This window comes from Camellia sinensis, chromosome 4, assembly GCF_055761805.1.
Source record: "Camellia sinensis isolate YWXY chromosome 4, ASM5576180v1, whole genome shotgun sequence".
NCBI classification, from domain to species: Eukaryota; Viridiplantae; Streptophyta; class Magnoliopsida; order Ericales; family Theaceae; genus Camellia; species Camellia sinensis.
In genome coordinates, this window is record NC_138964.1 from 20,425,180 (window position 1) to 20,497,268 (window position 72,089).

Genomic DNA, 72,089 nt, shown 5'->3' on the forward strand with positions numbered 1-72,089 from the left:
GTAAATCTCAGGATCGATTCCTGGCATGTCTTCGTGGGACCATGTGAAAACATCTTTGAAATCTTTTAATAAAGCAACTAAGCGCTCGTGTTCCTCTGAAGACAACGTGGACCCGATCTGGACCAGCCGCGGGTCCTCTTCAGTACCAACATTAACAGTAGTGATTTCATCAACTAAAGGTTTAACAAATCTTTCCTGCTCTTGATCAATTAAGCGTTGCAAAACTGGAGGAATTTCTTCCCCGTCGTTTTCATCAAAATTTTGAAAGTCCTGGTTAATACAATAAATCAAGGGCACAAAAAATTACTCGAAAACCACATCCATTCCATTCTCATTAAGCATTTCCAAATCGTACGATTCTTATGTTACAACAGACTCAAAAGAGAAAGAAAAAGACGACCTAGACAGGACTGTGGCATCCGGTTTATCACCCCCAGGAATACCGGACTCAGACTCAGACGGTTCCGACTCACAAGACTCGGTGGAATCAGATTCCGGCTCACTACCTAACCCGGTGCTGCTTGACAAAAATCCCTCATCGTACTGCCAGATGAGAGAGGGTGCGATGGATGCATCCAAAATGTTTGATGGTGGGCTCATAGCCGTTCCATTCACAATCATGGACACTGAGAAGTTATCCCCCAAGCACTTCTGTTCGATCAGAGGATTTGAAAGTAGACCAGCCAGCGCTACCCCATTTCAATTTCAACGCTCTCGGAATCTACATTTTTACACTGCTCAACCTCAGCTGATGGGTCTGTCTGCTCCTCGGCAACATCATCCCCAGATAACTGCAAGTCGAAGAAGATCTCAAAACATGGCACACGCTTCCTCTCCGCATTCATCCATGGCTCTTGGAAGCCACAAAATGGAAAATCCTCCCCCTCCTGGACGAAGCGTCCATTTAGGGTACCCTGGATGGGTCGGTGCATTAACTCATAAGACTTCCCTACCTGCTTTGCTCTGGCCCTCCCAGCCATCTCCTTGCCTTTCCTTACCCAGTCTTCCTTGGTGGGCAGATAACCCAAACCAAAGGTATGTGGGTTGTGCGACACTTCGGCCGATACTGCAATACCCTTCCAACCATTTCTTCCCAGTCCCATCCCAGGGATGTGCTGGAGTTTGTTCATGAGGTTCACTGATTGAACGCTGACATACACCCCCTCATCAACAGCCAAGATGTTTTGCACGACTCGAGCCTCAGCCAGAGTAAACCCCGATAAGAACACATCCTCCGTGCCGTGCTCGATTTCCAAGACTGGTGTAGACACCTCCGGCAGTGGATGGATTAATGAATTTCCAAAAACTATAGATACCCCCTTTCGGTGAGGGTATTTCAATATCTGGTGCAAGGTGGAAGAAACTGCCTTTACCTGGTGCAACCACAGTCGCCCCAAAAGTAGGTTAAAGGTTGCGGGAATGTCCAAGACATGGAAATCGATCTCGTGTTGTCTTGGACCAACCTGGGTCTGAATTTTGACAATCCCCATCACCTCCCTGCTTGTGTTATCATACGCCTGAATCACCTGGGCAGTTGGCACGAAGTCCGCGAGCTTCAACCCGATTGCATATGTCGTCCTTGGCGGGCACACATTAATGGCGGATCCCGTGTCGACAAGAACCACCGGTACCCACTTGCCTCTACATTCCACAGAGATGTAGAGAGGTTTGTTGTGATTTGCGCCCTCGGGCGGTAGTTCTTTGTCAGAAAAGGTCAACGTCGGGGAACCTCCTCCCGGAAAACCAATCCAATTAGCTGCTCCGGCGTGGTGTCTATCGAGAGTTTGGCCTTGTCCATGGCCGATAAGACAGCTTGTCTGTGAACACGTGAAGCCATAAGCAATCCCCAGATGGAGATGTCAGCTTGTATCTTTTTCAATTGTTTCAGCACGGCCTCATCTTTGAGTTGCTTCTCTTTCTGTTTCTCTGTCTCCCGGACGCTTCTGGCTGATCTAGGTGTGGGGGCTTGAAATACCGCCCACTCCTAGTCATATAGTCAACTTCACCAATGTACCAGGTATCATTCGGTTGATTACTTCCCCAGTCCTCATCCGTGTGGGCAAGACATAGATCATCATCCTCCCACCGCATTCCATCAGCAGCTGACAGACACCTCTCCGACTCTGTTACCACTGTCCTTGTACTCACGGTACCTTCTGTCCATGTGCTCACAGCACCCTCTGTTCTTGTGCACACAGCACTTTCAGTCCCCACAGGGGCCTTGGCTTTTCTGGCTCTCTCAGAGTCTTCAATTCCTTCCCGTTCTAGCTACGTCAATGCAGTCTATTGTTCAACATCTCTTGTATTCAAAATGCGCAGATCCTGAGCGAAATTCTTGGCACCGACGCTCCCTGGCGATGAATTCTAACTCCCGGCCCTTTCGGCCACAACTAATGTCCCTGTCCCTGACAGGCCCTTTTCCAGCTGAAATTCTTCAACAATATCTGGCTGGTCGTCAAGCCACCCTGTGACCTCTGCTGACTCCTCAAAATCGAACTAACTGACTGTTATGCCCCCTGAATCTTGTTCGTTGAAAATCTGAAGGTCAGCAATGTCCCCTTCCAGAACTGCTAAGTCATCTATCCTCTGATCAAGTCCATCCCCCCGTAGTACACAAATTTCTGCTCCCACCGGCAATTCCACATTTGGCCTAATTTGATCCGCTGACGCAATGTAGCCACTCGAATTGTACACCCCCTCAGCAAAGCTCACAACTTCCTCAGACTCTGACTCAACAATCCTATTCTCCTCCAAAGTCATCCCTGTTCTGTCTTCGACAGTCACCATTATTGGTTCAAGTTGGGTTCAGGAGATGTCCAACATGCACAAGTCAGTGCTGTCGAAAATGAACACCTCCGGCTTAGGTAAGTGAGAAGGAGTGATATAGATGCTAGGATTGTAAGACACGACCCCAGTCTGGATAAAGTTGATGCGTTTGGGAGGTGGAGCTTGGTTGTGAGGTGGGAGAGGGTTGATTGTGACATTGGGTTTCTCTGGAGGCACAATCACCCTATTGTCGACGAGATCCTGAATCTCGTGACGCAATCTAAAACAATGGTCGGTATCGTGACCATGTTGCTGGTGAAAGGCGCAATATTTGGCTGGGTTATGGGAGGGAGGTAATGGATCCGGTAATGGCCGCGGCTCCAGGGGCTTCAAGTGCCCTTTCCTGATTAGAACCCCCAGAGCTTTGGACAAGGGCATATATAACGGGGTGAAGGTTCTTTGGCCTCGAGGTTGGAACTTGGTTGTTTGTGAATTGCTTCCGGACGCATCGGAGAATGGTGTAGCTGCCAGGGTTCTTGGAGGGGTGGTGGTGACCATGCTTACTTCCGAAGCTCTAGTAGTTGCAGCACTGCTTGTGCTTGCATTGTTGTTTCGGTTGAAGGTTCTCCTGGGTTGCTCTTTGTCATTGTCAATCAAGCCCTGCTTCAAGGCATCCTCGATCTGTACTCCCATCTCATGCAGATCTGAAAAGGTAGGGAAGGGCAGCACGATCATTTTCTGCATTAGTTTGCGTTAGAGGTTGCGCAGAACTATCCGTATTTGATCCTTATCTGTCGGCCTTATGGTTATCATTGAGGCCTTGGCCCTCCAGCGGGTTACGAATTCAGAGAAACTCTCCTTAGGCTCCTGCCTTGTTGTCTCGAGATCACGGGTTATAATCTCGATTTGCGTGTTATAGGAGTACTGTGCAATGAAAGCCTCGGCCATCTCATCCCAGTTCCGCTTGGCATCGTCTTCCAATTTTGCATACCAGATGGCCGCCACACCCGACAGGGTCCGGCCAAACAATGAAAGCTTCTGTAGTCTGGTGAGGCCCATCGGCCTTAGTATGTCTGAAAACAAACGTAGATGCACCATGGGATCTCCAGACCCGTCAAAGCGGTCGATTTGTGGCATCTTGAACCGATCTTGCAGCGTCACAGCTGCATCAGTATGCCCGTCTTCAATGTCTGGGATGGACTTTACCCCTTGGGATTTCTTGAACAATTTTTCAAGCTTGCTCAACTTCAATGTTGTAGGGTCCACCTCGAACTCAAAGGGGGAGTTCGGTTGATTGATAGGCGTAGGTGCCTTGGATAGTTGAGGTAGAATCGGGGGCGGAGCCGACCCCGTTGGGATGTCTGTATCCTCCTGGACATTCTGGACATTTTCCGTCTCCCCGGGTATTGGAACTCTTGGTGGGGGAGGAGTTTGGTGTGAAGCTGATGCTCCGGCTTGCTGCTATAGCCGGGTAATTAGCTCTGCCTATTGGGCCATGACAACGACCTGCTGTTTGGCAAATTCTGCTTGTCGAACAGCGTCCTCCTGCATGCCTTTCATGCTCTCCTGGAGCTGACGCACCATTTCTTCCATTCCTGCCATATTCTGCTGTTCCAGCTGACTGACTGATATATCTATCTCTGTGGTAAAAGCTAAAGCCTCAGCCTGACTGTCCACCGATGAGGTAGACCATTGTTCTAGCAACCTCTGCTCGGATACACTGCGTTTTCTCGACCTCCGTCTAATAACTGGGGGTAAGAAATAAAACACTGGTTGTCTGTCGACCAGATCCGCAGATCGATTGAGTCGGCGATCTCTAATCCAGAGTGCTTGGGGAATATCTACTTGGTCTGAAGCAATTGTGCTAAACTACCTAGCAAAAAGATAAATAAAGCAGTAATAAGGAAATAAACAACCAGACAAACGGACAGCATAACAGCGAAAATAAACACACAACACGTAGTTGGGCACCACAACACACAGTTGATAAGCTGAATAGACTGTTCTCAAACACTGATCATTGTTCCCAAATCACTGCCCCCAAAATTGAATCTGATACCCGGAGATAACTGATTTCCAAAGTACTAAACTAGTGCCCGTAGGCCTGATATCCAAACTTGCAAACTGATACATGCATTCCTGTAGAGACACACTCTAAAAGCATATAGCAAACAAGTGAGAGCCCAAAACACCCCTATGTTGGGGTAAGATTTCCCTGTCCTATTTTGTTTGGAGCTAGGGTTTCACTACGCACGCAGCGGTTTCAAACAACCTATAATCGGGTAAGCAACCTGTCCTATCTTGGAATGGTCACTATGGATTCCGAACATGTACTAGGTCGAATGGTCAAAAAGGGTGCCCCGGTAAAAATCAGGGTTTGTGTTCCCATCGTGGCAGATCCCGTAACCGGTTAGCCTTATGGCACGCTTCTCAAAAAGAGCCTCCGGCAAACCGTTCAGGAATAGGAAATGGCAAACACTGTGTCCTAGGCGCACTAATGCACATGCAATGCAAAGAAACACATAAGTGCAAACAAAACAAGATATCATGAGTTCAAGTCAAGTTCTCTAATTCCCCAGCAGAGTCGCCAGAAACTGTAGACGTCCCCGAATGTCCTGGGAGGGAATCCCGTTTTGTTCATTGGGCTCACTACAGTTCAGGACTCAATGTCACGGTCCTGTATCTAATCTCGCGGAGTGCAATGCAAGACCGATGAATCATCAAAGAGTCCAAATCCGGCGAATCATTTTGAAAAATAGATTTTTAGAAAGAAGCGCCAAACATGGAATACTTTGCCAGATACATAGTTGCCACCTAAATATTTTATTTTGGGAGAATTTAGGAAACCATGACTCGTGCCTAAGGCCACGTGTCCATCATCACCAAAGTTGCCTCGGCTCGAGAACTTGGGTACGATTGGGGAAGGTCAGCTATGAGCACCCCCGCTCGCCCGATCAAAGATCGGCCACTACTAAGCATGATATTGAGTTTTGAAAACATATGTGCTCTTATTCCGGTTATTAGCCTAGAATTACTATGTGATGGACACAGCATACAAGTATAGACCAGATTGCCTAAGTTGGAACAAAGCGTCGCATATCCGTTTGTTATGAAAATGGATTGAAGTTTGCTACTCGCAAGTAGGCTAAAACACGGGTTTCGACGAATTATTCCAACTCAAACAACCCAACCTTCACCCACAGGCATTCAGGCAGTTATATCACATAAGCACATAGCCTCATGGTAAGCATGCTATCATGGCAATCACTCACGCACATGCAAGGATGCTAAAGCATAAACACTTACCGAGTACTCTGAGCCAAAGAAAGAAGCTAATTAGAAATCATGCATGAATCCTAACTATGCTAAGAATGCCTAATGTAACACATGCAGAAATGCAACTACAATAGGCTTGGCTAGTCTAAGATGGCATATGAAATGCAACAATTGATACATGTATTCAACTTAGAATTGAAATACAATGCAGTTAGCATGATGCACCGATCCCGGTGCATGCAATACATATGAATGAATGCAAACATGCTAACATATAGATGCTAATTGAAACATGCCCTAAAACTAACCATCATAAGCTGGCAAATAAAAGGGAGAAAGACGTGGGGCTGGAAGACATACATCACACACACGCACACTTATTACAACATTGCCCTTTCTCGGAGGGTCAGAATAAATAATACACAACCGAATGAATAACGAATTACAGCTAATTATTACACAACCCTAATTAATTAATAAATTAACTAAAATAAATAAGCTAGCATGCAAAACATATGAAATGGACTGCCTCAGCTCGGTCTTGAATGATAAGGAATGCATGCATGCCCGAGCCGCCTTGCCAGAAAATCCATCGCGATGCCCCGATTTGCCTCTGTTTGCAACTGGTCCAAGAACACTGTACAAAGCACCAGAAGGCTGCTGACCAGTTTTTGCTGCTGGTTTTCGGTTTGCTGCAATAGAGAGCAAGAAAAGGGCATGGCAAAGTATTTTCAACATATGTGTGCACGACCACTCTCCCCGTCATTGCATAAGCTCTAGGGAGTGTAGTCCTCGATCCTCGTGCCACCAATCACGCATCTCGATGCATGATGGCCGAGGGGTCGAATTGTACAACTCGATGTGAAATGAATGCAAACATAAGCAAGTAAAGCCAATAACTCAATCATGGACAGTCAAGAGTGTCGGCGACCAAGAATCGAGGCACGTTTTGTCACTTGGAATATGAAACGTCCCTCGTTTCCCGTGTTTGGACTAAACCCTACTCCAAACACAATGCAACACACATGGCATGCATGAATGCAACTCTAACATGCAACCTAAACATAATGCCAATAAATGATGCAAACATGAAAATGATGATATGCAAACATGCTACTAGAATACACATTGCTAAGAAATAATCAATGGCATACTCAATGCACATGAAAACTATATGGCATACGCAATGCACACATGGAGACTAATAATGAAATGATCAAGGCATACACAATGCAATGGTCAAGCATGCGACAACATGGACATGGCATACACAATGCAAGATGGACTTAAACTAAAATGAATGGGCCTCAGCCACACTCAAATCAGTGGCCAAACATGATGAAATTAGGCAACAAAACACATGCAAACATGCACAAATGCAAGGGACCAAACTTATGGCACCAAATGCAACTCTATCAAAGCATGGCAAGGGATGAATTATGGCATACAAACACACATTTTCCAGCTCTGAAATGACATGCAAGATGGTCCTGAATCATGCAAATACGTCACACTATGCATGCTAGATGGCCCGAATACCGAAACTAGTGAAGCGCATTACACTAGAGGTACATAAAGCAATGCACAAATGGCAAAACCAACCCCAAACAAACCCTAGGCAAGTCCAAGACAGTGGGAAAATGGTCTAAAATGATTGTTCAAAAGGCACGGAAATGAAGCTCAGAGGTATGATATGCCAAATATAGCCCAAGAATCTACTGAAACATGGTCTATGCATGCAAGAATAATAGGCTCCTTTGATAGGCTATAAAGAGGGTTGTTCTACACATGCAAGATGGACACCCAAAATGCCAAAATGCGCTCTGGAAAGAGCCTATGCAGGTCCTAAAACCCACCAAAAATGGCCTGAAACATGGCTTGGTAGCACGCAAATAAGGGCTCCTTTGTTAGGCCAAATATGCTAGGAAACAAAACAAGGGGAGAGAGGGTCACCCCTCTCTCAATTTGGCACTCAAAATAGCATGCTAGCCACTTAAAATCCCCTGGATTTCAGTGGCTAGAAGGCCAAACAAAGGTCAATGCAAAGGCCCTAACGTATGGCTCAAAATAAGGCAAAATGAAGCATGCAAGAGGGTAAATGATCCCGAACAGAAAAATGATCTAAACAAACATGTTAAGGACCTCAAAATAAGACTTTTTTTAGTTTATGACAAAGCCCAAATATGCTTGCAAATATAGCTAAGATATGAAGCAAAATAAAGCTAAAAGGGGGAAAAGGTGTGTTACCCTTGTAGCCAAGAACTCCAGCAGCTTCTGGACTAAAACAGCAAACCTTCAACCTCTGAAAATGGCCTCCAAGATGTTTAGAGTGATGGTGGAGGGGTTAGGCTAGGAGGTGGTATGCAATAGGCCAAGAACAAGGGACATTTTAACACAAAATAGGGAGATATACAGAGATAGATATATGTATGCCTTAACCAACTTTCTGAACCTTTGCTAATGAGGGAGAGAGTCCCTCTTATATCCAAAGGGGTTCAAAGTTTCTCCAAGAAGCTAAAAAACAAGTTTGAAGATCCTCCATACAAGTGTATGGAGGATCAATTATGTGCCTTCCAGCTGGCACAGCTGGCAACAACTCACAAAGACAAGACAGGGGGGTAGACCGACCAGTTCAGGTGGTCGGCCGACCAGTTCAAAAGGTTCAAGTGAGTGAATGGTGGTCGGCCATCTCCTAGGGTGGTCTCCTTACTCAATGCAAGCTAGTGTTCTGGTAGAAGACCAGCAATTGTGGCTCAAAAGTCAAGGAGACCAGCTACCTGACAAGAAAAATCGGCTGGCGGGGAAAAGTGGTCTCCAAGAAGAAAAGGTGGTCTCCCACCCTCTTACCACCTCCCAAACAATGAAAAAAAGGTCCATGCCAAAAATGAACCAAGACGGATGCAAAACGAGGGTTCGGGGGCCAAAACGCGCAGCCGGGTGCCTCGAAAACTTACTATTAAGCATCGAAAGTGGCGTACGACCATGAAGGTGGTCTCTTGGGCCACAGTGTCCCTCTAGAGAGAGGAAACAAGGTGTGTGCCAAAAACCGAAGCAAACAGAGAAAGTTAAGCGGTCCCGAACCGAGGCGCACGGCCGTTGGCTCTGAAAATCGAAAACTGGTCTCCAAATGGGAACAGTGGTCTACGACAATGAAAAGTAGCCTACGGCCACTGAGAGATGGTCTACGAGACCTCTCCCTCCCTTAGGGAAGAGAAAACAGAACCTGATTCGCAAACCGAGGCAGAGCACAAAAGAGTCTCGAAGTCCGAAGGCAAGGCTCTCAGCCGGGACTCCATAACCTTAGAACAAGCACAACATGTGCAATCACTGAGCGCTCACTCAATGACGTCTGAGTCTTAAGTTCGGTCAAAAATGGGGTGTCTACACAAGTAAACAAAATAAAGCTCTTGTTGCAATCTTCCCAAGCTACTACCTTGGCAGAGGCATCTCACCAACACCTGAAAATAGTTTTCCCATATAGGGTGAGCCAAAACCTAGTAGAAATAATCCAACACAATATATGAATCTTAACAAAGACATATGGGTGAAATGCATATGCAATACTCATGACAAAAACATCTCATTTCTCTTTCCAAAACCCTGTAATGTCTGATTTATATCGCAATTCAATAATCATCTTCTTAACATTAGAAAATAGGATAATGAATCATAATTCTAGGAATATCTCAGAAGTATAGCCATTTTACGGAGACTTCATCCACGAGATTCGGCACCCATGCAAACGTAGGCTCTATAAGCACTACAATTGTCATTTTATGGATATTTCGCCCCTGAGATTCGACACCCATGTATACACGCAGTTTTCAGGACTTTCACCTTGGACACATAGGCTAACTTAGTTCAATGGAATATATCATCTTTCTCAAAAATGAATACATCCCCTTTCTCAAAAACGTTATTCATCCCCTTTCTCAAAAACGTTATGCATGTACAATGTATTAAATATGTAATCATGCTCAATTCAAATGGATGAGAAATTGGTTTCAATTCACCTAATCCTCATGCAATTTTTACAACAATTATAGCTATCCTTCACCGATAGCCCAAAATTGATATTTCTAAACATATGTAAAATCTCCAATACAGATAATCTTTCCAAATTTTAAGATGGGAGTGATAATGCATATCTAACTCCACCAACCATATCAATATCCATCTAATTTTACATTTCCCATATCAATTCTATTTATTTATACAAAATAAACATTTGAGACATTTAGGGCAAAACCCCTTTTTCTTCAAAAATCCATTCCAAGAGTCAAAATCAATAGTTTTATCACAACTCAACCCCATCTCCACTCCCACAACCATTTTCAATACATCCATTCGAAAACCCCTCTTTTGATTCTAAACCAAAACTCTAGGTTTGTTCAAAATCCTCTAAAACCACAAGATTGTTTTATCAAAACAAATAACTAAGTTAAAAATCATAAAAGAGTGTAGAGGATCCCTACCTCAAACTTAGAAGAGAAAAAAGGAAGAAAAGCCCAAAAGTTGACGGTGACGAAACAATGATCTACTCTGACCAAAATGAAACCCTCGACAAGCTCTACACTTAATCTCAAAGGAGTAAGGTGAGGAGATGCTTCTAAGTGAGTAAATCTGAGAAGTAGGGCCAAGTGAAGAAAAGGGTAAGTGAGGGTCCTATTTATAGTGCTAGGTTAAAGTGAGTTTAGAGAGAGAGAAGAGGGACTCACGTTTTAGAGAGGGAAGAGATGAGATAAAGTGAAGAAAAGGGTAAGTGAGGGTCCTATTTATAATGCTAGGTTAAAGTAAAATAAAGTCCCAAAGTCAACCCAAAAGACCAAGTCAGAATCCCTAAGAAATAGGGCCAAAAACTGAACTAAAATCTAGATAAAAAACTTGCAATGGTTGACCCTTGTGTAGGTGGTGTCGATCCTTTAGGAAGAAATGACAATGCTGGCAGCAGACAAGGTGTTGACCCTTAGATCAAAGGTGTCGACACTAAATTTCAGCAACTAAACCTAGATTCTGGAGTAGACAAGGGTCGACCCTTCCCAGACTACTGTCGACCCTTGAGGCCAACAACAAAAGACAAGTGTCGACACCACCAAGGCTGGTGTTGATCCTAAATTTCAGTAGCTATTCCAAGAACATAGCAGCAAGATGGTGTCGACCCTTCCAAGACTAGTGTCGACTCTTGGAGCTTAACGAAACAAAGATAAAAAGGGCAGTGTTGACCCCAACAAGGGCGGTGTCGACCCCTGAAGCCAAAACCAAATATGAAGAGAAAAGAACGACTATCACAAATATGGTTTCCCGAAATCAAAAGTAATAAAAGGGTCTGGTCTAAATCAGTATCGTTATATAGTGACTCTCAAATTTGAATTTTAAAATAGATTAGTATACTTTACATTTTTTTTGGATTTGATATACTTTCCATTTGGAAGTCATAAATCAAGGGATATTATTTATTTATTTTTCTTGAAGAAGAGCTAGCCAATAGAAAAAAAAAATTAATTTTTAAAAATCAAAATATTATGGAATTTAGATTGGGAACTTGGAGCTCTTAGAGGCCTTATGGGTTAGAAACTCCCTCTTCCTTATATAATATATAGATGGCCATTTTATTCCGATCCACGGGGGCCTACCCATAGCCACCCAAATGAGATGGATTTTACCCGCCCCAACACTTATGTGGAATGGGGATGGATTATGTTTTGGTCACCCATAACAAGGGTGGAGCGAGGATGGGTATCGCCTCTCCCGATCCAAACCTTACCCGATATAATTAATAATATACATGTATATATATAAAATATAATTAGATATAAGAAAAGAATACTAAAAGTCTGTGGTTCTATTTAAATATAAATAAATAATAATCGTAAAAGTTTCACTGTTTATATATATATTGAAACAAGAAAAATTATTTACTGTGCTAAGAATTTAAATGGTTCTCAATTTTTTTGATTATTTGAAATGTGATCGGATATCCACGATGGCGGAGACGGGGAATGGCAAACCCGTTGTGGCCATCCTTAATTGTAACACATAATTCTGATACCTGTGAATATTGATATCATTCTAATTGTACTAACATAATTTAAAAAATACTGTAAATTTAAAATTTTATTTTTTAATTTAATAAACGATGCATAAATTAATGAATGAATATTGATCTTATTATGGTAACATAATTTAAGGAAGAATCTAAATTTAAAATTTTATTTTAAGAATATAAAATTAATTTATAGATCAATCATATTGTGATACATATTAACAAAAATTGAACAAAATAACATTTAAAAAAAAAAATTGCAACTTTTAAGTTTAATAATGTTTTGTAATTATAATAGTATATAGATTTTGTATAAGATTTTGAAACTCTCATAATATCTCTTATTATAAGCATTCTTTTGTAAAATATATAAATATATAAATAATCACTCTTATTGCCACCTAATACAAAAATTATGAGCTAATTATGATAATTTTAAATTTGTATTTAAAACTTATAAATCATGGGATAAAACATTATAATTTTAAATTTATATTATGCCAATTTTAAATTTAAATTAATAGATCACTTTCCATATTTAGTAACTCTCAAATTTGAATTTTAAAATGGATTAGTATACTTTACATTTTTTTAGATTTGATATTCTTTCATTTGGAAGTCATAAATCAAGGGATATTATTTATTTATTTATTTTGCATGAATAAGAGCTAGCTAATAGAAAAAAAAAATTTAAAAAATCAAAAAATTATGGAATTTAGATTGAGAACTTGGAGCTTTTAGAAGCCTTATGGGTTAGAAACTCTCTTTTCTGTATATAATATATAGATAATAATATACTCTTAGAATAATAGTTATCCAAACATAAACTTGTCAACAAGCAGGAAAAAAAATTAAAATTAAAATTAAAATTCAATAATATTTGAATTGATAATCTATAGGCCTCCAAATTTCCATTCCTATTTTTTATAAAAAATTTTTAAAAAATTACGTGGCACTTATTTGTAAGCCAAGTTTTGTTGGAATAATCTTCTATGTAAATAAAATAAATTGAAACTAAATCAAACAAAATAAAATAAATAACTTACAAAATTTATTTTGTTGAACCGAATGAAAAATAAAAGACCAAGTCGAGTGTGTGACACTCTATCCTTAAGACAGATTCGCCCCGCTATGGTGCTTACGGTTAAATGGCGTCTATCTCCCATGATACAATGATCTTCACAAATTTGTAGTAGTACTTCAAACAAATTTGTCCAGCGAACTAGAACCTTGTGTTCTAAACTCTCTGAATTTTTCCTAAAATAATATGAAGAATAATTGATGTAAGAGAGAAAAAAAAAAGGCAAAAGAAATGAAAATTTTCGGACCCCAAATGCTAGAATAGATCTAGAATTATATAGACCTGAACAGGTACAAAATTTGAAGTGAACAGATGCAATTTCAAATTGGATAGGTGCAACAGATAACTGCTAAGCAATTTCTATTTGTTGGTAACTGCTGGAAAGATTTAAATCTGTCTAGCTGGAACTAAATCTATTTGGGGTTCAAACAGTTTTGAACTGTTTAATTTTTTTGAATTTCGGACTGGAAATGGATAGAAAATAAATTCAAATTTGAATTTTATTTCATTAAAAATTCATATAAATTTTGTCCGAAAAATTAATATAAGAACTGACCCAACCCACACCCACGCCCGGCACGGCTCGGCTCAGCCGGCCGGTTGGACAAACAGACGACGGCGGCGCGCGCGCGCGCGTGTTGTGGTTTAGGTTAAGGTTCGCTTTGTCCATAACTCTTCCCTTCCACAAACTGCCCTTGGGGCCCAACCCAAGTGTTGTAGTCTAGAGCTTATATACGTACACAAGCTCTCGTAAAATTTCAATGCGAGACAACCTATTTCAAAGAAACCCACATTTACTTCTTCAACTATTCATTCCACGAACTCGAAAACGACGTTAAGTTCCCATTCACTCATAAATCGTTTTGACGAACCATCTTCACCATGTGACTTACCATATGGCAAGGAACACATCACCTCTTCGGACCCATCCCAAAAGACGTTTGGGGCCCACTAAATTTTTGGTTCGAAGATGGCCCAAAATAAGCATATATAAAACCAATTTTCTAACAATCCCCTACATGAATGGAATTTGACGGAGAGAAAATGCAACAACATGATTTAATTATAGAGAGTACAGAAATTGGAAATATTCTGCAAAGGATAGGTAGCTTTTGGCTTTGAACATTCCCTTATGAGACACTATCGGATTTACTAGCTAACCAGTGAACATGATGTCTTGAATTGTTCAGCTGTTTGTGTAAAACAAGACAATAGAACTCACACAGTATATCCCCAGACACAGTTTAGTTCTCACTATTGTGTTCATTTTGGCCCTGAACAACTTGGTCTTTCATAAGGGCTCTAGAGAATTGTAGCCCTTCACAAATCTCATAGAACCGGCCTAGTTCACACTCACAAAGGTGATTCTTATGAAGAGTATCCTGCCATACTCCACTAGGTTTACCTAGATATAAGAATCATTAAAAGTATTACTTAACCTAAAACGCTGTAGACATCACTATTTCATCCTAGAAATGGGTAGGAGTTGGGCTCCCCAGTGATCCTTCTGAGTCATTCACAACTCGGTTGTCCCTTTGAACCTAGATCTTGGGATCTACAGCCAACTAGGTTGGGTTACCATTGTGGTAACCCTTTTTTAATAGGCTTAAGTCCCATTTCCCTCGATGAATTCTCAACTAACTCTCTTGCTAACCCTTTGGTTAGTGGATCTGCTATGTTATCATTAGACTTCACATATTCAATGGAAATAATTCCATTAGAGAGTAGTTGTCTCACGGTGTTATGTCAACGACGAATATGTCGGGACTTACTGTTATACATACGACTCTGTGCTCTACCTATTGCTGATAGACTATCACGATATATGCATATAGTAGGCACAGATTTTGGCCATATTGGAATATCTTCAAGGAAGTGGAGAAGCCATTATGCTTCTTCCCCAGCTTTATCTAAAGCTATGAATTCTGATTCCACAGTAGACCTCGTTATGCAAGTCTGTTTAAAAGATTTCCAAGATACAGCCGCTCCACCAAGAGTAAAGACATACCCACTGGTGGACTTTGAGTCTCTTGTATCTGATATCCAATTTGCATCACAGTATCCTTCAAGTACTACTGAATATCTAATATAATTTAGCCCAATGTTATGAGTAAATCGGAGGTATCTAAGAACCTTTATAGTAGCTTTCCAGTGTTCTACTCCTGGATTACTCGTATATCTACTTAATTTACTTACTGCATAAGCTATACCCGGGTGAGTGCAGTTCATCAAGTACATTAAACTTCCAATAATTTGGGCATACTGTGGACACCCCATTTTTGACCGCCCTTAAGACTTGGGCGCTATTGATTGTTTACTTGGAGATTAAAGATATGCAGTGCAAATGTTCGGTTTCTTTGGCAAAGAGAGCGTCAAATCCAAACCTCACACTCCATTTTTGGACCAAAATGATTTTGACCAAAAAGATTTTAGACCTCAAAACTCTCTCTTTCAAAATGTTTTTGAAAGAAAGTTTCTACGATGTTCCGAGGCTCGTATTTTTTTAAATATTACGTTTTTCGGTAAACCGAGCAAGGACAAAGTGGAAATGAATGAAAGAGAGGTGAACTCTTTGAAAAATCTTCCAAAACACCTTATTTAGGGGTTTGGGGTTGAAGAAAATAAGAGAGGAGGGAAGAAAACTAGCTGGGGAGAAGCTCGGCATGAATCTGGTTGAGCCAAAAACTGAGTAGTTTTCACTAAAAGAGTCATAACTTTTTTCACAGTAGGAATTTTGATGTGAGGATTCCACCATTGGAAAGCTTACTTCTGGGGCTTCAATTTGGACACAAGAATGACCTGAAAAGGAGTCCAGATGAAGGAGATATGCCTATTTGAAGTTTGACCTGCAGAGTAGATTTTTGCTGCCGACCACTAGGGGTGGCCGGCCAGCCAGGAAAAGTGGCCTACCGGCCACTTGAAGTAGCCTACTGGCCACTTATGTCCAAAACTCAGTTATTTTGTAGATTTTTTCCCTCCAGCTATTCTACACAACCTTTAGTTGTCCCAATTCAAATATTTCGACCAAGGCTCTCATTTTTGCTATATATAGAGGCTATATCTCATATTTTGGAAGGTTAGCAAGTTTGGGAGTCTCTCTCTCTAAAATATCTCTCTCTCTACAAACTTTTGTAAGCAAAATCTCTGCCTCTCTCTCTAGAGCTTTCTCACTCTTGCCCTTTTGTGCATAGAAGTAGAGAAATACTTCTAGTTTGCCTAGGCATCCTTCATCAAAGTTGCATATCTTTGGGCTGAGGTCCCTTGGAACCTATTTTGAGGTCTAAAGCTTGGTTTTAGCTCAGAATTTGGACTGATTTGCTGCTGTGCTTCAAGGGTAAAGCCTTACCCTCTTTTAAGCATTGATTTAATCCATTACTTGGCCACCTTTGCATGCTGTTTTTGGCCTAGTTTCCAACTACAAAAGCCTCTCTTTTTAAGGTTCTAAAATGGTGGTTTGAGCCTTGCTTTCTTAAGGGGTGGTTTCCTCCCTTTGCCTTTTGGGTTGCAAAGCCTTTTGAGCCTTCTTTTTAAACCTTTTGAGTCCATCTTTTTTGGCCTTAAAACCACTGAATTCCAAAGGAATTATAGTGGTAGAAAGTTTGTTTTGAGGTCCAAAATGGGAGGGGGTGGCCTCCCCTCATTGTCTCTCTATACCATGCCTTGTTAGCACTACAAAGTAGCATCTTTTTATGGCTTATGTTAGCTTAGTTCAAGTATTTTTTTGGCCATATTTTAACATGTTATAACTCTGTTTTTGGCCGGTTGGAGCACTTGTTGTTTGCTTTTTACACTTGTAGTGTAATCTTGCTTACTAGCTTAACATGCTTAATGAATTGGCCTATCATTTTAGCTTGTGTTAGCTCCATCTCAGCATGTTTTTTATCATATTTTAACATGTTTTAACTCTGTTTCAGGTGGTCTTGGTCACACATGCTTTGCTTTGTATAGCTATTGTGTAAATGGCCTTAACTAGCTTTGAGTTTTAGGACCTCTAGCATGCTTTGCTTGTGATGTGTCCATGATATGGCATCATTTAGCATATGATTTCAGAGCATATATCTTTACCACACTCTTGCATGTGTCACTCCTTCATTGCTTCTATGAGTTAAGCTTTGTGCCTTGCTTGCAAGCCAACATGTGCGCATGATTTTCTTGCCTTTCGTACCTAAGTTTTAGCATGATTAGGCCACTGATTTGCCATGTTTTAGGTCTGTCCATAGCTGATTTGGTCATTTGAGTTTTGTATTGCATACGTCAGTGTTGTGTCCTTCACTAGTTTCAATGCTTTTGACTCTTAACATGTTGTGCATGGTTTGTTTGCATGATTTTAAGTCATTTAGCATGTCATTTCAGTGTTGAAATATATGCCATTGCACTCCATTGTTTCACTCTTTCATTCGCTTTGAAAGAGGTCTTTAACCCCCTGTTGGCTTGAGCATGGAATTGAGGCTCTCATGCCTAATGGTTTTATCCCTCTCTTGAGGGTTTCTACTAACCAAAAACATGAGGCTTGTTTCATGCTCAAGGTGCTTGTGGCTTAGGCCATCTCTCTCATTAGAGGACCTTCACATTGGACTTAACCGGTTAAATGATAAATTGGTAAGCTAAAATGTGTAAACAAAATTGAATCAAGTGAAACATGTGTAAGATAAGCATTTGTGTTGGATTGCATGTGTTTGTATCGGACGTTAATCCAAACACAAGAAATGTGAGACGTTTCATACTCAAAGTGTTGAAACGTGTTGTATTTCTTGGTCGCTAACACCCTTGATCATGCATGATAGGGTGGAGGCACTTTGAGTCTTATGTGTGCATTCACTAAGCTTGTACAAGCTTGGTTCTTGGGCCATCATGCATTAAAATGCTTGATTGGTGGCTTGAGAGCCAAGTACCACACTCCTCTGAGCTTGAGACATGATGAGAAGGGTAGTAGTACACACATTTCTTGCCAAATACATTGTCTTGGTTTTGTTGCTCTCTGTTGCAGTAAAGGCAGAATCTTGGAAAGAGAAGTGGCCGGCTGGCCACTTGCACTAGCCTACCGACCACTTACACTGGCTGACCGGCCGGCCAGTTGAGGTAGCCGGTCGGCCACCTGCAGGAGAAATTGTCCAAAGTGTTCCTATGTTCGGGAAAATGCAATCTGGAAGTTCATATGATGTTCTGAGATCACCGCGAGTGCAAACAGAGGCAACTCATGGCAAGGCAATGCATTTTCGGGAAAAGGAAATCGAGCATGCATGTCTCCCTCCCCCTCGAGGCCATTTTACTTCTTTACTTAGCTAGTTAATTTATTGGTTTTATAATTAATTAGTTAATGTGTTTAGCTAATTCAATTCATCTTTATAATATTTTAATTAGCCTAGAATAGTTAGTTAATTTAGTTTCAATTGTGTTGTAATAACTAATTAGCTATAGTTAGTTAATTAGTTGGTTTGTAATAGTTAACTTAGTTTAGCGTAGCTAGTTAGCTTAATTTATTAGGACCCTCCTTCGAGAGGACGCATTGTTGTAATAAGGGTGCGTGCGTGTGTGTGTGTATGTCTTCCAACCCCACTTATTTCTCCTTTTTACTTAACCGCTTTCGCTGATTAGTTTTAGGGCACGTTTTGATTAGCATACCTTATGCTTTGCATACGTGCATCATTCATTTGTCTTGCATGCACCGAGCTCGGCGCATCATACAAACTACATTTCATGTCAATACACTTCTTCGAATACGTGTTTATCACATGTTGTTCAAAATAAATCATGTGCCATCTTAGATAGCCGAGCTTATTTATTTGCATTTTGCATGTGTTGCATTAGGCATTTTAACATAGTTAGGATTATGCATGATTTCTAACTAGCTTTTGTTTTGGCTTTGAGTACACTGTAAGTGTTACGCTTTAGCATACTTGCATGAGTGTGAGTGTTGCCATGATAGCATGTTTGCCATGAGACTATTTGCTTATATGCTTAACTACTTGAATGCCTGTGGGTGAAGGCTTGATTTCCCGAATTGGGACAATTCATCAAATGCGAGTTTTAAGCCCACTTTGCGAAGTGGCAAATCATCATGTTTTAAGCTCACTTGAAGGTGGCAAATCCGTGCTTTAGCATACTTGCGAGTAGCACTTTCAAACCATTTTCGAAAAGAAACACGAGTTGTTTTGTTCCAATTCTCGCGGTTGAGTCTATACTTATATGTTGTGCGCATCACGTAGTAATATTAGCTAATAACCGAAATAAGACCACATGGTTTATAAAACAACATATCATGCTTAGTAGAGGCCGATCCTTTGATCGGGCGAGCAGGGGTGCTCATTTTAGGACCATCCCCGCTCGTACCCAACTTCTTGAGTTGAGGCAACTTTGGTGATGACGGACACGTGGCCTTTGGCACAAGTCAGGGTTTCCTAAATTTCCCAAAAATAAAATATTTATGTGGTGACTTTGTAATCTGGCAAAGCAGTCCATGTTTGGCATTTTTATTCAAAATCGATTTTCCAAAACGATTTGTCGAATTTTGACTCTTTGGTGTTTATCAGTCTCACATTGCACTTTGTGAGATTAGATTCAGAACCGTGATAGGAGTTCGAACTGTAGTAAGACCAAATTCGCGCCCTCTCCAAATGGGGGACGTGTGAAGAAAGTTGGGTCTACAATTTCTGGAGACTCTGTTGGGCATTTAGAGAACTTGACTCGAAATTCATGATATGTTGTTTTATCTACATTTATGTGTTTCTTTGCATTGCATTTGCATAGGTGCGCCTAAGTCACAGTGTTTGCCATCTGCTATTCCTGAACGATTTGCCGGAGGCTTGTTTGGAAAAACGTGCCATAAGGCTGACCGGTTGCGGGCTCTGCCATGATGGGAACACAAACCTCAGATCGGGGTCACTGCTGAGGCACCATTTTTGACCATTTGACCTAGTTGCATATCGAAAGCCTTAGAGACTGTTCCAAACTAAGACAGGTTGCTCACCCGAATGTAGGATTGTTTGAAACCACATGCGTGCGTGGTGAAACCCTAGTTCTTGACGAAATTAGGATAGGGAAACCCTACCCCATCATAGGGGTGTTTTGGCTCTCAATTAACTGGTATGTTCTTGACAGTGAAACTGTACAGGAATGTGCATATCAGTTGCAAGTTGGTATCTGTTTTGGGGTAGAATTCAATAGAAAGCACAGTCATTCAGCTATGCTCATATCTGTTCTAGTGAAATCAAGCTGAGGTGCTGTCTGTTTTCTCTTTTGCTAGGTAGTCCTGGAACTATAGCTTTAGAAGGATCCAATATCTCCCGGGAACGTTAGACTCGTGTTGATAGACTATATCAGGATAGAGATTCCATTCAAAGGCAATCAGTGTTTCCTTCGCCAGTGGTAAGGCAAAGAACGGCCAGTTAGGGCTCATCGGTTCAACTGATCTGACAATCACCAGTCACATTACCTTTGTTCAAACTCAGCAGACCGTGATAGCACAGAGTCCGGAATAAGTTGTGGCCATGATAGTGGCATTAAATCAGGGAGCTGCCATGTAGAATGAGACCAATACTGAAAGGCAACGCCCATCTGGGGCATCTGCCACACATCCGGCCTCGGGACCCCAGCCGAACTTTGACCCACTTCTGCTAGCAGAAGATTTGCATGGTCTGGATCCCCGAGAAGGGCTGGCTCAAGCTCGAGTTTTCAAATCCCTGGTGCAACCTAATGAGAGGCTTTATCCCTTTGATGTTAATGATCTCGATCCGATCTCGGTGAAAATTGCTAACCTTGAAAAGCAATTCAAAAAGGTACAGGGCCTTAACTCCATTCCTGACATTGAGGATGGGTACACCGAGGCTGCCGTAAGGCTCCCAAATAGATTCAAAATGACATATATTAACCGTTTCGACGGGTCTGGAGATCCTATGATACATATCCAACTTTTCTTGGATGTCCTGAAACCGATGGGTCTTACTAAGCCACAGAAACTCTCTCTGTATGGAAGAACCCTGTCGAGCATAGCAGCCACTTGGTACGCTAAGTTGAAGGATGCAATGAACCAGAACTAAGAAGAGTTGGCTGAGGCCTTTGTCAATCAATACTCTTACAATACCCAACTTGAAATAACTACCCAAGACCTTAAAGCAACCCGCCAGAACCCCACAGAGTCTTTTGTGGAATTTGTTGCAAGGTGGAGAGCAAAGGTAGCACAGATGACAAATCACCCTTCTGAGAGGGACCAAGTGCAGATATTGGTGTAGAATCTAAAGCATGATATGTTGCAAAAGTTAATAGGCGCACCACCATTCACTTTCAAAAGTTTTCATGAATTGGGGGTTCAGATTGAGAGTGCGTTCAACACAAGGATTATTCCCAGAACAAGTGAACCAACAAGGAGGGTGATTTCTGGGAGTACCAATGCTGGTAGTAGGACTATTCCCAAACCCATTGCAATCAATACAGTCGCCACAGCCGACCTTTTTGCCAAACCAAGCCTACAAATAGCTGACCTAACCTGAGCTCAGGGTAGAAGTTTCACCCCTCTCCATATGCGCCTAACTAGCGCACTAAAAATCCTGATGGAAAGAGGGTATCTCAAACCCCTTGATCCTCAACCTCTGTCTGACCCACTCTCTGCTAGACATAACCCCGCCAAGTACTGGGTGTACCATCAACAGCGCGGTCATGGCACCGATCGTTGCTACCGCCTTCGTCATGAGGTCCAGAATCTCATCGACAACTGGACGATAGCTTCTCCTCCAGACCCCAATGACCAAATATCTCTTGCCTACCTTAATCTAATCCATATACTGTCATCCACCTACAACCCCAGCATATACATCACCTCGGCCCATCTGCCCAAGCCTGAGGTGTTTATCCCAGAAAACATGGACTTATGCATGATGAATGCACTTGAACCCCAATCATCTCAAACCCGTGAACCCACTACTTCTGAGCTAATGAGAATGATTGAAGATCTTCAAAGAACTGTGGCAGATCTGGCCTTTGGGATATTGGCTCCGTCATCGACCACATCGCATGCCAGAAATTTCACGCCAAAAGGCTCCCCAATCTTGGGACGGGCTGCATTGGAAGAAGGCCAATCTTTTAGCAGAGTGAAGGCAAGTGGTAAGAACAAGGTAGGGGCAGACATTGGTCCCCATGAACACCTTCAGCGGGCTATTGAGGCTTTGAAAGCCGAAGGACTGAACAAATCGCAAGTGCTCGCAGTTGTTGCAAAGACTGTGAATGACACTTTTGCTGCTCACGGTGAGGGCATTCTAAATCAAAGGGCAAGCTAGAAGAAGGGTTGTCGTACTAGAAATACCCCTTTCAGCACCAATCCTACACTCGGAAGAGATCAGCAAACCCAGTCAGCACCTGCCAATCCTTTCGCCAGTACATCTAACCCGACCATCCCACAACTAGCAAAATATCCACTCCGGGGTCAGAGGACTTTTACCCTGCTCTATATGTCTCTATCAACAGCCTGGAAGGTCCTGATTAGAAAGGGGCATTTGAAGCCCCTGGAACCATGCCCACTGCCAAATAATCTCCCTCCCTCACATAACTCGGCCAAGTATTGTGCCTTCCATCAACAAACCGATCATGACACTGACCTTTGTTTTCATCTTCTCCATGAAATACAAGATCTAATTGACAACAAGGTCATCGTCGCATTAGGTCCTGCAAAGTCTATTGGCACTGGACTAATGAACTTGGGGGATAATGTGATTATGTGATCGGGGGATGAACCACCTGCGGATGGCGCTCAGTTTACTTCAAATATGGTGGATGGCATGCACTGTTTTGAGCAATGTACAAATGCTATTAATTCTACTTTCTGACTTGAGTATTAGGTCAGTCTTGTTGTGTTGTATTGTGTCAGTCTTCTTGTACTAAGTCAGTCGAGTCTGTCTTGTTGTATCGAGTCAGTCCTGTTGTGTTAGAGTCGGGTGATTTCAGGGGTGTTACCTCGAACATCACTTTCTTATTTTGTGTTTGCCTTTTACACTCTTTCTTTTGAGTCTGTTTCTGCTATGGAGCCAGTTGTGCCAAAAGATTTAAATGAAACTTCAGTGCTTTTCACCTACTTTTCTGTGCCTTGAAATCATTGCGTCGACCTAAGTTTTTCAAAACTTTTTGAACACTGTGATGAAAACAAAGAGGGAGGAATTCCTTGGGATTTGCAAAAATTTGATCAACTGAGAGAAAGAGAGGCATGCTAAGCCCTTAATGAATGAGATCATGTTTGTTAATGTGAGTACTAAGAAGGATCCTGGCTTGATCTAGATTGGTTCTGCATTGTCTTCAGCGTGAGTGACTAGTCGCTTTCTTAAAAAATTTTGAAAAATGTTTTACATGGTCCTGCGAAGACATGCATGGAATTGATTTCGAGATTGTGCAGCATAGGATCGCTCTCAGTCTCAAGACTCAACCCCTTTTGCTTTCAAACCATGAACCTTGACTCAGAATGTTCTACGGTCAACCACAATGTGAGGCTTGTATGGCCGAATCAGAAGCAACCCTTACACTAGGGGCAATACGTTCAGATGTCATCAAAGGAAGCTTGCAAAGCTAGATCAAAGTAGCCCTTGAACTAGGGGCAAAAAATGTCAAATGTGCTCAAAGAGTCAAAGATGAGTCTTTTTCGCAAACCAATGAAGACTGGCAAGAAAGCCAAATTCCCATGGCTGGAAAAAGAAAATTTATTGTTGAAGGACAATCGAGCTTCTATCCATAACACTAGGGACAACTTCAGCCCCCATTGGATGTATTTCTATATCATCAGCGAACAGCAGCCATTCTCCTAGATACAGATGGCTTCGAGATCCTACAACCGATCAACATGGACAAAGTTAAACTTTTCTACCCTTGAGAGGCTCGCTGGGCCGAAAACCCGGAAGGGCGACCCAGGCAAAAGGTTGAGCAAAAAGAAAAAGAAGAAAAAGAGAAATGAAAAGAAGAAAAGATGAAAAGAAAAAGAAAAAAAAGAAAAGAAAGAAAATAACAAAAGATATAAAATGAAAAGAAAAGAAAAGTAGAGCTCGCAATGTTAAAAACCCGCAAAGGCAGCCTTGGCAAAAATTAAAGCGCAAAAGGAGAGCGTCAACACCCAAGTGAACCTCCACCCGGAACTACGTCAGGCCTAATTCCCATGTTTAGGATACGTAGGCAACTTCATTCTGAAGTTCGGCCCTAATCCTTTTCAGCCTGCTTGGCTCATCCATGTTGATTGGTTTATCCTTGTTCAAACTCAGCTATCTCATCCACGTGCGAATTGGCTTGTCTTCGTTCAAAATCAAATTGTCCTATTCCATTAGAAGATTCAGCTGCAAGACGATTCAAGCTCAGATCAGAGGTTGTGCATCACAAGAGTAGATTCTGCGTTGGTCGAGCAGTGGCCATTTACAAAAATAGTTTTGAGGATTTTTAATAAAGTTGACTAATTTTCTCCAAAATTACTCCATTTTTCCAAAACTGGACCATGTCTTGGACCCCCCCCCCCCCCAAAAAAAAAGAGGAAAATTTTCAATGCTCATAGCCTGACTTGCATAATTTCAAATCAGAAAATTGAACAAGTATGTTAATCTAACTCTCATGTTGATCAAAATTGTTTTAGCGTAGAGCCAAAAACAAAAAAATGGTCAAAATGATGAACTAGGGGCACAGTTGAGTCAGATTTTCTGTCTTTTCCCTATTGACGACACACTTGCCAGGAAAGGGCACCATATTCGCCAGAAAGGGCATAACTGAAGTGAACAACAGAGGGATGAAAGATCTCTCATCCTCCAAGCAGCGAGGTATCAAGCCAAGTGCGAAGCACAAGCATAAACTAGAGTGGGATGGTCGGTTTCTTCATCCAGACGATCACACCCAAAGTGACATCTGACCCAGAATGGGGATGTAGAAAAGGCAATGTGTGAGATCAATCAATTGTATACCTGGCCGGTGGGACATGCTGTAACTCACCTTGATCAAACTAAGCCAAGGGCGTCGCCAACCGATGTCAGTTGCAAATCTGCTACACACCCAGTCGTAGTGCAACCCCTCAGTGGGAAAGCTCACTGTTGTGAGCGGAAGAATGAGAATCTAGTAGAATACTAGGGGCAAGAGCCCACAACTTCCGGTTTATCCATCAACCACCCAGGGGAGGGATAAAAAATAAGAGAGATTGAAGAATAGAGAGATGTGCGTTGAGAGAAAAAGTAAGGAAAGGGCTTGTCAAAGAAATAGAGATTGAGTGCCATAGTGATGTGAGAATCACAAATAAGAAAGGGTGGGAAACAATACCTGGAGAAACTAGCTCCTTGTGAACTGAGAGGTCTCTCGCCATTGGAACACATTCAAGTGTTGTGTTTATTGTTTTTGATTCTTGTTTGAGTCGTTTTGAGTGTCAATAAATGTGTTTAGGTTGTTTTACCTTTGTTTTTCCTTTGTTGAGTCGTTTTGACTGTGGTCAGTCATAAGCTCAATACCCAGTTAAGAACTCATTCTCATTCAATTTCAAAAAAACTCATTTTGTGCCCGGAGTGTTGTGTTATTCTCCACATTTGTGCAAAACATGATTCTTTCTTTCATGACCTGCAAGGTTCAACCCAGGTCATATGAGAACAGTAGAACCAGAACCTATCCGAAACTATATAGGTTTCGGACTGCAAAGCAAAAGAAAAGAGGGAAAATTTGAAGCATCGTAGTGTGTTTCAACTTTAGCAAAGTCCGAGACTGCATTCTAGGTGCATTTTCTCAGACCTCGCCTTTTCTTTGGAGTATGAGTGTATCTCGACCCCAAGTTCAAGCTTGCTTCAAGTCAGAATGGCAATTAAAGCAGTATGCAAATGTTACCCCTCGTCAATATGAACAGGGTGTGTCCTTTTTGAGTTAAGTACATTTCGAAAACCTTTGAGAGGTAAATTGGAGGCACCAAAGTACATATTTGCCCCCCTCATTACATAGAAAGTGCATTTTCATATACACTTTTGTTGCATGCGTGCCGCGCATCGTTTATAATTGTTGCATAGAATATACCTGTCTCTTGCATAGAATATGCTTGTTTCATGCATCAAACATGCTTTCAATTACCATCGTGTATCTATCGCACAATAATCTTACTCAGTGCATCTATTTCACAATTTCATATCACTCGCGCTGTCTTGTGCACTTTGTGGTTGTGTGCCACTCGCACTATCTTGTGCACCTTGTGGTTGTGTCTCATTCGCACTGTCTTGTGCATTCTTTGGTCTAGGAGACCTTAAAATCTTGCGTTTACACTCGCACTTTCTTGCGCATCGCACTGTTTTGTGCAGTTTACACTCGCGCTTTCTTGCGCATCGCACTGTCTTGTGCATTCTTTGGTCTAGGAGACCTTAAAATCCTGCGTTTACACTCGCGCTTTCTTGCGCATCGCACTGTTTTGTGCAATCTACACTCGCGCTTTCTTACGCATCGCACTGTTTTGTGCAATTTATACTCGCGCTTTCTTGCGCATCGTATTGTTTTATGCAGTTTACACTCGTGCCTTCTTGCGCATCACACTGTGTTGTGCAGTTTACACTCGCGCTTTCTTGCACATCGCACTTTCTTGTGCAGTTTACACTCGCGCTTTCTTGCGCATCGCACTTTCTTGTGTAGTTTACACTCGCACTTTCTTGTGCATTTCATTACATGCTCTTATCTTGCATAGAAAATGCTCGTATCTTTTGCATAGAACTTGCTCGCGCTGTTTTACGCACCTTACTTGCACTTGTTAGTGCAGTGCATCGCGCTTTCTTACGCACTTTACCTGCACTCGTTAGTGCAGTGCATCGCGCTTTCTTGTGCACCTTACCTGCGCTCGTTAGTGCAGTGCAGTGCATCGCGCTTTCTTGCGCACCTTACCTACACTCGTTAGCGCAATGCATCGCGTTTTGTTGCGCACCTTACCTGCACTCGTTAGTGCAGTGCATTGTGCTTTCTTGCGCACCATACCTGCACTCGTTAGTGCATTGCATTCACACTATCTTGCGCACCCCAATTGTTCGTGCTGTTTAGCACATCGCACTGTTTAGTGCATTTCAAATTATTCGCACTATCTATCGCACTATCTTGTGCCCCTATATGGCACTGTTTTGTGCATCCCCTGCATCGCACTATTTTGTGCACCTTGCATATCGCACTATCTTGTGCATTCATATCTATTTTGTGCATTCACTCTATATCGCACTGTTTTGGGCACCATGCGTATAGCACTATTTTCGCACTGTCTTGTGCACTCTCTAGTCTAGGAGACCTTAAATCCTCTAAAGGTGCAATTCCTTTGGTGTTTGTCGTGCCCAAACAACTTCCAGTGGTCTGGTATAGCCACCTGCCTGTGTTTGCGGTGAGTTCCTAGGAGACCAACTAAGACGGTGGAAACTAGAGTTCGAATGGCTGATGCCTAGAACACAAATGTTCGGGATTTCTGAGACTAAAGTCAGGTTTAAATACCCAGGGGTGTATCCTCGGCTTGAAATCTGTATGGCAGCCCCATAGGTTGAGGTAGCGTGTATGTCCCTCAATTCTGGATATTAAACCAACCTAGTCTATCATCCTGTTGGAGAATAGGGAAAGTTGCGACCATAGCCAGGGAGAAAAGTAGTACCTGCGGTTTAATCAAAAGGGGAAGATCCTCAACAGCATGAGGTAAGTCATTGCCAATTGCCCTTGTAAGGTACCTTTTCCTCCAGCTACTACATGATCTAGTACTACATTGCATTGCATATAGAATATATTGCATGCATCTACTGCATTATTTGTTTTATCGTTTGCATCCTTTCCATGTTAAGCTTAGTCTGGCATGTGCTCATTCATTTCCTTTGTTGAAGCATGGTTCTGTGATAATGTGTACGTGCCAATTCCACTAAGAGAATTGTGGTATGAGGGTGTCGGCACCTTTTCTGTGTTAGCCGTGGTCTGTTTTGTGTCCATACCTTTTCTAGGTAAAATGTGGTTTGGCCGCACGCCTTATTCACTTCATCCATTGCATCGTAGCTTGTTTTGTTGCATTCAACATGTAGGATCACGATCTTTCCAAAGCAGATCATTCCTCACTTATATCATGCCATCCAATTACTCGTATTTTGTGGTCTCCCTGTGAAACACATAGTTTTGCATGTGCTCGCACCCCTATCATGTTGAAACACGGTTCTGTTATGTGTAAGCATCCATGCTGGGCTGAGGCCAACACTGAGGATGTATGCACTTAGCCTGTGTTAGGCGTCGTTCGGCTCGTGTCCACTTCTTTTCTGTGTTAAACGTAGTTTGATTTTGCATCTCCATCCCTTTATGATATTTGTGTGGTTTTGCACTGCTTGTGGTTTGATTATTTCATTGCATTGTATATCATGTGCATTGTTTCATTGCATTGCATATCGTCTGTTTTGTTACATTGTGTATCATTTTGCATCCTGCCCCTGAACTACGCTGGTTTGATTCCTTGCAGAGGGATACGTAGGCAGCCGGCGGGCACAACCATTTGTTTCTGCATTTGCATTTTGTTTATTTGTCCAAGTCTTCGGCCTTGTCAAAAATGGGTCGTCTCTGGGCTTTGACATTCACTCATGTCATTTCATGACTCTGAGCTCTGTCAAAGAGGGGCAACTGTAGACAACCCATTTTTGACCGCCCTTAAGACTTGGGCGCTATTGATTTGATTGTTTACTTGGTGATGAAAGATGTGTAGTGCAAAGGTTCGATTTCTTTGGCAAGGAGAGTGTCAAATCCCAACCTCACACCCCATTTTTGGACCAAAATGATTTTGACTAAAAAGATTTTAGACCTTAAAACCCTCTCTAATGTTTTTGAAAGAAAGTTTCTACGATGTTCCAAGGCTCACATTTTGTTAAATGTTGCGCTTTTCGGTAAACCGAGCAAAGACAAAGTGGAAATGAATGAAAGAGAGGTGAACTCTTTGAAAAATCTTCCAAAACACCTTATTTAGGAGTTTGGGGGTGAAGACAAGAAGAGAGGAGGGATGAAAACTAGCTGGGGAGAAGTTCAGCATGAATCCGGTTGAGCCAAAACTGAGTAGTCTTCACTAAAAGAGGCATAACTTTTTGTACAGTTGGGAATTTTTGGTGCGGCTTCTACCATTGGAAATCTTGCTTCTGGGGCTTCAATTTGGACACAAGAATGACCTGAAAAGGAGTCCAGATGAAGGAGATATGCCCATTTGAAGTTTGACCTGCAGAGCAGATTTTTGCTGCCGGCCACTAGGAGTGGCCGGCCGGCCAAGAAAGGTGGCCTACCGGCCACTTGTGTCCAAAACTCAGTTATTTTGTAGATCTTTTCCCTCCAGCTGTTCTACACAACCTCCAGCTGTCCCAATTCAGATATTTCGACCAAGGCTCTCATTTTTGTTATATATAGAGGCTATATCTCATATTTTGGAAGGTTAGCAAGTTTGGGAGTCTCTCTCTCTAAAATCTCTTTCTCTCTACAAACTTTTGTAAACAAAATATCTGCCTCTCTCTCTAGAGCTCTCTCTCTCTCTCTCTCTCTCTCTTGCCCTTTTGTGTATAAAAGTAGAGAAACACTTCTAGTTTGCCTAGACATCCTTCATCAAAGTTGCATATCTTTGGGCTGAGGTCCCTTGGAACCTATTTTGAGGTCTAAAGCTTGGTTTTAGCTCAGAATTTGGACTGATTTGCTGCTGTGCTTCAAGGGTAAAGCCTTACCCTCTTTTAAGCTTTGTTTTAGTCCATTACTTGGCCACTTTTGCATGTTGTTTTTGGCCTAGTTTCCAACTACAAAAACCTCTCTTTTTAAGGTTTTAAAATGGGGGTTAGAGCCTTGTTTGCTTAAGGGGTGGTTTCCTCCCTTTGCTCTTTGGGTTGCAAAGCCTTTTAAGCCTTCTTTTTAAAGCTTTTGAGTCCATCTTTTTTGGCCTTAAAACCACTGAATTCCAGAGAAATTTCAGTGGTAGAAAGTTTGTTTTGAGGTCCAAAATGGGAGGGGGTGGCCTCCTCTCCTTGTCTCTCTATGCCATACCTTGTTAGCACTACAAAGTAGCATCTTTTTATGGCTTATGTTAGCTTAGTTCAAGCATGTTTTTGGCCATATTTTAACATGTTATAACTCTATTTTTGCCCGGTTGGAGCACCTCTTGTTTGCTTCTTACACTTGTAGTGTAATCTTCCTTACTAGCTTAACATACTTAATGAATTGTCTTATCATTTTAGCTTGTGTTAGCTCCATCTCAGCATGTTTTTTTATCATATTTTAACATGCTTTAACTCTGTTTTGGGTGGTCTTGGTCACACATGCTTTGCTTTGTATAGCTATAGTGTAAATGGCCTTAACTAGCTTTGAGTTTTAGGACCCCTAGCAAGCTTTGCTTGTGATGTTTCCATGATATGGCATCATTTAGCATATGATTTCAGAGCATATATCTTTACAACACTCTTGCATGTGTCACTCCTTCATTGCTTCTAAGAGTTAAGCTTTGTGCCTTGCTTGCAAGCCAACATGTGCGCATGATTTTCTTGCCTTTCGTGCCTAAGTTTTAGCATGATTAGGCCACTGATTTGGCATGTTTTAGGTCTGTCCATAGCTGATTTGGTCATTTGAGCTTTGTATTGCATACCTCTGGTGTTGTGTCCTTCACTAGTTTCAATGCTTTTGACTCTTAACATGTTGTGCATGGTTTGTTTGCATGATTTTAAGTCATTTAGCATGTCATTTCAGTGCTGAAATATATGCCATTGCACTCCATTGTTTCACTCTTTCATTCGCTTTGAAAGAGGTCTTTAGCCCCTTGTTGGCTTGAGCATGGAATTGAGGCTCTCATGCCTAATGGTTTTAGCCCTCTCTTGAGGGTTTCTACTAACCAAAAGCATGAGGCTTGTTTCATGCTCAGGGTGCTTGTGGCTTAGGCCATCTCTCTCATTAGAGGACCTTCACATTGGACTTAACCGGTTAAAGGATAAATTGGTAAGCTAAAATGTGTAAACAAAATTGAATCAAGTAAAACATGTGTAAGATAAGCATTTGTGTTGGATTGCATGTGTTTGGATCGGACGTTAATCCAAACACAAGAAATGTGAGACATTTCATACTCAAAGTGATGAAACGTGTTGCATTTCTTGGTCGCCAACACCCTTGATCGTGCATTATAGGGTGGAGGCACTTTGAGTCTTATGTGCGCATTCACTAAGCTTGTACAAGCTTGGTTCTTGGGCCATCATGCATTAAAATGCTTGATTGGTGGCTTGAGAGCCAACTACCACACTCCTCTGAGCTTAAGACATGATGAGGAGGGTGGTAGTACACACATTTCTTGCCAAATACATTTTCTTGGCTCTGTTGCTCTCTGTTGCAGCAAAGGCAGAATCCTAGAAAGAGAAGTGGCTGGCCAGCCACTTGCACTAGCATGCCGACCACTTACATTGGCCGGCCGGCCAGTTGAGGTAGCCTACCGACCAGTTGAGGTGGCCGACTGGCCACCTGCAGGAGAAATTGTGCAAAGTGTTCCTGTGTTGGGATAGATGCAATCTGGAAGTTCATATGACATTCTGAGATCATCGCGAGTGCAAACAGAGGCAACTCATGGCAAGGCAATGCATTTTCGGGCGAAGCAAACCGAGCATGCATGTCTCCCTCCCCCTTGAGGCCATTTTACTGCTTTACTTAGCTAGTTAATTTATCAGTTTTATAATTAATTAGTTAATGTGTTTAGCTAATTCAATTCATCTTTGTAATATTTTAATTAGCTTAGAATAGTTAGTTAATTTAGTTTCGATTGTGTTGTAATAATTAATTAGCTATAGTTAGTTAATTAGTTGGTTTGTAATAGTTAGCTTAGCTTAGCGTAGCTAGTTAGCTTAATTTATTCGGACCCTCCTTCGAGAGGGCACATTGTTGTAATAAGGGTGCGTGCATACCTTATGCTTTGCATACGTGCATGATTCATTTGTCTTGCATGCACCGGGCTCGGCGCATCATACAAACTGCATCGTATGTCAATACACTTCTTTAAATACATGTTTATCACATGTTGTTCAAAACGAATCATATGCCATCTTAGATAGCCAAGCCTATTTATTTGCATTTTGCATGCGTTGCATTAGGCATTTTAACGTAGTTAGGATCATGCATGATTTCTAACTAGTTTTTGTTTTGGCTTGGAGTACACTGTAAGTGTTACGCTTTAGCATACTTGCATGAGTGTGAGTGTTGCCATGATAGCATGTTTGCCATGAGACTATTTGCTTATATGCTTAACTGCTTGAATGTCTGTGGGTGAAGGCTTGATTTCCAGAATTGGGACAATTCATCAAATGCGAGTTTTAAGCCCACTTTGCGAAGTGGCAAATCATCATGTTTTAAGCCCACTTGAGGGTGGCAAATCCGTGCTTTAGCCTACTTGCGAGTAGCACTTTCAAACCATTTTTGAAAAGAAACACGAGTTGCTTTGTTCCAATTCTTGCGATTGAGTCTATACTTGTATGCAGTGCGCATCACGTAGTAATATTAGCTAATAACCAGAATAAGAACACATGGTTTATAAAACAACATATCATGCTTAGTAGAGGCCGATCCTTTGATCGGGCGAGCAGGGATGCTCATTTCAGGACCTTCCCTTCCCGTAACCAACTTCCCGAGTTGAGGCAATTTTGGTGATGACAGACACGTGGCCTTTGGCACGAATCAGGGTTTCCTAAATTTCCCAAAAATAAAATATTTAGGTGGCAACTCTGTAATCTGGCAAAGCAGTCCATGTTTGGCGCTTTTTATTCAAAATCGATTTTTCAAAACGATTTGCCGGATTTGGACTCTTTGGTGTTTATCAGTCTCACATTGCACTTTGTAAGATTAGATTCAGAACCGTGACAGAAGTTCGAACTGTAGTAAGACCAAATTCGCACCCTCTCCGAAAAGGGGGCGCGAAAAGAAAGTAGGCTCTACACATACTCTAATTGAGAAATACTTTTCTGTACATTCTTAGAAAGAAACAAGTTAACATCTACAAGTGTTCTAGCAAGATGATCATCATCTTTGCTGAATTTGTCTAGTATTTTCTTAATGTAATGAGATTGTGACAAAGCATAACCTTTTGATGTTTCGGTAATTTTCATACTAAGAATTACATCAGCAATACCCATGTCTTTCATGTCAAAATGTTTATTCAACATTTTCTTGGTAGTTTTAATCATATCATTATTACTACCTATGATGAACATATTATCTACATAAAGACATACAATGACATAACATTTGTCTGTATTTTTAATATAAACACATTTGTCACACTCATTAATTTTAAACCCATTTGACATCATTGCCTTGTCAAATTTCTCATGCCATTGATTTGGTGCTTGTTTTAAATCATATAATGATTTAACCAATTTACACACTTTCTTTTCTTTTCCTAGAACAGAAAAATCTTCTGGTTGTTCCATGTAAATTTCTTCATCTAACTCACCATTTAAGAAAGTAGTTTTCATATCCATTTGATGAATTTCTAGATTGTACAGAGACGCAATAGCAATTAGCATTCTAATGGATGTTATTCTAGTAACCGGTGAGTATGTGTTAAAGTAATCAAGACCTTCTTTTTGTCTGAAACCTTTGACCACAAGTCTTGCCTTTTATTTGTCAATTGATCCATCCGCTTTTATTTTTCTTTTGAAAATCTACTTATATCCAAGAGGTTTACAACCTGGTGGTAAGTCCACTAATTCCCTAGTGTGATTTTGCAAGATGGATTCAACTTCACTATTGACAGCTTCTTTCCATAAAGGAGCTTCAGGACTGGACATAGCCTCTTTAAAAGTTAAAGGCTCATTTTCTACCATATATGTTAGTAAATCTAGACCAAAAGATTTTGAGGTTCTAGCACGTTTACTACGCCTAAATTCCTCTTCCTCATTTTGATCTATCTCTTGCTCTTGATCTTGTTCTTGATCATTACTAGTAATAGCATCAAAAGATCTTTTATTAGTACTAGTCTCTTGTCCAGTCTTATTTGGAAATATATGTTCAAAGAATGATGCATTTCGAGACTCAATAATAGTATTTGAATGCATTTCGGAATATTCTGATTTATTAATCAAAAACCGATATGCACTACTATTCTTGGCATAACCAACAAAAATGCAATCAATGGTTTTAGGACCTATCTTAGTCTTTTTAGGACTTGGAATAGCCACTTTAGCCAAACACCCCTACACTTTAAGTATTTGTAGGATAGTACTCTCCCATGCCACAATTCATAAGGTGTTTGATCCACTTTCTTTCGGGGTACTTTATTAAGTATATAATTAGCAGAAAGTATTGCTTACCCCCACAAGTTTTGAGGTAATCCAAAACTTATTAACATGGCATTCATCATTTATTTTAAATTCCTATTTTTCCTTTCAGCAATTCTATTTTGCTAAGGTGAGTAAGGAGCAGTGGTCTGATGAATTATTCCATATTCTTTACAAAACTCACCAAAAGGTGATTCATATTCACCACCTTTATCACTTCTCAGTTTTTTGATTTTCCTTCCAAGTTGATTTTCAACTTCATTCTTATATTGAATGAAAGTTTCCAAAGCTTCATCCTTGGTTCAAATTAAATAAGCATAACTATATCTAGTATAGTCATCTATAAAAGTGATAAAATACTTTTTCCCACCTCTAGTTTGAATTGATTTAAAATCACAAATGTCACTATGAATTAATTCAAGTGGTTCCGTACTTCTTTCAATTGAATGAAAATGAGTTTTCAATAATTTTGGCTCAACGCAAATTTCACATTTATGATTTGAATCAATGTCAAATTTAGGTAAACATTCCATATTAATTAATCTACGTAAAAATCCATAATTAACATGTCCTAGTCTACCATGCCATAAATTTGAAGACTCAAGCAAGTAAGAAGAAGATGTATTTTTATTAATAACTAAGGGTACAACGATTATTACATTCATCTTGAAAAGGCCATCAAACATGTAACATTTTCCTACATACATCTCATTCTTAGTAAGTACAAATTTATCACTCTCAAACACTAGCCTAAACCCATTCTTACTCAACAAAAATCCAGAAACAAGATTCTTGCGAATGTCCGGTACATGCAGCACGTAGTTGAGAGTGAGTTCCTTTCCAGATGTCATCTTCAGAACAATCTTCTCTTGTCCTTCAACTTTGGAAGTTGAGGAGTTGCCCATAAATAGCTGCTCACCATTGTCCACTACTGAATAAGATGTGAACATCTTTTTGTCGGCACAGATGTGGCGAGTAGCACCAGTGTCCACCCACCATTCTTTAAGATTTCCGACAAGATTTGCCTCAGAAACAACTGCAAAAAGATTGATGTTATCTACACCATTGGAAATATTGTCCACTTCGGTCATATGGGCTTGAACAGGCTTCTTGATTGTTCTTCTTTTGTTTTTGCCTTTGTTACGGCTATCTTTGGCCCGATATCCCTCTTTGTCACAAATGTAACATTTGCCATTAAACTTGTACCTTTTAATTCCCCCACCCCCCCTTTAGAGCCTTGTGAGGAACTCTCTCCAAAAAACTTCTGTTTCTTTGTTTTTGAAGCATGTTCCACCATATTTGCCTTAGACTCCATAGGATGCTTACGAGCCCACTTTTCAGAATTGCGGTTGTCCTCCTCAATCCTCAAACGCACAATTAATTCTTCCAAAGACATTTCTTTGCGATTGTGTTTGAGGTAGTTCTTGAATTCCTTCCAGCCTTGTGATAATTTCTCAATTAAGGTTGCAACTTGGAAGGATTCATTGAGAGACATGTCCTTTGCGTGAATGTCATACAGAATGAGTTGGAGATCTTGAACTTGGCTGATCACAGTTTTAGAATCGACCATTACAAAGTTCAGGAATTTGCCAACCACAAATTTCTTTGAGCCGGCATCTTCCGTTTTTTATTTTTTCTCCAAAGACCCCCAAAGATCCTTTGTTGTCTTGATAGGACTGTAGACGTTGTATAATGTGTTGCCAAGTCCGTTCAAGATGTAGTTTCGGCAAAGGAAATCAGTATGTTTCCAAGCATCAACCGCAGCAACCACTTGCCGGTCAGTTTCATCCTCTTTCAGAGTTGTAAGATAGAACAACATTTTCTGTTGCCATCTTTTAAAATCAGTTCCAGAGAACTTCTCTGGCTTCTCACGGTGATTTACAGGTACCGTCACAACAGAAGAGGGGTTTGGCGCAATTGCAGCCACCACATTAGTACTTGTTTGGGCATTAGTTTCAGTAGCCATGAATTCTAAATTATAAAACAAAATTATAATTAGAATTTATACTACACAGAAAATTAAACCAAATTCAAAAAATTAAATTCTGTAAAAATAAAAGAAACAATATGTAACTTTTATTTTTCAATTAAGTTGGAAATAAAATTTTATTTAACCAAATTAATTCCACACAGAAAATTAAATTTCTGTAACACTTCAATAATTAAAAAAAAAACTAAAACAGAATTTTTTAATTAAAGAACACTCAGAAATAAATTAAAAAAACCAAAATTAATTTCTGACAAAATTCCACAAATAAATATTCTGAATTGTTAATGACACCAGTATATTACTACTAGTTGTCAAAGAAAATAGATAATATATTACTACTCTCTGTCAAATAGTATATTACTACAATTTGTTTTCCAACCAAAATATTATTTTGTAAAATCACATAAAACAATTTCTGTAAGAAGAAGAAAGGAAAAAATTCTGTGAACAGAATAATTCGAATCTGTCTTAAGATTGTTAAAACAATCTTCTGTGTAAACAAAATAAATTGAAACTAAATAAAATAAAATAAAATAAATAACTTACAAAATTTATTTTGTCGAACCGAATGAAAAATAAAAGACCAAGTCGAGTGTGTGACACTCTATCCTTAAGACAGATTCGCCCCGCTACAGTGCTTACGGTTAAATGGCATCTATCTCCCAGGATACAATGTTCTTCACAAATTTGTAGTAGCACTCCAAACAAATTTGTCCGGCAAACTAGAACCTTGTATTCTAAACTCTCTGAATTTTTCCTAAAATAATATGAAGAATAATTGATGCAAGAGAGCAAAAAAGAAGGCAAAAGAAATGAAAACTTTCGGACCCCAAATGCTGGAACAAATCTGGAATTATATAGACCCGAACAGGTACAAAATTTGAAGTGAACAAATGCAATTTCAAATTGGACTAGTGCAACAGATAACTGCCCAACAGTTTCTATCTATTGGTAACTGCTGGAAAGACTTAAATCTGTCTGGCTGGAACTGAATCTGTCCGGGTTCAAACAGTTTTGAACTGTTTAATCTGTTTGAATTTCGGACTGGAAATGGACAGGAAATAAATTAAAATTTGAATTTTATTTCATTATAAAAAAAAAATTGAATTTTTTTTCATTAAAAATTCGAATAACTTCTGTCCAAAAAATTAATAAAAAAATCGACCCGACCCACATCCACACCTGGCCGGCCGGCCGGTCATCGGCAGCGCGTGTGTGGTGGTTTTGGTTAAGGTTCGCTTTGTCCGTAACTCCTCCCTTCTACAAACTTGAGTGCCCCTTGGAGCCCAACCCTAGTGTTGTAGTCTAGAGCTTATATACATACACAAGCTCTCGTAAAGCTTCAATGTGGGACAACCTATTTCAAAGAAACACACATTTACTTCTTTAACTATTCACTCCACGAACCCGAAAACGATGTCAAGTTCCCATTCACTCATAAATGGTTTTGACGAACCGTCTTCACCATGTGATTTACCATGCGGTAAGGAACACATTACCTCTTCGGACCCACCCCAAAAGACGTTTGGGGCCCACTCAATTTTGGGCTCAAGGATGGCCCAAAATAAGCATATATAAAACCAATTTTCTAACAAGTTTCTCCAAAAATTCAAAATTATTTGAATTGAAAATCTATAGCTCACCACCACCACCACCAATAACAACAACAACAACAACAACAACAACAACAACAACAAAAAAGGGAGGAAAAAAAAAAGATATTGGAAAATTAAAAAGTATTTGAATTGAAAATCTATATAAAGATAATTCGTATCTATCACGAAAATTCAAAATAAAGATGATTTAAATTTAGAGTTGAATATATAAAGATAATATATATTATCCAATCTCACATCTCTCTCCTCCTATATAAACAATTATGTTTCAATTGATTGTAGACACATGCAAAATTATTGACGAAATCAAATAGAGTCATTTGTGTTCAAGTCTAGAAATTAGCTACCAATATGAATTCTTAATTACTTTTTGAGTTCAGACCCAATGATCTTGGTCTCTTTTGATTAATCGATGTTGTTCTCTCTCTCTGTCTCTCTCTCTATATATATATAGAGAGAGAATTTTATATTGTTTTAAGTATGAGTGAAATGTTTCACGCATTTATAATTTTTGTCTAAATTAATTTTTTTGTGCAAGTTACATAATAAATTTATTTATTTTTAATATAATACCCAAGTTTGACGGTTAGAAAAATTTTGAATTTTACAATTTCTTTTTATGTACCATAAATGCAAAAAAAAAAAAGAAAAAAAAAATTGTGTAAGGAAATTATTTGTGTATAATTTTCATAAAGAATTTCCCACCAAACTAAAAATTATCTCTTATTTTAGAATGTTAGATTAATTTGACTTGGCCATTGAGTGTTCACTATATTTTTGTATTTAAAATTTTATCTTTTAAGAATATTTTGGTGATGGGTTTACATAGTTTTATAATTTGTATGTTTTTATGTAACATTTAATTTTGTGTATTTTTATGCAATTCTAATGCATTTTTATCTTCTACATTTGGTATTGATTTTTTTTTTCTTTTGATAAGAAACTTTAGTAATTGAATCTTTTATTTTTTATTTAATTTTTTTTTCTTCATAGCAAAACATCTTTCTCAATTATATGTATTTTTTGATGTTTTACTATAACTTTTTTTCCATCTAAAAAAAAATAAAAATAAAAAACTATAAGTTTTTTTTTTTGGTTTGTTTGTTTGTATAATTGAATTACTTTTTCCATTTTATTTTGATTATCAAAAGCCCATCGAAAATAACTGAAAAAAGACAACTAATGCGGATGATATTAATCTAAAATCATAACATATCATATGTTTTGCAATCTTAGGTTATTCATTTAAAATCATATGAGCCCGTGCATTGCATGGGTTACAGTAAGTATATATATTAAGGAAAATAGGGTTTTTAATAACATTAATTATGGGAGCTCCAAACTCTCAACTAATTTTGTTAATTTGTTAATTTTTAAAGAAATATAAAATAAAATAAAAAACTATTTGCTAGTTTCTTAAGTCAAAAAACTAAAAATAAAGAAAAAAGCAAAAAGCAAAACATAAAAAATAAAATAAAATAAGCTCTAATTATATCTATGATTTTGACTTTTAAAATTCAAAACAATATAGTAAGTTATCCTTACCCTTACCAAAACAATATTGATCAAAACAATTCAAATAAATAAACAATAAAGTCACTAATTATCCATAGTTTTGAATTTTAAAATTCAATACAAAAGGGTACGTCACCTCGTCCTTTCCGAAAATAATATAAAACCTAAAACTTTAAAAACCCAACCAAATAAAAAATTTAATACAATTCTCTATTTAAAATACCTAGTATTTGATTTTTATTTTTATTTTTTTTTTCAGTCCAAACAACTCCCCTCCAAATGTAATGGTGCAAAGGTTACTCTCTCTCTCTTTGCCAATAGTCGAAACTTATTTCAAGTTTGTTTGTTTGTTTGTTTATGTGTGTATGTGTATTTTTTTTTTTTTTTTTGTATATTTCTATTTTTGTGAGTTTTTTTTTTTTGATATATATATTTTTTCACTGTATGACTTCTTTTTTTTAACTAAATTAATAATAACGATATGCCTGTTTATCCATCTTTGCTTTGTAATGCCCTAAAAATAATTATAATAATCCATTCACAACATCAATAAATGATGACAATGATAAGGTAATTATTTTCATTAACTAGTTGTTTGGGATATGCTATATAAGTACACTTTTTGACCCTTTGGTTAAAAAAGCAGAGAGAAAAAAGATGTATGTTTAGGATAACTTTTTGACTTTTTACGAAAAGATATGTAATAAAATATTGTAGTAAAATCAAAATGACAATTTTACCCTTTTGACTTTTTGACTTTTTGGATAGTTGAATTCAAAAGGCAAAATAACAATTTTGTCCTAGTGGCTTCCTCCACAAGCTACCCTTGAATAGTATAGATTTTTTAGATTTTTTAGGTAACTTTTAGACTTTTTGGCCTTTTTAGTTTATTCCAAACAAGGCCTTGAGTCCACTTGATTTTATAAAAGAGAAACATATGCGGTATACATTCACAATGCTTGACCCTGAATATATAGCATATGTTGCAAACTAAAGAGAGAGAATGAAAGTTAAATAGATAATAAATGCCCTAAAGGCCTACATCTTTCCAAGACGATGATTGGTTACAACAAAAGTGGATTTAAGTCTAATACAGTTAAAACCCTTGGCTTTGTACAAAAACAAATATAATAAATACACAAAAGAAGTGATTAAAAAATATATAAACAATCACACTTTAATTAGAATATGTGATTAAAAAATATATAAACAATCACACTTTAATTAGAATGTGTGATTAAAAAATATATTTATAATCACACTTATTTAAAAAGTGTGATTAAAAAGTAGTAGTGTATATATAATCACACTTTCTAATTAAAGTGTGATTAAAAAATATAGGGTAAATTATATTTACCTCCCTTGAAGTTTCTGACAAATACAGAGACCTCTCCTGTGGTTTGAATAATTACAGTAACCTCCCCTGCTTTACCTGACAATATCAAGATTCCCCCCTGCTGTCAAAAATCACTAAACGGTGTTACTTTTTCCCTAAGAAATTACCTTATTGTCCTTCCCTTGAAAATATTAAAAAATGTTTTTCAATTGGAGGATAGGTTTGGAGTGTTTAGAACAATATTTTTGGATTTATTTTTTTTAAATATTAAAAAATGTTTTAAATTTTTTTATTTTAAATATATAATTTTTATTTAAATATTTTATTTTATTTTGTAAATATTTTAATTTTTTAATTTTAATATTTTAAACTCAAAACACAATTTCATACTCAAATCGTAACCAAACACATAACTCAAAACTCAATTCAAAAATTATTTTCAAACCTCATAACCAAACACATAACTCGACACTCCACGCTACTTTCAAAACTCTACATTCAAATCGTAACCAAACACATAACAAAAAATTAAAATATTTAAAAATATATTTACAAAATAAAATAAAATATTTAAAATAAAAATAAAAATTTAAAAATTTTAAAAATATATTTAAAATATTTTAAAAAATACAACACATAGATGTATGAAATATAATGCACATTAAAATAAATAAATAAATATTTAAAATATAAAATATTTACCCTAAAAAAATAAATTCAAGAAATTATTTCTAATTGAATTGTGATTCTATGAGTTTTGAAAAGATTTTTGAAATTTTCTAATTAGAATTGTGTAATTGGTTAACACTCTATGAGCCTTGAAATTTTTTTTGAAAATTTCTAATTGGAATTGTGATTCTAAAAGAGAACGAAACATGTTTCGGAACATATTTTTACTCAAAACTCAATTTAAAAATTATTTTCAAAACTCATAACCAAACACAAACTTAAAATTCAATTCAAAACTTTTTTTAAAACTCAAAACTCTTTCCAAAACCCAAAACCAAACTTTTTCAAAAACTCTATTTTAAAAGAAAAAAAATTTCAAAAAAAGTTTATTTTATTTTTTAAAATTATTTTTAGAATCATAATTTGAATGTGCAGTCGTATTTTGAGTTATGAGTTTTGAAAAGAAAAAATTTGTTTAGTTATAAATTTTGAAATTTTTTGAATTTATTTTTTTACGGTAACTATTTTATATTTTAAATATTTATTTATTTATTTTAATGTGCATTATATTTCATACATCTATGTGTTGTATTTTTTTAAAAAAATATTAAAAAAATTTAAAATTTTTATTTTTATTTTAAATATATAGTTTTTATTTTAAATATTTTATTTTATTTTATAAATATATTTTTAAATATTTTATTTTTTTGTTATGCGTTTGGTTACGATTTGAATGTAGAGTTTTGAAAGTAGTGTGGAGTGTTGAGTTATGTGTTTGGTTATGAGGTTTGAAAATAATTTTTGAATTGAGTTTTGAGTTATGTGTTTGGTTACAATTTGAGTGTGAAATTGTGTTTTGAGTTTAAAATATTAAAATATTTACAAAATAAAATAAAATATTTAAATAAAAATTATATATTTAAAATAAAAAAATAATTGTTTTACAACATTTTTTAATATTTTAAAAAAATAAATCCAAAAATACTGTTCCAAACGCTCTAAACCTATCTTCCAATCTAAAAACATTTTTTAATATTTTTAAAGGAAAGGGCAATAAAGTAATTTTCGAAGGAAAAAGTAACACCGTTTAGTGATTTTTGACAGCAGGGGGGAATCTTGATATTGTCAGATAAAGTATGGGAGATTACTGTAATTATTCAAACCACAGGGGAGGTCCCTATATTTGTCATAAACCTCGGGGAGGTAAATATAATTTACCCAAAAATATATATATATAATCACACTTTAATTACAATGTGTGATTAAAAAATATATTTATAATCACACTTATTTAAAAAGGGTAATTAAAAAGTAGTAGTGTATATATAATCACACTTTAATTACAAAGTGTGATTAAAAAATATATAAACAATCACACTTTAATTAGAATGTGTGATTAAAAAATATAATTATAATCACACTTATTTAAAAAGTGTGATTAAAAAGTAGTAGTGTATATATAATCACACTTTCTAATTAAAGTGTGATTAAAAAATATATATATAATCACACTTTAATTACAATGTGTGATTAAAAATATATTTATAATCACATTTATTTAAAAAGTGTGATTAAAAAGTAGTAGTGTATATATAATCACACTTTAATTACAAAGTGTGATTAAAAAATATATAAATAATCACACTTTAATTAGAATGTGTGATTAAAAAATATATTTATAATCACACTTATTTAAAAAGTGTGATTAAAAAGTAGCAGTGTATATATAATCACACTTTAATTAGAAGGTGTGATTAAAAATATATAAACAATCACACTTTAATTAGAATGTGTGATTAAAAAATATATTTATAATCACACTTATTTAAAAAGTGTGATTAAAAAGTAGTAGTGTATATATAATCACACTTTAATTAGAAGGTGTGATTAAAAATATATATATACAATCACACTTAATTGAAAAGTGACATAAAAAATAAATATTATCACACTTAATCAAATTAAGTGTGATAAAAATATCAATCTAATTTTTTTAATCACACTTCCAATAAAAGTGAGATATTTTTTTTTCTCAAAGTGTGATCTTTAACTATTTTTGTAGTAGTATCTGTCAGTCTGAGGAAGATAAGCGGTACTAAAAATCAACCTAGTGCCCAAGGCATTCTGTAGGCTCTGCCACAACTGTGCCGTAAAACGCGGATCTCTATCCAAAACAATAGTCATAGGGACCCCATGAAGTCGAACTATGTCCCTAATGTAAAGGTCGACTAGATAATCTACCGAGTCACTCATACACATAGGAACAAAGTGCGCTGACTTGATCAAACGGTCAACCACCACCCAAATGGCGTCACTACCCCATTGAGTCCTCGGAAGACCCACAACAAAATCCATCGTGATATATTTCCACTTCCACTTGGCTATAGGTAAGGGTTGTAACAAACCCACTGATCTCTAATGCTCGACCTTCACTTGTTGACAAGTAAGGCACCTCGACACAAACACAACTACATTCTTCTTTAACCCCTTCCACCAAAATTGACGACTAAGGTCGTGATACATCTGTATGCCTCTTGGATGCACCGCAAAGCATGCATGGTGAAATTCTCAGAGTACTTTCTCTTAGCAAGACTCTGGCATGAAAAGACGATCAAGGTATCTAATACTAGAGTCGGAACACACGTTCTTAGAGATCTTCTCCTAGAGGGCTTCTACCTCAAGGTCACCCATCTGCGTTTTTATAACTCGGTTCACAAGTATAGGTTGTGCAACTACTGAAAACAAAGCTGCCGACTCAACGGACTCGCCAAGATGCAAGTCAAATTCACCAATAGTACCCAATATTTCCCATTCTCGGATGGCAATGCAAGCTACATCGCTGATGGATTTCCTACTCAAGGTGTCGGCCACTACGCTGGCCTTTCCCGGGTGATAATGCAACTCAAATTCATAGTCTTCCATAAACTTCATCCACCTCCTCTCCCTCAAATTTAGATCTTTCTGTGAAAATAGGTACTTCAGACTCTTGTGATTAGAAAACACCTCAAACTTCTCACCATATAGGTAATGCCTCCAAATCTTCAAGGCAAAGATCACAGCTGCTAGTTATAAATCATGGGTGGGATAGTTCCTCTAATGTAGGCTACTACATTCCCCTCTTACATCAAGACACAACCCAAACCTTCCCGTGACGCATCACAATACACAGAATAGTCCAAACCCATCTCCGGAATAATTAGCACTGGAGCAGTGATAAGTCTAATCTTAAGTTCCTGAAATCACTTTTCACAAGTCTCACTTCACACAAATTTGATTCCCTTCCTTGTCAGTCTAGTTAATGGTGAGGCTAATCTAGAGAAATCCTTCACAACCCGACAGTAATACCCGACCAACCACAAGAAACTACGGATCTTGAAGGCATTCTTAGGTTGTTCTCAATCTTGTACTGCTTCTATCTTTGATGAATCTACAGTCACTCCTCCTCCGAATACCACATGGTCTAAGAAATTAACTTCTTTCAACCAGAATTCACATATAGTTTGTGGGCTTTAGCAGCTCAAGTACAACTCGTAGGTGTTCTTTGTGTTCCTCCTTGGAGGGTGAATAAATCAAGATGTCATCAACAAAGACGACTACAAGACGGTCCAGGAACTCACGAAAGATCCAGTTCATCAAATCCATAAACACGGCTAGTGCATTGGTTAGCCCAAAAGGCATCATTAGGAACTCATAATGGCCATACCGCATACGAAATGTCGTCATTTGGATATCTTCCTCCCTTACCCTCAACTGGTGATAACCCGATCTCAGGTCTATCTTGGAAAAGCAATAAGACCCTTTCAACTGGTTAAATAAATCATCTATATGAGGCATTGGATACTTGTTCTTAACAGTTACCCGGTTCAACTTTCGATAATCTATACAAAGTGGCAAAGCACTATCTTTCTTCTTGGCAAAGAGAGTCGGTGCTCCCCAAGGCAAAATGCTAGGGCAGATAAAACCCTTATCTAACAACTCTTGGAGTTGAATCTTTAACTCACTCAACTCAGCAGGTGCAAATCTATATGGTGACATAGAAATCGGTGCCGTGCCAAGCACCAAATCAACAGAGAATTCAATCTTACGGTGAAGTGACAAACTAGTGAGATCCTCAGGAAAAATATTCAGGTATTCACAAACTACTCTTGGTAATTCAACTCGGACTTCATCACAATCACCACTCAAGAAGTTTGCAAGAAGACAACTAAGTTCATTTTGACTTCGCAGGTTACTTACTGGTAATGAAGCTCTATCAGTTCCTTCTCCCATGAAATAAAAACAATCGCCACTCAAGATACATACAGTAACCCTCTAACAGTGACAATCTATGACAGCCCAATACGAAGATAACTAGTCCATACCCAATATAACATCGAAACTCGACATGTCTAACAACACAAATGCAAAAGGAAGTCGGCAATCGGTGACCTCTATCTCACAACCCCGACACCCCTGTTCTGATACAATCTCACTACCAACAGGTGACTCCACACTGAGTGGAGATGCTAGTCGAGCCAATTCTAACCCCAATGCTAATGCAAAAGCACACGAGATGAATGAATTGGATACACCCATATCAATTAACACATTGGCAATAGAATTACATAGCAAGAAGTTACCTCATACTACCAAAGGTACTGGCACTAAGTCTAGCGTGGTAACAGCATACACGCCTTGTAGGTCTTTGCTCCACCTGTTCATCTCTCTATAGACACCCCATTTTTGACCGCCTGCCTGCAAGGCTCAAGCACTTTGCCCGGTACACTCGATGATAAAAGTGGTGTTGTGCGTGGTTCGAGGTCTCAACGAATGGGCCATGTTTAAGCTCCGAAATAATCCCAAACCTCCCATATTCCCACTGTTTATATCCCAGAAATCCATTTTTACACATTGCACCACCCTGTGCTGAGTCTGAAGTAGAAAAATAGGAGATCACATTGAGGCTCAGCCGTCCCTCATTGAAGGCCAATCGTGGCTATTGATGGCCGGCCGTGCCTTGGTAACGAGAAACACTGTTCTAGACGGGAGCCCGCCAGCTATCTATTTTTGAAGATATTTATGACCCGTCTTGCTCAAATTCTATAAAAACGAAGTGGTATCTCTGTTTTGAGGGTTGAAGAATTTCTAAAAAAGCCTATACACCTTCTTGAGAGCTCCTTCTTTTTTTGCAAGAAACCTTTGAGCAATCTTACCACCTTGAACCTATATCCATACACCATATACACCTTCGCACCTTAGCCTAGGAACTTTGGTTGAGCCTTGAGCATCATAATTCAGGCTTGAGAGTGTGTTTGGACTTAGTTTGATTCACAAACACAGAGCTACCTTTGTTAAGAGGTATAAGCTTGCTATTTTCTCTCTTGCTCTCATTTTTATCAAATTTTATCAAGTTCTTGTATGTTTGTGTTGTTTTGATTTTCTTCCAAGTGTAGCTTGGGTTTGGAGAGCTACCAAAAGGATAGAGAGAGTTAACACTCTTTCTTACACCTTCACCTATAGCTCAAACCCTTGCTTTTACACCCTTTTCTTTGCTTTCTAAATTGTTTTGCAAAGTTTAAAAAAGGCTAAAAATCATGCTTTGACGTTTTAAAAGTGAAGGGGTTAACCACCCCTCATTGTTCTTACTTACTAGCCTTGTTTTCTCTCTTTGTTGTTTAGCTTTTTAGGCTCTTTACATGCACTTTGAGCCACTATTTTTCATCTATTAAGGGCTATTTAGGGCTTTCCTAGGTTGTTTAATTAATTCATGCTTTGATTAGTTTGATTATTGTCTCATAAGTTTGCATACATAGCTTGTTGAGTATTGTTCTTGGCCTTTCTTCGTCTAATTTCCATGTTTAAGAACCTTATTTTAATAATCAACTTACCATTCATTTCCTTCATTTAAGAGTTGTTTCAATTGGTTAACGGTTATTCAAAACATGAACTAGAGATCTATGCTTAATGGCTTAATCTCTACGGAGGTTCATTGTCAACGGCGTAGTATTTTTTTTCATGTTGAGAATCACCTCCCGTTTGACATATTTCTCACATAATGGACGTAATCTTTAGTGGATGTAACAATCATTTTGGACTTAATGGATTAAAGGATGGTAAAGACTAATGAATTTGGCTTAAAATGAACTAACCCATGTGAAGAAAATGAGTTCTATTGCTTGGGCTTGGCCGGACGTTATGCCGAATCTATTGTGTCAAGGGTTGTCTTATATCAATTCATGATGTTTTGATGAACCTTGAAGTGTCTCTACCTCCCTCTTTGAGTTCACCCTATGATAGAAGGGGAGTGGTTGTTGTTTATTGCATTTATTGAATTTTGTCCAAATTGTATCCGAAATCATCAAGCAATCAACTTGCTCATTGATGGTTTTGGAAATGATTCCAACCTTCTCTCTAAGCTTTCCCACGACAAAGAAGTGAGAGAGGGACAAACAGAGTTTAGAATAACTCTGTCTGCACTGTTTTCACTTCTGAGCACAAAACAAGATTTTACATAAAATTAAGGCACGATCGGCCTTATTTAGGCCCGGCTGGGCTTCATTGAGGGCTGGCCAGCCACCAATGTTTGGTTAGAAGTATGTTTTGTAGAAAACAGAGGGTAGTGGCTGAAGGTGAAACGAAGCAGTTAGGCAGACAGAGCAGTTTTTGGACTCTATGCATGCAACCCTTGTGCATCCTAGCTTGCATCAATGTTGTAGATTAATGCTCCGAGTGTTGTTTTTATTATTATTATTATTATTATTATTATTATTATTATTATTATTATTATTAATTATTAATGTTGTAATTATTATTATTGTTTATTTGTAATTGTTATAGCTAGTTAGCTTAAATAGCTAGTTTATTTCTCATTGTTATCCTTGTTGTAAATAGAGTAGTTAGTTGGTTAATTCTTTTTTTATTTATTCATTCGGATGTGTAATAATTAGTTTAATTCGAACTTTCAGACCTTGATTCAGACCCTCTTATGTGAGGGCCAACATGTAATAAGTTGTATGTCTTCCAACCCCATGTCTTTCTCCCTTTTACTTATTTGCTTACGATGATTAGTACAGAACATCATTTTTTAAATTAGCATTCTTATGATTTACATACATTGCCTTGCATACATCCAAGGTTCAGCTCATCATGCTAACCCAATATCAATGTTCAAAATCATTGCATGAATACGTGATTTACCACATGTCTTGAATGAAATCATATGCCATGCTCATAGCCGAGCCTACAAATCACAGAATGTATGCATTGCATAGGCATATTGTATTAGTTAGTAGCATGCATATTTTCCAATTATTTTACTTTGTTTTGGCTCGGAGTACTAGGTGAGCAATTTTGAGTTTTAGCATCTTGCATGAATGCTTGTGTTGCCATGCCAAACATATTTCCATGAGGCTAATTGCTTAATTGATATACCTATTTGAATGCTGGTGGATGAAGGCTAATTACCAAAATTGGGACAAATTGATTAATGTACAAACTCACCTTTTCAAGTGACGAGTATCAAAAACAATTTTCAAACAAACACGAAATCAAAGCGTTCCAACTTTTGCAAATTAGTCTATACTTATGTGCGTCACATAGTAATGTTAGACTAATAATTGGAACAAGAGCATATAACATAAACAAAAATTACATCATGATTAGTAGAGGTCGATCTTTGATCTGGCGAGTGAAGTGCTCAATTCATGACATTTCCCTCTCGTACCAAATTTTCCCAAGCCGAGACACTTTGGTGATGACGGACTAATCGCCTTTGGCGCGAGTCTCGAGTTTCCTAAATTTTCCAAAAATATTTAGGTGGCGACTCTGAAATCTGGCTAAGCAATCGATTTTTGGCATTTGATTCAAACATCAATTTTCCAAGCTGGATTTGGACTTTTTTGTGTTTTCACTGTTTCACATTGCACTTTGTGAAATCAGATTCAGAACCACAAGAGTCCGAACTATGGGGCTAGTCGTACTCGAAAGGAGCACGAAAAGTTAAGCCACACCCTCGTAGCATAAGTTTGATACACTGACTAGGCCGAAGCGGCCCCCTGATTGGCCTTCAAGGCCTGTACTAACTATGTCTACCTCGAACCAGACGCACCAGGTGCTTCACCTGACTAAGGGCAAAACCTTTTCAAATGCCCTGACTGCCCACACTGAGAAAAAGTAGGCGACTTCCCTCTCCCTTGACTCTGGCTCTGAGAACGAGCCGCAGGTAATGTAGACTGTTCCCCTCCTTCTCTCTACAGACAAGTTAGAGATTTGTGACCCAACTGGCCACACTTGTAACAAGATAAGCCTCTCGGATTACCTCTCCCTGAACCCGAACTCGACATAGGAAAGGTGGACCTAGACTGTACTGCCTGGGAATGTTGTGGGTAGAACCCCTCTACCTCTTACTGTCTCGGTTCTCCCCCTGAACCTCTTGACTCCTCTTGGAGCCCCTCATCCATTCCTCCTCTACCTGAACTACGGTCTCAAGATGAGTCATAGCCTCCACATGGCGTCAGTAGTCCCTAATCATCGACCCAACTACCTTGAAAAGAAGCCCGGTCTTCAACCTCTTCTTGAACTCAATATAATGACATTCCTCAGTCACCACAAGCTTTGGTGCAAATCAAGAGAGGCTAATGAAAGTTGCCACAAACTCGACTACTGGCAAACTAAGCTGCTTGAGCTTCAGAAACTGGTCCCTCAACTTCTCTCTAGCAGTGGAAGGCAATAACTTGTCCTGGAAGGCGTTGACAAAAGCCTCCCAAGTCACTCCAATGCACCCGCGCGCATACTTCCACCATTGACCCGCATCTCCCTTCACTTGGAAGGATGCCAAGGTTTTTCTCAAACCGTCATCCTCAATGCCAAGCATCTTGAACGTCTTCACCATTTGTTCTATCCACTCATCCGCCTTCAGTGGCTCCTTAAGGTCACCCCAAAACTCGTCTGAATTAGACCGGAAATACTCCCTCTTCAAGAAAGACGGCCCTGCTTTGGCAACTTGGGCCTAAACTTCATTCTCAGCCCTGAGACTGTTAATGGATTCCAGCAAGGCTCCGGCCATTTCACGGGCCAAAGCACCCCTGGCCTACTGGCCAACTAGTTGGCCACATTAGCTTGACCAACCCCCTTCTTCTTCCGTTGGAATCTCATCCGATAAAGACACCTCATGCCTTCTAGGCCTACCACGCCTACCACCACCACATCTACGTCCTGACATCCTAATGAAGGTAACAGAAAAGATTAGCACATTTATAAATGTGCCGAAACTAACTCACTTGTGTCCTAATGTGATGGACAACAGTAATTCACTCCACATAAACATGAAGTCATATAAACACATACGAATTTTCTTCCTAGATAATGATCGTCCCGCTGCATTGCCAGAGTTCTAATTGAAAACAGCAGTGATCAAGTGCTCTTCTAATATGATTTCTAGAAACCCGTAGACCCAATCAATATCTTAGGAATTGAATCTCATACGTATATAATCACATAAGAATATTATCACGTAAGCATACTATACATATAAATATCTCTACCAAACGAGATAAACCCATTGTGGTATGAACCACTTCCTACGTACCCAAAATATTCAAACCCGATACACTCTGATACCAAGTTGTAATGCCCCGAAAATAATTACAATAATCCATCCACAACATCAATAAACGACAACAATGATAAGGTAATTATCTTCCATTAAGTCCACTTGATTTTACAAAAGAGAAACATATGCGGTATACATTCACAAGGCCCGTCCATGAATCTATAGCATATGTTGCAAACTAAAGAGAGAAAATGGAAGTTAAACAGGTAAGAAACGCCCTAAAGGTTTACATATTTCCAAAACGATGCTTGGTTACAGCAAAAGTGGACTTAAGTCCAATACAGTTAAAGCCCTTGGCTTTGTACAAAAAACAAATACAATAAATACACAAAAGAAGCTCTCACTCTAAGTCCTCCCAAGCTATTGCCTTTGTGAGAGCATATCATCAGCAACTAAAATATTTTTCCTACATAGGGTGAGCCAAAGCCCAGTAGAAATAATCCATCATAGTGTATGAACCTTAACAAAGCTATAAGCTGAATGCATATGCAATACTTATGCCAAAACATATTTTTATATCTCATTCCAAAAATATGCAATGTCATAGAAATATCATGGTTCATAAATCATTTCTCTATTACAATACAAAATAGGGTGGTGAATCACACTCTAGGAATTTAAAACAGTACAACCTTTCCCAGAAATTTCATCCAGAAGAAATCATAAACCAAGACCTATGTAAACATAGGCTATACAAGTACTACTATTGCCATTTCACGAAAATTTCGTCTGCGGGATTGATACCCATGTATACGCACGATTTTTAGGACTTCACCCTAGACACACAGGCCAACTTATTTGATGTAACAACTACTCCTTCCCAAATTCACCAATTTTCTCAAACAGTAACATTTCCAATGTATAAGTAAAAGAAGATGCCTAATGCAAATGAATGAGAAAATAGTTTCAACTCTCCCAGTTCACATGTAATTTCTACAACACTCATAGTTATCCTCCACCGATAGCCTAAAACGGATATTCCTAGACAGATAAACAATTATCAACAATGATATACTCTTCAAATTTTCAAGAGGTGAGTGATAATACATATGTGACTCCACCATCCTCATCAACATCAATCCAATTTCACACTTTCAATATCAATCTCATAATTTATATAAAATCAACATTTGAGGCATTTAGGGCAAAATCCTTTTTCTCTCCAAAATTAATCCTAACATTCAAAATCAACAATTTACTGTCAACTCATCATTATCTTCCATATCAAAATCATATTCAAGGATCCATTTGAAAAACCCCTCTTTTGATTTTTACCTAAAACCTTAAATTATTCCAAATCTTCCAAAAATCTCAATATTGTTTAGAAATAACAAATAACTAAGTTAAAACTCATTAAAAGTATGGAAAGTATCCCTACCTCAAGCTTAGAAGAGGATTGAAGGAGGGATGGAAACTCAAAGATGCCGAAATTCAGCTTTGCTCTGATTAGAACGAAGCCCTCGTCAAGCTCTACCGTTTTAACAAAGGCACAATGGTGAAAGGAGCGACGGATCTAGGTGTATTCATAGGAAATACATGAGTTTTAGAGAGAGAGAGAGAGTGAGAGATATTAGGGTTTTGAAATGTTTAGAGAGAGAGAGAGTGATGAAAGGTGATGTATAAAGTGACTTTTACAGATTAATATACGCGCAGACTGCTCGAGTGCAAGAAGTGCCACTCGAGCATCCAGACAGAAGAGATGTGACTGCTCGAGTGTAAGAAGCTTCGCTCGAGCGTAGAATCTGAACTCCCAGAAGTTTTACAGACAGAAGACCATCGCTCGAGCTCAACAATGGCCACTCGAGCCAATACCGCTTGAGCGCAAGAAGCATCGTTCAAGTGTAGAATACCACTTCTCAGTAGTTTTGTAGACCTGCAAAAGTATTGAGAGTTCACAAAGACCGCTTGTGATAACTCTGTTCCGTATTATGTTAATTGGTCCTTATTATAAATGTGATTATGTGTTTGATATGATTTTGTGTGCCATTTATGTGAAAATATGTGGTTTTGAATTTTTATCTGTTTACCATAGGAATATCTATTTGACTTTCTGCTTTGGGATTTAAATTGAAGGCCCTATCGGCCGCGGAACCCGAAATTGATTACGCCATTGGGATTGGCATAATTTTTAGAGCCTACGGTGAAATTTAATTGAAAATTGATTCGGATCAAACTAAATAGATTAAATTGGTGCTTAAGTGCTCAATTATTTAATCTTAATTAATTTTTCTTATGAGAGCCTATATAAAGGACCCTTATACACTCAATTCCTCTCTTTTATTTCATTTTGGCTGATTTTGGCTCTCTAAAGAGTGAGAGAACTGAATTAGAGAGGGAGAGTGTAGGAGATTGAAGTTTTGATCTTGAAGCTTGGAAATCTTGAAGATTACTCAAGAATTTGCTATAGATTGGAAGATTTGAGCCTTTGGGTGAGTAATCAACCCCAAATTCATGAGTTTGAATTGTGATTTTGTGAATTGAAGATTAAATGGTGAGTTAGATCATGAATTGAGTTGATTAAGTTGAGATTGAAGTCCATGTGTGCATGCATGTAGAGAATTCCTATGAAATTACATAATCTAGCATGTAATATGTGAATTATGAAAGATTGTGGGTTGGATTATACATGCAAGCATGGTTTTAGTTGAGTTTCATAAGAATGAACACCATTTGCACCATATTTGTGACATGCATGTTTGATTGTTGAAGGTATGGAGATTACATGAAGTTTGAATGCATGAGCCTTGATTATACCAAGAAATGTTGGTTAACTTTGAAGATTGGACCATGATTTTGAATAATTGGCCTCATGTTGTTTACATCCATATGCTATATGATGTATTTGCATGTCTTGGTACCTTAATTCGAGCTTTGGAGCCTTTGAATATCAAGTTTGAGCTCAAGAACAAGTTCTGAAAAACCCAGAATTCTTGACGTCCGCTCGAACGGGAGAACCGCCGCTCAAGCGTAAAATACGAGCTCCTAGAATATTTTGCAGACATGATGTCCGGTCGAGCGGGGAAGTTCACGCTCGAGTGGGGAGCTATGTAGAATGACCTTCAGCTTGAGCGTCCGAGTTCACGCTCGAGCATAAAAACAAGGCAACCAGCACTTTTGCAGACCTAATGGGTCCGCTCGAGCGGGAACCCCTGTTTTAGAAATTTTGTAAACATGTTATGTGCTTCGTTTTCCGTTCTCTTTCACTTCTAAGTCCTCTTAGGCATGCATTGAGCATTATGAATGAATTAAAAGAATAAGCAAGAAGCCTAAAGAGGAATATGTGAATTAAGAACGAATTGGATTGTTTGTGACCCATTGTGTTCATGGAATGTGTAGGGTCGAGCTCCAGAGCATATCATCCAGCCGATCACTGTGAGTAATATCTTAATAAAGATATTTTGAAATTTTTTATTTGTCCATTTGCTTATTTCCTTATAAGCCTTATAATTTCGCTATTTTGAATTATGGACAAATGTTTGCTATACCAAATGAATGGGCCGAGTTTGACATGAATGAATGACTAAATGGGCCGAAGGCCAGTTTGACATGATTGAATGAATGGGCCAAAGGCCAGTTTGACATGAATGAATGAATGGCCAAAGGCCAGTCTGACATGAATGAATGGGCCAAAAGCCAGTTTGACATGAATGAAAGTATGAATGGGCCAAAGGCCAGTTTGACATGAATGAAAGTATGAATGGGCCAAAGGCCGTTTGACATGAATGATATGAACGAATGGGCCAGAGGCCGTATGACACAAATGAATTGGGCCCGAGGCCGTATGATGTGTTTGGAACCGCAATCACTTGACCTATACTTATATATATATATGCTAGATAGAAATACAAATTAGGCCCAAGGCCGTTTGAAGCATGATGTTCTAAATACTGTTTGTGTAACTTCTTTATTTGATATTATTCACTAGGCTTTCGCTCATGCTCATTCATGTGTCTGTAGGTGAGCCAAGGGAGGTCCAAACCCAGCCTCAGTGAAGTTTGTGTGGAACAACCAAGGTTTTGAAAAGTCAGCCCTTACGTCTCACGCACGAGACTCGTCTTCACCCTTTTGCTATCTTGTTTTATTTCGTCATGTTGGCGAGGACTTTGGTTATGTTTGTGTATAGTTTTGATTGGCTGACTTAGACTTGAATGATCCTGTATGTACAGAACTCTGGGTTCGGGTCATGACAGAGTGGTATCAGAGTACGAGTTAATAACTCACACACTTGTCCAAAAGGGCAATAAGCATCTAGAAAAGATCTAGGATGCATTCATGTGATAAGTATGAATTTGGAAGCATTGAGAATGTGCTTAAATGTTTTAATGTGAACAACTATGTGTTATAAGGTGTGATTTGCTTGCATTGTAAATTATTTGAATATGTATGCTCTCTAGTAGATGCATACTTGTGAATCTTTTGTATAAAGCATAATGCAAGTTTAATCAGATGGTGAGAACAAGAGGTGATGAGATAAAGGAGTCTTCTACTGCCAGAATGGATAGAATGGAAAGATTAATTCAGGAAATGGCAGAAACATTGAGGCAACAACAAGAGTGGCAACAACAGTGGCAGCAACCACATCCTCCACCTCCACCTTCGGCACCACCCGTACCAGACACATGGGGGATTAGATTCGTTAAAAGCCGAAACATGGGTCCTCGGCATCGAGAAGCTATTTGAAGTGTTACCTTGTTTGGAGACACAGAAAGTACTTCTAGCCACCTTTATGCTAGAAGATGAAGCAAGAAGATGGTGGATGTTAATGCGTGAGAATCAAAAGGATGTTGACTGGACCAAATTTTTGGAAATTTTCTATGATAAGTACTTCACGCAATGTGTTCGGGACAGGAAAGTATCAGAGTTCATGGAACTCAAACAAGACAGTATGACTGTAGCTGTGTATGAAGCCAAATTCACTGAATTGGCCAGGTTTGCACCACATGTGATTGATACTGATTACAAGAAAGCGAGGCATTTTGAAGGTGGGCTTCGAAGTGACATTTTAGAAAGGGTGAATGTCTTAAAGCTGGAAACCTATATTGTGGTGCTAGACAGGGCCATAATATCAGAAGCTAACATAGCTAGACAGACTAAGTCAACAACTGACTGGAAAGGCAACAAAAGGCAAGGCTTCTTCTCAAAGAAGAAATTTTCAAAAAAGCAAAACACGGGCTCCTCAAGTACTTCAAATTCTTCCCGAGATACATCTCCTATGTGCAATATTTGTAGTAAAGGCACCGTGGAGTTTGTTACCGTGTGTCGGGAGCCTGTTTCGAATGTGGCAAACAAGGGCATATGGCCCGAGATTGTAATTAGAGCAGTGGGAAGATAGCTGCTAGTTCCACTGCATCGATCCCAAAACCGGGAAATACTATGAGATCTACTACCACCGGAGATACCGTGAGGCAAGGGAGGGTTTTTGCGCTTGTTCTGGGCGATACACGGAATGCTAACGCAGTTGTCTCAGGTACTATTTCTATATGTAATCAGGATGCTTTTGTGTTAATTGACTCCGGATTAACACACTCTTTTGTGACATGTGCATTTGCATCTAGACTAAGTAGACCTCTAGAATTATTGCCATATTTGCTATGTGTATCTGCTCCATCCGGGGAATCTGTATTGTGTGAATCTGTATATCATTTTTGTGACATACGTGTTGGGAATGCCATCCTATATGTGGATTTGTTGCCCTTGAACTTTAGGCACTTTGATATAATTTTGGACATAGATTGGTTGACTAAATATTGTGCCACTATTGATTGTGTGACAAAACGAGTTGTGTTTACACCACCAGAACAGGAAGAAATTGTGTTTGTGGGTAACGGGGTAGTACCTCCACCTTATTTAATATCTGCAATGAAGGCATGTAAATTGATCAAAAAAGGGTGCCAGGATTATTTGTGTTATGTGTTGTCTGAATAATCTGTAGATGTTGAATTGAATAGTATCCCTATTGTTAAAGAATTTCCAAATGTGTTTCCAAGTGAACTACCAGGGGAATTGGTGGGCAGGAAGATAGAGTTTACAATTGAGATTATGCCAGGCATCCAGCCTATTTCCAAAACTCCTTACAGAATGGCTACTGCTGAAATGAAAGAACTGAAAGAACAGTTGCAAGACCTACTTGACAAAGGGTTTATCCGACCTAGTACTTCACCATGGGGTGCACCGGTGTTATTTGTGAAAAAGAAAGATGGAACCTTGCGCCTGTGTATTGACTATCGAAAACTGAACAAGGTGACAATAAAGAATAAATACCCCTTACCTCGTATTGATCACTTGTTTGACCAGTTGCAGGGATCACAGGTGTTTTCCAAAATTGATTTGAGATCCGGGTACCACCAGTTGAAAGTAAAGGCAGAGGATGTTGAGAAAACAGCGTTTAGAATGAGGTATGGTCATTTTGATTTTCTTGTTATGCCATTTGGAGTGACTAATGCTCCGGCAGCGCTTATGGACTTAATGAACTGGATTTTTAAAACCTACCTGGATGAATTTGTTGTGGTTTTTATTGATGACATTTTGATATACTCTAAGAATAGGCTTGAACATGAACATCATTTGAGAACCGTCCTGCAAATAGTTAGGGAAAAGGAATTGTTTGCTAAACTAAAGAAATGTGAGTTTTGGTTGGATGAAGTTGTTTTCTTAGGGCATGTTATCAACAAAAAGGGGATTTTAGTGAACCCACAGAAAATAGAGGCAATTGTGAATTGGCCTACACCGACAAATGTAACAGAAGTCCGCAGCTTCATGGGCTTAGCCGGGTATTATAGGAGGTTTGTGAAAAACTTTTCAAGGATAGCTGTACCTCTTACCCAGTTGACATGCAAGGGGCAATCATTTGAATGGAATGACGAAAGAGAATCTGCCTTTCATGAACTGAAAACGAGGCTGACCACTGCACCAGTATTGACATTGCCCACAGGTACGGAAAACTTTGTAATTTTGAATGATGCATCTTATAAAGGTTTGGGTTGTGTACTAATGCAGAACGGAAAGGTTATTGCTTATGCCTCCCGACAGTTGAGACCACTCGAGAAGAACTACCCAACACATGATTTAGAATTGGCTGCAGTTGTTTTTGCTTTGAAAATCTGGTGGCATTAATTGTATGGGGCAAAGTGTGAAGTCTACATGGATCACAAAAGTCTGAAATACTTCTTTATGCAGAAGGAGTTGAACATGCGACAGAGGAGATGGCTCGAACTGATAAAGGATTATGATCTTGAGATTCAGTATCACCCCGGGAAAGCTAATACAGTTGCTGATGCCTTGAGTAGAAAATCAACAAGGAGTATGGCTTGTTTGCTTACTGAACAGAAAGAGATCTTGTAAGATTTCGAGAAGTCTGAAATTGAAGTGGTATTGTGTGAACAGGGCGGATTGATAGCCGCTATTTCAGCCGAACCGACAATCATCAATGAAATTAAACGGAAACAAAAAAAGGATGAATTCCTCAAGAAGGTGATTGATGAATTTGAGACAGGTCCGAAAGCAGAGTTCAGCATTGAAGGCAAAGTGTTGAGATTTCAAAACCGAATGTGCATCCCAAATATTCTGGAACTAAAGAAAAGGGTTTTAGAGGAAGCCCACAAATCAATGTTTGTTATGCATCTGGGTAACAATAAAATGTATCGGGATCTGAAACAAAGCTATTGGTGGCCTAAAATGAAGAAAGAAATTGTAGAATATGTGTCCAAGTGTCTTCAATGTCAGCAAGTTAAAGCTGAACATCAGAAACCAGGCGGTCTACTTCAACCTCTCCCTATTCCTGAATGGAAGTGGGAGCATGTGACTATGGATTTTGTTGTTGGTCTACCTCGGACTCCTCGAGGTATGGATTCTATTTGGGTTGTAGTTGATAGACTGACTAAATCTGCACATTTTCTACCAGTTAGGACTACATTTAATGCTTATAGACTGGCTACAATATATGTTGATAAGATTGTCCGTTTACACAGAGTTCTGGTATCTATTGTGTCGGACAGAGATCCGAAATTTGTATCTAGATTGTGGAAGAGTTTGCAGGAAGCTATGGGAACATAACTGAGATTTAGTACTGCATTCCATCAGCAGACAGATGGGCAATCGGAACGGACCATACAAACGTTAGAAGATATGCTAAGGATGTGTGCCTTGGATTTTCAGGGGAGTTGGGAAGACTATTTGCCACTTGCAGAATTTGCATACAATAACAGCTTCCACTCCAGCATCGGTATGGCACCATACGAGGCTTTGTATGGTAGAAGGTGTAAATCACTGATTTGTTGGACAGAAGTCGGGGATAGAGCTTTTCTTAGGCCTGAAATTGTGTAAGACACTTCTGAGAATATCAAATCCATTCAACAGAGGCTCAAAACAACTCAGGACCGACAAAAGAATTATGCAGATGTTCGAAGAAGACCTCTTGAGTATGAGGTTGGTGACCATGTGTTTATCCGTGTGACTCCGATGAAAGGTCAAGTCAGATTTCGAGAAAATGGTAAGTTATCGCCCGTTTACATTGGGCCATTTCAAATTCTGGAAAGGCTTGGCCCAGTTGCTTATCGAGTCGCTTTGCCATCGGAATTCGAGCAAATCCATAATGTGTTTCATGTGTTGATGTTGAGGGGTTATCTTCGAGACCCGTTTCATGTGATTGATTATCACCGGGTAGCTCTTGATGAAAATATGGAGTACACCGAGTGGCCGAAATGAATCGTTGACCGGCAAGTGAAACAATTGAGAAGCAAGTCCATCCCAATGGTGAAAGTGGAATGGAAAGAACCCTATGGGACAAATGCCGCGTGGGAAAAAGAGGATGAAATGCGCCTACGCTATTCACATTTGTTTCCCGACGAAGGTAAAATAAGTTTGGAGGACCAAACTTCCTAGAGGGGGGAAGATTGTGATAACCCTATTCCGTATTATGTTAATTGGTCCTTATTATAAATGTGATTATGTGTTTGATATGATTTTGTGTGCCATTTATGTGAAAATATGTGGTTTTGAATTTTTATCTGTTCACCGTAGGAATATCTGTTTGACTTTCTGCTTTGGGATTTAAATTGAAGGCCCTATCGGCCACAGAACCTGAAATTGATTACGCCATTGTGATTGGCATAATTTTTAGAGCCTACGGTGAAATTTAATTGAAAATTGATTCGGATCAAATTAAATAGATTAAATTGGTGCTTAAGTGCTCAATTATTTAATCTTAATTAATTGTTCTTATAAGAGCCTATATAAATGACCCTTATACACTCAATTCCTCTCTTTTATTTCATTTTGGCTGATTTTGGCTCTCTAGAGAGTGAGAGAACCGAATTAGAGAGGGAGAGTGTTGGAGATTGAAGTTTTGATCTTGAAGCTTGGAAATCTTGAAGATTACTCAAGAATTTGTTATAGATTGGAAGATTTGAGCCTTTGGGTGAGTAATCAACCCTTAATTCATGAGTTTGAATTGTGATTTTGTGAATTGAAGATTAAATGGTGAGTTAGATCATGAATTGAGTTGATTAAGTTGAGATTGAAGTCCATATGTGCATGCATGTAGAGAATTCCTATGAAATTACATAATCTAGCATGTAATATGTGAATTATGAAAGATTGTGGGTTGGATTATACATGCAAGCATGGTTTTAGTTGAGCTTCATAAGAATGAACACCATTTGCACCATATTTGTGACATGCATGTTTGATTGTTGAAGGTATGGAGATTACATGAAGTTTGAATGCATGAGCCTTGATTATACCAAGAAATGTTGGTTAACTTTGAAGATTGGACCATGATTTTGAATAATTGGCCTCATGTTGGTTACATCCATATGCTATATGATGTATTTGCATGTTTTGGTACCTGAATTCGAGCTTTAGAGCCTTTGAATATCAAGTTTGAGCTCAAGAACAAGTTCTGGAAAACCCAGAATTCTTGACGTCTGCTCGAGTGGGAGAACCACCGCTCGAGCGTAAAATACGAGCTCCCATAATATTTTGCAGACATGATGTCCGGTCGAGCGGGGAAGTTCACGCTCGAGCGGGGAGCTATGTAGAATGACCTTCAGCTCGAGCGTCCGAGTTCACACTCGAGCGTAAAAACAAGGCAACCAGCACTTTTGCAGACCTAATGGGTCCGCTCGAGCGGGGACCCCTGTTTCAGAAATTTTGTAAACATGTTCTGTGCTTCATTTTCCGTTCTCTTTCACTTCTAAGTACTCTTAGGCATGCATTGAGCATTATGAATGAATTAAAAGAATAAGCAAGAAGCCTAAAGAGGAATATGTGAATTAAGAACGAATTGGATTGTTTGTGACCCATTGTGTTCATGGAATGTGTAGGGTCAAGCTCCAGAGCAAATCATCCAGCCGATCACTGTGAGTAATATCTTAATAAAGATATTTTGAAGTTTGTTATTTGTCCATTTGCTTATTTCCCTATAAGCCTTATAAGTTCGCTATTTTGAATTATGGACAAATGTTTGCTATACCAAATGAATGGGCCGAAGGCTAGTTTGACATGAATGAATGAATGGGCCGAAGGCCAGTTTGACATGAATGAATGAATGAATGGGCCGAAGGCCAGTTTGACATGAATGAATGAATGGGCCGAAGGCTAGTCTAACATGAATGAATGGGCCAAAGGCCAGTTTCACATAAATGAAAGTATGAATGGGCCAAAGGCCAGCTTGACATGAATGAAAGTATGAATGGGCCAAAGGCCAGTTTGACATGAATGAAAGAATGAATGGGCCAAAGGCCAGTTTGACATGAATGAAAGTATGAATGGGCCAAAGGCCGTTTGACATGAATGATATGAACGAATGGGCCAGAGGCCGTATGACACGAATGAATTGGACCCGAGGCCGTATGATGTGTTTGGAACCGTAATCACTTGACCTATACTTATATATATATGCTAGATAGAAATACGAATTGGGACAAGGCCGTTTGAAGCATGTTGTTCTAAATACCGTTTGTGTAACTTCTTTATTTGATATTATTCACTGGGCGTTCGCTCACGCTCATTCATGTGTCTGTAGGTGAGCCAAGGGAGGTCCAAACCCAGCCTCAGTGAAGTTTGTGTGGAACAACCAAGGTTTTGAAGAGTCAGCCCTTACGTCTCACGCACGAGACTCGTCTTCGCCCTTTTGCTATCTTGTTTTATTTCGTCATGTTGGCGAGGACTTTGGTTATGTTTGTATATAGTTTTGATTAGCTGACTTAGACTTGAATGATCTTGTATGTACAGAACTCTGTGTTAGTACATATTTTGATGTGAGTTATTAACATATATATGTATGGTTTGTTATGACGTGCCATATAAGCACAGCTCTAAGGACAAAGTTTTAAATTTGCTTCCGTTTGGCCCCTTTACTCTGATGAGTTATGTCTTATTTGGTTTGAGGCCATAGGTAATCTTATGATTATTGGCCGGTTATGTCCTTAACCCATGGGGGCGGGTTCGGGTCATGACACAGCTCGAGCGCAAGAAGTGACGCTCAAGCGAATGAACAAAATTCTGGGCAATAAAAGTTTGAAAAACAATCTGCTAACCTGTTCCAAACACAATCAACACAACCTAAATGCTAAACTCAAAGAGTGATAATGAGAAACAAGATATGAATAGCTATATATGATAATGTAACCTAGATCCAAAACAACAAATGGGTCGGGTCCAAACCAAAATCACTATAGTTTTGGTAGTTGATTTCAAGTTATTTTTATTTTATTTTTTTGTGGATTTTGTTTTTGTATTTTTTTTATATATCTGTAGAACTTTTATTTTATTTTTTATTATTTATGTTGTTATTATTTCTTTTGGTATATGTAAATTGATAATACAGTTATGAGTTTTTTACAGAATAAGGTGTCTTATATTGTTCTTTATGATTTGGCCATTTTTTTAATTTCTTAAACAAAATTTTCAATTTTTTTTATTTCTAAAAAATAAAAAGACATTTAATTGACTTGCCCATCAATAAATAAAATTTTTGGTCATTTTTTGATAAATTCACTTTCTAAGTCTTTTATTCCATCTAACTCATTTTCTTTTTGAGTATTCCATTATATCCTATTTAACGTAATATGACCAAATGACCCTTCTAATTTTTTGAACATGTTTCTATTTTGAAACTAATACATAATAAAAAATAACAATCGTCCCTCATTTCATGGAGAAAATCTCTCCTTCATTCTAAGGAAAAAATGTCTTCCTTATTCTATAGAGAAAATTTATCCCTCATTCTAAAAAAAAAATTCTACCTCATTCTATGGATAAAATCTCAAATTACAAACTTTCAACTTTCTTATAATGCGAACTTTAAAAATAACGCAACAAAAAATTTGAACGAAAATCAACAAACAATGTGAATATTCACAGTAAACAACAAACATACAACTAACTTTTAAAAAAAACAAAACACATACTAAAGTATAATGTGAATATTCCCAATAAACAACAAGCATATAATTAACCTTCGAAAAAATAAAACTTATACCAAAATACAATGTGAATGTTCACTGTTTACAATTAATATACAATTAGCCTTAAAAAAAAATAAACTCATACCAATGTGAACATTTATATTGCAATGTGAAAATATAAAAAAAAAATTGAAAAAGGTAAAAATCGATTATTTCGATTGCTCAATGGTAACAAAAATGATTGTTTAACCAATAAGTATAGTAACAAAAATAACAAATATACAACTAACGTTTGAAAAAATAAAACTCATACCAAAATACAATGTGAATATTCACAATTTACAACGAACATACAACTAGCCTTAAAAAAAATAAGCTCATATCAATGTGAACATTTACACTGTAACGTGAAAACATAAAACAAAATTGAATAAAGTAAAAATCGACTATTTGACTGTTCAATGGTAATAAAAATTATTGTTCAACTAACAAATATAGTAACAAAAACGACAAACATACAACTAACTTTCAAAAAAAATTTACAAAAAAAAAAAATACTCATACCAAAATACAATGTGAATGTTCACAATTTATAATTAGTATAGTCTTAAAAAAATTAAATTTATACTAGTGTAAACATTCACACTGTAACATGAAAATATGAAACAAAATTGAAAGAAAACAAATCGACTATTTTAAATGTTTAATAGCAAAAAAAAAAATGATTATTCAAACAATAAGCATAATAACAAACAATATACAAAAAATCATCAAACAATATATAAAATATCATCAAATAGTTCGTATATATTGACGCACTTTTTTAGAAAAATTTGTATATAATCAACGCCGGTATAATGCTGGTGAATAAAGTACACATTACTGGTAGCTACATAAATTGACGAAGAGACTATGGTTTATGTATTATAGTAGCAAAAAAATTATTGTTCATCGCTAGTTTACCATAATCTCTGTTGCAAGTTCATCATTATCTCTATTATTAGCCTACAACTAACCTTTTCTTCCAAATGTTCTTCCATGGCAGGACCTTAATGCAAAATAATGATAAAGAAAGGTCATTGATTAAGTGAATCCCTCACATTGAGGTAAAGAAAATGTTAAGAATAATAATCTTTCATATTTTATGTATAATGTTTTATATATACCACAAATGAAATATATTCAATAATTGATATTCTCTCTCCAAGATATATGGTATAATATATATATATACTAGTGTAGGCACGGTGTAAATAAAAATAAGTGAGCAAAAAGAAGAAAACAAATCAAAATATAAGAGCAAGTAAAAAAAATTGTAAACACTGAACAAAATACAAAAATAATAAATATTGTATACTTGTTAACGTTGTATAATAAAAAGAAAAAAATTACTAAATACCACATAAAGCACATCAGTAAGTGCTCTGCGATCTCAACAAATTAAATTGAAAATTAAACGTCAACCAATGTGCATACCAACTTGTACTCTACAATCTAAAAAAATTAAAATAATGCACACCAGCCAGTGCTCTGCAATCTAAAAAAATTAAATTAAAATATACACCAGTTGGTGCTACTGCTTCCAATCAAATTAACTACATAAGAAAAACAAACATTATATTGTCATACATTAAAAGAGTAGGTTAAAACTTTACAAAAAGTGGATCAAAGGACAATGACAACAATTTCATTAGGCTCTTGTTCATTCCACTCTAAACATCAATGCCTTTATCATTATTCTCCAAAAGGAAAATAGGTTTACAATTGATAGCAAAACAGAGTTAAAACTGATGGCAAAATGGGTTTAATAGTTAGCAATCAAACAGAGAGAGAAGGGTAGAGGCAAAACAAACAGACATAGTCATACCTAACACAGCCAAAATAAAAAAAGAAAAAACACAGGCATCAGCAAAAAACAAAAACAGCAATCAACATAATCAACGACCTGGAAAAAAATATTGAAATTACTAACCGAGTGCGAGTTTGAAAAGAGCAACGTCGGTACTGAAACAACATAATCAACACAACATAATCAACATGTTAGGATCAAAATGTAATTGTAATATGTGAAGTTTGTGAAGGACAAAATTTAAATAAAATAAAACAACAAAAACATCTAATAATTTATTTTCTACAATAAACTCCAGCACATGACAGCCTTATTAATATGTCTGCAGCATTAATACTAACAATTTCATTAATGTCTTTGGACATTCAAAGGACAATGACAACAATTTCATTAGGCTCTTGTTCATTCCACTCTTAACATCAATGAATAAGCCTTTGGATCATACAGGAAAGTAAAATTTTCCATAAACTACAGACTACCTCAAGATGCATTATGTTATGGTTAAAAATGAACTAAAATCAATCAAATTTTTTTTGTTTTTTTTTTCTTTTCTTTTCAAAGAGCATGGAGTGAATTCACAGGAAGACATGAAACTCAAATGAATACAATACACCAATTTATTAGTAACCCAAATAAACAAATTTAGAAAATTTATTAAATAAAGAAAATAAAATATAGCTATTGCAAAAGTCAGCGAACTTCATAGACGATTGAACATTAACATGCAAACAATGGAAAATAATGTTAGGATTACAAACCCAGAATAAACAATGAAAAAATACAATTGAACAAACAAACAATGGAAAATACAATTGAAAATAACCCCAATTTAAACCATACCTACTGTTAAAACACTGGAACAAACAATGGAGGTTTGTTCTGAACAAACAACCCCAATTTCAAATAAATTTATCGCCTAAAACTGTTAAAACTGTTAATCACTTGAAGATACAAAGCAATAAAAATAAACAAAATAAGTTGGTGCCCAGTGACAAATTAAGTTGGTGCCCACTGACAAATTATTAGAATAGCAGTTGAGGGGATAATTTTTTGGGAGCTTAATTACTCTTAACACACCCGTGAATGAGGTACTATTGTGCCCCTTTCCGAGGCCAATATTGGGACTATTTTGATCATCCGAATCATTCATATTGTACAGTTTGTCGAGTAGAGTATCTATAAAAAAAATAAAATAAAAAAAATTCAAATTAATTAGACATTCATAACCATATGATCAAGGGGAAATCCAATTTATATTCTAATGGAGCATTTTGTTAATAACCAAACAGAGATGAGGTTACGGGTGAAAGCAATAAAAAGTGTGAAAACTTTCTACTATATAATTTGGAGTATAAAAGTAGACCTTTTCTTTTATGTCTGTATCAATTCTGGAATTAGCGTCAACAAAAATGACAATTCCATTTGAGAGAACTAGGGATTTGCTTTGACCTGAATCTGATCCTCCCTTTCCAATAGCACCTCTCTTTCACCCTCGCTCGATGGCTTGATCATACCTGAAACAGCCTATGTGATTTCTTCAACCAAATCAACAATCACTCCTTCGACACCCATTAAATGTTGCAAGTAAATTGCTTTGGGCACGTTGCTGAAACATTGAATGAGATTCATAATTAGCAACCACATGACAAATATGCAATTCATTTTGATAAGGGAATTTGAATTGAAAATTAGAACTTACTTTAATTTGCCATATGTTAAGAGTGGGGCTTAGCCTTCTTGATCTTGGTTAGTGCCCCAGGATTTCTAAAAAAATCCTTTGACCTCCGACACAATCCCTTGCAAACCACCCTCTAAGCACAGCTTTACGGCCTCCTCTAAGGAGTTCGTTCTCACATCATATTAAATCTCAATTCCACCTTTTGTAAGAAAGAAAACCTAATTTCAATCAGCAACGAACATAATTAAAACACTCTTTTCATCCTCATTTACCATGCTATGAAAGAAAAACTTTTGAATGGGCTTTCTCAATTATGGAGAGTAAACTTACAGCATAGGTGCTCTGTAGCTTCCTGGCAAGTAGTGCCACAACAGGATGGAAGGTTGAGAAAATTATTGGTCTGTCCTTGGCATGATCAAATATGACCTGATTTACAAAATTTCAGATGCTTAGCAAGTCCACAACCAAAAAAAAATAGTAAATTAGGCTTACAATACTTGAGCAAAGACTCATTAGGATTCTCAAAAACATTAAAAAAAAATTATGGGTTTGGGAGAATGGAATGTATTAGATTAATTAAAAACACTAAAATTTGTGGGTTTGGAAGACAATACCCAACCTAAATGACCCATAAACAAAACCCTAAAATAATTACCAAAATAGACACAGCATACCAAAACAGTCACAGCCCAACAAAGAGAGAAAGAGAGAGAGCAGGGAGAGAGAGGTTGCGAATGCGAGGGTTACAGATCACTACACCATGAATCAAACAATCTAGGGAGATAAAAATGTGTGTGATGCCCAAAAAATGAGGCACTAAAGCGTTGAACAGATGTAAACAAAAAGAAATATCAGAAATCGAAACATTGAGAGAAGAGGAGTGGTAGAAATTGATATTACCTTGCGAGCCGAGTTCGAGAGCAATAAGAGGGAGGGTTGCAAGAGCAAGTTTGATTTTTAGAACCTTGAAGCCACCGAAACAATTGATTACAGATCATGTGTGTGATGCCCAAAAAATGAGGCACCAAAGCGTCAAACAGATGTAAACAAAAAGAAATATCAAAAATCGAAACAGAGAGAGAAGGGGAAAGACAGAAATCAAGGACATCTTACCTTGCGAGTCTAGCGAAGAGGAAGGAGATGAGCAAGCAGCATCGATATGAATAGGAAAGAAGAAGAATAGAAAAGAAGAGAGAGATAAAAAGGGAATGGGAGCAGAGACGTAGGTGAGAACAGAGAGGAAGAGAGAGTTACAAAGGGATGGTGGGGAGACATGGATAGGTACGAAGCTTAGGAGAAAAATGTTTGGGCGAGAACTATCATTAATCTGAATCATTAATATAAATTTATCATTAATCTGAACCATTAATATAAATTTAGGATTCATCTGAACCTTAAAAATCAAATGTGTCTCTGATACATTTTATATATTTTCAAAAATCATCTTGCTTTATTATATAAATATATATATTATAATAAAATTCTATAAGGGTAAAATAGTCCACAAAATAATTCTAATATGGGAAAAGGATCTATTGGAATATAAGTTTAAATAGATGAGACTTGATGGAACATTAGAAAGCTTTATGAGAGTATTGGGCTATAGGCCTACTAAATAGGATTTAAAAATAAATCTTCGTAAAAGTTTTAAATAATGAACACTATTCCATAATTCATTGGTTTTAAAAAATATCATTACATATATATCAAATAAGAAAACCTAAAATCATGCATTTTTTTTCATTTTTCATTTTTACCTCCTTAAAACTTTAACAATACCTTTTTATTTTCCCAACATTGTCTTTTTATATTTACAAAGATAAAAAAAATTAAAAATAAAAATAAAAAACTAGATTGGAGTTGTATAGCGGTTAGTGGAGGTGGTGAATATGGCAACAACAATTATGATGATGAGCTCGGCCAGAGTATTGTTTGGATAGATTTTGAAATGTGAATATTACTTAAAAAGAATAGTAAATAGTCCGGGTGATGAATTGATTTAGAAAACTAATATGTGGTTGAAATTTATTGAAAGCATGAATTTACTATATGGATCATATATTGTTTATATATATATATAATTTTGGGTACTTTTATAGCAATTCCGGTTTTGACCAAACCCTTGTTGTATCCCGGACTCGGGTTTCATGGTTTCATATTGTTGCTCACATCTTGCTTCCCTTGTATCTCCTTAAATTTGGCTATTGGATTGTTGTGGTTGCGTTTGAGACAAGTTGGTTACTTAGTTTCTAAACTCTTGTTATCCAGAATTTTGCTCCTTCGCTCGAGCGGCACTTCTTACGCTCGAGGGCATTTGAGCGGGCTTTGTGAACTCTCAGTGCTTTTGTAGATCTGCAAAACTACTGGAAGTGTGAACTCTCCTTGCGCTTGAGCGGCTCTTCTTGTGCTCGAGCGTTGGTCTGTTGTTTGTAAAACTACTGGGATTATGCATTCTACGTTGGAGCATCACTTCTTACACTCGAGCGGAGCAACCTATTGTGTTTGACGCTCGAGCGTCACTTCTTACGCTCGAGCAGACTATGCGTATATCAATTCATAGCAGCCTCCTTCTACATTACTTTTTCATCTCTTTTCCTTCCAAAACCCTAGATCTAGAGCCTCTCTCTCTAAAACTCACATTCTCTCTATATTTTTACCTAGATCCGTTGGTTTCTCTACCCTAGTGTCTTTGGAAAAAAGGTAGAGCATCTCGAAAGCTCCATTTTTATCCAAATAAAAGTCAGTTTCGGTATCTTTGAAGTTTTCTCTTTGTTTTGCTCGTCTTCTAACTTTGCGGTAGGGACTTTCTACACACTCTTATGAATTTTAAGTTAGTTATTTGTTGATTGTGTAAATAATGTTCAAATGTGGAGGATTTTAAACAAACCTAAGGTTTCGATTTGAAATCAAAATAGGGGTTTTCAAATAAAGGCAATGAGAATGGTTGTGGGTGTAGATATGAGGATGTGCTATGCTAAATTTGTTGATTTTGGCACAAGGATTGGATTTTGAAGGAAATGAGAGTTTTGTCCTAAAATGTCTCAATTAATTATTTTGTATAAATAATTGTAATTAGTATTGGAAAAGTGAAATTGGATAGATGTTTATGTAAATGGTGGGGCTGGATGCTTGTTATCTCTCACATATGGAAACTTGGATAGTTTATCTATTTTGGAGATTGTATATCTGTTTTAAAATATCTGTTTTGGGTTATCGGTGGAAGATAGCTGTGATTGTTGTAGAAATTGCATGAGAATTCGGTGAATTGAAACTAATCTTTTATCGGTTGTCATTGAATATAACTGTGTTTTTAATACATTGTATATGTATGATGTTTGGGAGAAGAAATGAGATGTTTTTAATACATTGTATATGTATGATATTCTAGCGGACGAAATTTCCGTAAAATGACAAATTTAAAGTGTTTGTGTAATGATTGTATTGATTAGAGAACCACTAAGTTGTAGCATCAGTTGGGTTGTCTGGATAACAATCGACTTGACTTATGGATTGAGGTGAAATAAATTGTCATGAAATGAATTAAGATAAAATGGCTTGAGATACGAAACTTGGCATATGACGATCTTGTGACAATACGAATGATTTTATCATTTGCATTGTACATGCATATCATACTTATATCTTTGTTAAGATTCTTATATTGTGCTAGATTGTCTCACTGGGCTGTGGCTCGCCCTACTTGGGAAAAACATTTTCAAGTGTTGATGATATGTCTCTGCCAATGACTTAGCTTGGGAGGATTGTAGAGTAGAAGGCTCAATTCCTGCTTATTTTGTATTTACTTTTCACAAGCTTGGGACTTTATTTGTATTGAGCTTATGACTCATTTTGTTGTAACCAATCACGGTCTTGCAAAGATGTAAGCCATTAGGGCATATGAATATCTATTTAGCTTTCATTTCTTATTACCTCTTACAACACATGCTGTAGATTCAGGATGAACGATTTATGAATGTATATCGCATATGTCACCTTTTGTATATTAACTTTGATTAATAAAAGTTTCTTATTTTATTTATATCACATTATACCAGTGTTTGGAGTTGTTTTATTGTAATTATTTTGGGAGTGTTACAACTTTTGTATAACTATAAAATATTATTATGATCACATGTATTTATCATATGTTACTTATTGTCTAATGTATTGTTGCTGTATTATATAAGTTTCATTATTAACGTCTATTATCAATGTAGTGGTGAGACATCATCTGATAAATAAAAATATGTTTTATTATTTTGATTATTGATAATATATTTCTTTATTATTTTTTGTAATGTTCAAAAAATAATTTATGTTCATTGTTAGTTTTTATGGATGAGAAGTCAAAAATAAATTTTGACCAAATACAAGTTAAATCTAATTTGAGATTTAAAAGGAAAGTTCAATTAAATTATAATTATATATAATTTTAAAATATTTAAATAAAATGTACAAAGAAAAATTGGAACTATAAATTATAATTACCAAATGACCTAGTTCTATAAAGAAAAAAAAATTAAATGAAAAATTGATCAAATTTAAATTTACAATTATGAAATATTTTTAAAATTAAGGCATCAATTTTTTATTCAGGTTCTAGTTTGATCTGGTTTAAAATTGTTAATAAATATACCAAACAAATATGTACATGTTTCCTATTTTTGTTATTAATTTTTTAAAAACGTATATTTACTAATTAAAAATTAAATAAATAGGTGGGCTTACTAACTCATGGACATGAACTAAACGATTCTCCAACAATTAGGCTTAAATCAAGAATTATTGGCAAAAAAATTGACTCGAAGAAAATTTTATTGGTTACTTTTTAGTGTTGAATCTAATATTAGAATTTTCAAATTAGCCCATACCAACCACGAACTAATAAACTATAATATAATTTAAGCATAAAATTTAAATTTATTAGGACTATAATATGATCTATAATTTGGAGTGGCTCTATCTTAGATAGTTTTTCATACATAAATATATGTAACTATTCATTTAATAATTTTAAACATAAATATATAATTTTTTTTAA